This window comes from Nelumbo lutea, chromosome 5, assembly GCF_056320005.1.
Source record: "Nelumbo lutea isolate HS-2025 chromosome 5, American lotus-T2T, whole genome shotgun sequence".
NCBI lineage: Eukaryota > Viridiplantae > Streptophyta > Magnoliopsida > Proteales > Nelumbonaceae > Nelumbo > Nelumbo lutea.
Window position 1 is genome coordinate 49,984,163 of NC_142688.1, and position 72,089 is coordinate 50,056,251.

Here is a 72,089-nt window from a genome sequence, read left to right on the forward strand (position 1 = left end):
ATAGTCTTTTTGTTGGGAGTTTGGTTGTTCCTTTCTTGTTTATAGACATTTTTGGGAGCTAATAATTGTCCCAGGGTTGATGAATATAATCCTTGTATGGAGCATTTATGCATTTCTTTTTTAAATTAATACATCATGGTTAAACATGAATTGCCCACTCAGGATTTTATGGTGAGATATCTAAATTACCCCTATAATTACTTATATGTTGGAAGCCCAATTTTAACCTTAAGAGGGTTGTTTCTAAGATCTATAAATCTTGAGAGAAATAAATTTATGGTTTAAAAAGTGTTTACCTGAAAGGTTTTCTTGAATGTTGTTTGTTGGGATTTTATGAATTTTGTTTGATGCATGAAAAGTGAATAACATTGAAAAAGGGTAAGCTCCAACACCCTCCTCCCTTATCATGAGGGAATATATAGGATTTGTTACTTTGTGACCTAAACTTCAAAAAGTTGCAAATACCCCTTAAATGGTGTCTACATAAGTGGCATCAATGTTAAAGTAAAATAATCAATACGGGGTGGTTTTGATCTCAAATCCAGTGGAACAATCAAACCCATGATTTCTTTCAATTAAAAGCTTCTTACCATCAAAAAAGAAAAGTGAAGTACTATGATCATTACATATTGAAGAAGGGTAATTTAGGCATTCAAAAACGTTTAATATATCATGCAATGCACACATGAGCATTTTTCATATATCTTCTAGAAGGCTAACAAAATTTGGGGTATCTACAACTTTTCCAAGTTTTGAATAGTAAAGTGACCTTCCCTTAGGGTGAGCATAGATTGATTTGGTTTAATTCCAAGGTAAAACCTAGCTAGGGTTGGTTCCAGGCCTTTGGAACCATCACCTATCTTGTGAACCTCAATTTCAATATTGATTTTTGGTTTTGGCCTTGGAGGTTATAGGGTCTACCGATGGAATATTTCCTTTTTTCCCTTCCTCCCCCCCCCCCCCCCCCCCCCCAAAAAAAAAAAAAAAAGGAACTTGTTCTTTACAAAGATAACATTAAGAATCAAATTAAATAGCTATATATGTTATGTTTTTTTTTAAAACATTAAGGGCCCATTTGGTTCATGGGAATAGGGGTTTAAAATCGAAATCATAATGGACTATTCTGATTCTAATTGTTTGGTTGGATGGTATTGGAATCCCATTCCCATTAAGGGCATTCCCCATTTGAGGGAATGGTCTTTTGATTCCAATTCTCATTCTGATTCTGATTTTGGTTATAATTCCAATTACAAACCAAACGGAACCTATAATTTTACACATGACATAATTACATAAGCACAAATATGAGTGCTTGAGTTTAAATCTTTACATCTTCAAAGTATTTAGAGGTTTATTTCAAAGCAAGTTTGGTTCCTATCTAGGCCAATCTAGGGGGGCGTTCTTTTTTTTTTTTTTTCCGGATTTTGAAAGGGGAAAAATTGGTCAATGGGATTTTGGTTCCCATTGACCAAGAATCCCATGTTCTTTTTTTTTTTTTTTTTATTCAGATTTATGTGGGGACCAGAGAAAGAGAAAGTTTCCAATACTTGAATTGGATAGCAATGCCCTTTTTAATAATAAATTTTTATAACTAAAATGATAATTACTTTATTTACATGAAAAATAAAAGAACATGGGGATACTTACTCAGGTAACTGCATTTACTCGGGCAAGCAACTTACCGAAAAATGAACAGGGCCTAAGAATGATCCGGCTAAAGTTATTCAAGTTTAGTTCCACCAAGGCTATTTCTCGAGAATGGTTTAAGTAGGGTACACCCTCAAATCCTAGAACCATCTTAAGTTGGGGTAGATTTCAATAATTTATAAAGAGACCTTACTGAGTAACAAATTGGGCAACATGAATTCATGATTGGTTAGTTAGGTGTGGAGAATAATCCACCCATTTGCTCACCCTTAGGCTGTGTTTGGTTGCAATGCAAATAAATTTGCATTGATGCAAAACCATGGCAGTGCAAATGATTTGAGTATAAATTCTGATGTATTTTTGTTTCAAATTGGAGCTTATTTTGTTTGAATGCAGTACAAATAAAGAAAATTATGATACCAAGCATAATAAATTAAAACCCAAAACAAAATTAAATAAGAATTTGCATTTTTTGTTTCATTTGCACTTTTCATACATTTATACTAGTGTAAATAAAATTGCACTGCAACCAAACGCAGCCTTACCTCCTCTAATGGTTTTAGGAGATTTGCTTTTGGGTTTGATAAATAGGTTTTAGGAATTTACCCTCAAGCATTTATTCAATTGGTTATGATGACTTTCGTGTCATTTTTTTATTGGAGAGCCAAGGTGGTGCTGCGACTGTAGTCACAAAAGACAACTTCCTCAAATCATCCGAGAGATAGCTGCTCTGCTGCTGGGTCAATAAATCTGAGCCGTTAACAGTCCACCCACTGTCCTTCTAAACTAGTAAACATGTACGACATCGCTTCACTTGCTTAAAAAGATCTCTAAAGTCCGATCCGTCATCCGCCCTCATCTCCTCATAAATGCACTTTCGCCCATATTCCCGAATCAAACTCGCAACCCGTTTCTGGTTTCCATCTCTTTTGTTTCTAGATGTCTCGTACGTGTACAAACCTTATTCGCTTCTCCCGCTTTTTTTTATTTTTTTTCTTTTTCTCTCTTGTTCCTCTCTTAAGTCCTAATATGTTTTCACTCTGCACTCTGCAGGCTTCAACCATGAGATGAGAGAGGCAGAGAAGGGAGCGTTTCCTACAATGATCAATTCTTTCTGGCCACGTGGGTTATGATGACGTGGCTAATCGTGTTTATCCATGAAGTGTCCGGGTTATGTTTGGGTACTGTTTCGCCACGTCATAGGTATTGATTTGTAGAAAAGACACGTGTAACAGTTAAAAAGGTCAATGTCCATCTGTACACGACATTGCTATTAAAAAATTGTAATGAAAATAAATTTTTAATTATTTCGTGAAAACGAACCTCCCTTTCTGCCTGCAAAAAACGCGAGATCTTCTCTCTCCAAACCGAACACAGACAGGCGAGGATAACAAACAAAAACAAATTGACGCTTCGACGGATCCGAACGGAACCAAAAAAAGAATTTAACAGAAAACCCTAACCCTAGTTCGCGAATTTTCCCGCCACCGAATTCGCTTTCCCTCGCTATCTCGCTCTGTCTCTCCGTCTTTCTTTGCATGAGAGGGCCTGAACCAGGGCTAGGGTTAGGGTTAGGTTACTAGGGTTAGGGTTTGGAGGAATGGACTGTTTTGGCTCGTCGCGGCCATGACTGGAGGCCGATGCTCTCGGCGGAAGATGATGGGTAGGGGTGCGGAGGGAGGTTGTGGGACTCAACAGAAGCCTTGCCCCGTTTCTAGGGTTACCAACAACAAATTTCCCGCCAAACGACAACAGCAGCAACCGGCCGAGATTGATTTCTACGCGCAGGCTCGGAAGGCGCTCTCCGAGCGTTGCCCCTATGAGTCTGACGATGTTTCACTGTCAAGGGTTTCTACGCTTCCCGTTGGGTTGGCTGATTTCCTGTCGAAGTATTCTGATGGTAGGAAGAAGCATAAGAAATCTCATTCGGAGGCCGTAGCTAAGAAGGCTTCGGGGCACGGGGCAGTGTCACAGCCACAGGTTTCGAACATTTGGGTAGAGATGGAGGATTACTTCAGGCCTGTTATGTTGAATGATATCGACAATTTGTTCGCTTTGGGGACTCCTCTTGGTTACTCAGCTGCTGACTTGTCGCGTTTTTCTATTCCTAAAGTGCGGGAAGCTGTGGAAGGAAATGTAGATTCTTCTTCCACCGCTGGAACTGATGCCAATGCAGTTGAAGTTGAGCTGAAGCCGGCAATTGGTGCTAATGAGCTGGAGAACGCGAGGACAGTTGCTGAAGAGGCAGTTGTTCCAGAAGATACGGAGATGAAGGAGGAACCTGTTTCTGAGGAGGTGGGTGATAAGGAGCTAAAGGAGGAAGAGCAATACATGGAAATTGACAGTGGGGGAGCTGATATTTTGCCACAAGAAGAAATGACCCCTTCAGTGATGCCGTCCTCTTTTCCATTGTGGCCTGGTTTAGAGTGGCTTTTGGGATCCAGGAATAAGATTTTACTTACCTCGGAGCGGCCCTCCAAGAAGAGGAAGCTCCTAGGCGGAGATGCAGGCTTAGAGAGACTGGTCGTTGCACGACCTTCGGAAGGACAGGGTTCATTCGTCTGCCACGTATGTTGCCTGGGCGAAACTGGGGAACAGTCAAATCAGTTACTGGTCTGTGGTTCTTGTAATGCTTCAGTTCATCAGAAATGCTATGGTGTGCCAAATGTTCCGGACGTGTCATGGTTGTGTTCTTGGTGTAAGCAGCAGGCTGATGTGAAAACTGGGTTGCTAGGAAAAGGAATTGTTGGTAATGGCAACGGATTGTTTTCTAGGCCCTGTGTGCTTTGCCCAAAACAGGGTGGTGCTTTAAAACCATTGGACAAGGACGGTGTTGAAAGCAAAAGTGGTGGTGCTGTGAAGTTTGCACACTTGTTTTGTTGTCAATGGATGCCTGAGGTATATGTAGAAGACACAAAAATTATGGAGCCAATTATGAATGTGGAAAGTATAAAGGATACACGGAGAAAATTAGTTTGCAATTTATGCAAGGTGAAGTATGGCGTTTGCATTCGCTGTAGCCATGGTATGTATTATTGCTTTGAGTTGCTCCCTTCTTTTCTACCATGTTTGCAATTTTTTTTTTCTTTAACTGGTGCTTCAAAACAACAATTTGTACATTGTAGTCATTAAATGTGCACCTGTATTGTGACACTGAACTTCATGTATTGAATATTATCTGGTCCAAACTACATAGATGGTTAAACTCTGCTATGATAAGATGTTTGATTCTATCCTTTCCTCTTTTCTTTTGAACAGTTGATAATGGTGGGACCATATTATCTTTAAGGCAACACTAGTTTGGTATATTACCTCTTAATCCCAGATCTCTCATGAGGCAAGATCCCTAGATGGAAGTGTAAGCCTATTGCCAACCTAATCACTCTCTAGGTCATTCTTTTTAAGTCTCAACCATGGTAAACAAAATCATCTAGACTTTCAAGGAGGAGAGTTGCAAAAAATAAAGGATATGCTGCCAAGGCAAAGTTATAAGACATTGTGAATTGGTATGTTGATGGTTGCAATTTAATACTTGCTTCAAAATGAAAGGAATTTAACTATTAGAAAAAAATGAAAGGAATTTATTGTCTACTTTTTCCTAAAAGCATAAGAAACAATTGGTTGGGATCTAGACTTCTAAAGCACAACTACTGTTATTTTGATGTAACATAACTGTGGGTTCTCTTGAATTTGGATATGAATATTTGCACCTTGAAATTCAGATAGCCTGTGAGAAGACTCCATTAAACCACTGACATGGTCTTTGGGGGAGCATTCTCTAGTTATCAGTGTCACTCCCTAATTTGGGTTCTCTTACTAATGCTGACACATATGCAATGGGACCTAAATTTCCATGTTTTTAACACTTATACCATTTCTCTCTGCTTATCTTTTCTGTTCTCATATGTTTTTTTTTCCATGTCAGTATTCTGTTATAATATGCTTCTTTCTTGAGGCTGAAACCAAAATTTGACTTTATCCTTGAAGCTCGGAGGTTTTTAACCAAGTCATAAACACCTATGGTATACTTCAAAGAAAATAGAAAAACTGGTCTCTCAATTCATGTGTTTCTTCTTTGTTTAAAGAGTTTTGAAGCATTAATTACATTCTCTTATATTGTTTGTTCTCTTCTAAGGTGTGGCAATACCTGTTTTATTTGTTTGGAAGAGATTTGGAGGCACTGTCTGAATTTCCACACCTTTTTAGATCATCTCTGATGAGCTGTTCCACCCATGGGGAAAAGATATTCTGGCAATGTACAAGACAAACAGTGTTATGGGGGCTGTGGAGTGAAAGGAATGCCTGTATTTTTGGAGAGCAGTATAATCAAACAGAGGAAGTAAGAACTCACCATGATAAGAGTTGCTCACTGGGTTTTAATATGTGATAAGTTCAAATGAATTATCCTAAATGACATTTTAAGGGGCTGGCGAGCTGTGGCAGATTTCCAGTTCAGGAGGCAACTAAGAGTAGTGGATTGAATTGCCCCAGCTGTGGAGAAACTCATATTTAACTTTGATGGGTGCTGTTTGGTAAGCCCAGGATTTTAGGTGTGGGGGAGGTTAGTGACCATTGTGGCAACATTATCCTCAACTTTTCAGGTCCAATTAGACATGGTAATCCTTTGCAGGCTGAAACGTTGGCTTTAGTTCAAGGTGTGAAATTGATGAAATGCAAGAAATGAAAGATGTGGAAGTGAAGGGAGACTTCCAAACTATAATATATTGTATGAAAGCTCATGAAATAATCCCTAGTTTAGGACCCTGATGAGATAGGCACACTATCTAGGTGCCTCTTTGAACATTTCCTTCCCTAGAAGTGCAAACACGCTGACAGATTCTTTGGCAGGAGCAGGGGTGTTGAGTAGCAGCTAGTTTGGGGTTGTCCTGGGTGGGGGGTGTAATCTGTAACAGGCTGCTTATTGTTTTTTATTTGTATTTAATTTTTACTGTATTGAGACTCCAGTTTGGTAGTTGTACTTCATGGCCAGCTGCTTGCTTTTGTTAGCAGTTGGGTGCTTTTAATGAAATATTTGTTGCTTATACCTTATAAAAAAATTATTAGGGGCTGTCAATGACTGGCATAATCTTCCATCACTTGGAAGTGCTACAGCTGGTTGATGAGGGGCAACATTGTTCTATCTATGGACCTATAAGAATGGGATAAGGCAATTTAAATGGTGGTCAAGGAATATGCAGCTTACAATTCAGTGGTACAAAGATCAGGCAATAGTTTGGCTGATGCTCTGGCTAAACAAGGGAGTAGCAGGCAACAGATTTTTTGGGCTCATAAATAAAGAAAATTCCTTTGTGGGGAAGAGATAGTAGGGGCTTCACTCTCATGATATGTACAACACAATCTCGTGAAATACTTCATTGTCATGTTCAATTAATAAATTTCTGTTACTTGTAAAAGGAAGTGCTACAGCTGTAACATGGTCACCTCCAGTATGTAGTTATTGAAAAGGTGTGCGTAGGTGCATAGGCAAGGTGCATTTGAAGGCCTGCACCTCGTCTAGGCCCAGGCACAGCCCCATTAAAAAGGCACGTGCCTGGTGCGCCTGCACCTCAGCTTAGTGTCTGTATTAAATTTTGCGCTTTGTACTATTTTAAACATGGTGCACCCCCTCCATGGACCCCCTAACCAAGCCCCTGGAGGCAAGCACAGATAAGTCCATGCTAAGGTCTTAAATTTTTAATATGTACTTAAAGAATTGATTTTATAAACTAGTCCTAATTCCTTATCCTGTAAAAAATGTCCTGAAACTCCTTTTTTACCAATATTGTTCATTCATTCTTCCTAATGCAAGACAACCATTTTTTTATGTACACATTAAGATTTTAAGACCTTAACATGGATTTATTTGCACTTGCTTCAAGGAGGCGCAGTACAAAGTGGCTCATAAGAATTAATGTGACTGGGAAAGGAATAACGAGATTCAAAGTTTTCACGTGCTTGAATATGTTTTATATGTTATGTTTAATTTTATTTTTACATTTTCACTTTGCATATGCTTTATGTGTTATGTTTATGTATATTAGTTTGAGTGCATTTTATGTATTTGTTTTCCAATTTAAAAAATTCTGTGCCTCACTTCAGAAAGGCATACACCTTGCCTTGCACAGCTTGCACCTTGTGCCTCAGGCGCAAAGAACTACCTGTGTTTTTTTTTGCGCCTTGCACTTTTAAAAATTGCCAATATCAAACTAAAGCTAAACTTTGATGGGTGCAGTATGCAACCCAGGTATTGTTTTTAATAAAAAGTCAATTGGAGCTAAACCCAGGTATTTTACGCACTAGTGGAATATTCAATTGGAGCTGAACTATTATTTGACCAGTAGAATGTAATTTTATTAATGCAACTTGAAGTTTACAAGAAGATGGGTGTAGGATCCACCCCAACAGTACAAGACTTCACAAATTTGCCCAAAACAAATGTTGTCTCAAAGCCCCTTGTTTGGCTACAGTGTCTTCCATTCCATTTGTTGTTCTTCTAACCCCTTTAAAGTAAACATTTAGTTCCCTTATTAAGTTCTCAGTCTCCCCAAGTTTTTCCCTGAAATCCTAGGCGATGGGGTATTGCATCTTGTCCAAGAAATGACTATCTGAGAGTTACCTTCCACTTATAAATTGTGGAAATGAAATTGTTCAGCAAGTTTTAATCCCTGCAATAAACTAACCATTTCTGCTGTTAGTGCATCACCATGCTCCAGTTGTCCTGAATACAAAGCCACCACTTTTCCTTCAGAGTTCCTGAAGACTCCCCCTACCCCAGTCAATCCCATGTTGTCAATGAACCTTCCATAAAAATTAAGCTTTAGGAAGTTGGAGTGCCACTTCTTTCCAATTTCTCAAGATATTTCATTCAGAGAGATTTTGGAAAGCCTCCAAAATTACAGCTTCTCATTGTATAAGCTTTTTTAATCTAATGAATCATTTTTTGTGTTGCTGATAAAAAAACTTCCAGAGTTTTCACCCAGTGCGCAACCTTTATTTTAATCAAGTCAATAATTTACTCCTGCTTTTGTCATTGAAAATTCTTCCATTCCTTCCCAAATGGTCCAATTGGAGTTGAATTATCGAAACTTGGAATGCTAAGTTTGGAACTTGGAAATAATGGTGGGGAGGGGGGACTCCAAGGTAGTGGTGGAATGGCTTAGAAACAATACTGCTGGAATTTGGAAATATACATACATGTTAAAGGAAGGCAGATGGTTGTTGGCTGAGCTGAATGCCACTTTCCATTTGAATCTAAGATTTGCTAGCAGCATGGCTGATGCTTTAGCTAGATAATAGACCACCAGCAGTACTCTAACAAGGAAGTATTAATGTCTGTATGTAAAACGTAGCCCTGCTTGTTCACAGTAGCATGCTTGCAATCCATAGATCACATAACCAGACGGTATTTGGAGACTTATTCTTTCATGTCAAAATTTTCTGCAATGGTAGATAGAGTCTTGCATTTTGTCATGAAATGGGCTATAAGTGATGCTCATGTTAAAGGGTCTCCAACTGATCATACAGGTCATCAGCATCTGCTCCAAAAAGGTGGCATTGGACATGATAATTTGGTGCTATCTTTGCTGGAAAACATGTGTTTATTGAGTCTCCACTTTGCCAACTTTTACCGCTAATTCCAGCTTCCATGCTTGCTATGTCTGTTATTTTAATGAGTCTTTCATTCAAACCTGCTCCTTGACATCAATTTATGGTGTTTTTTCAGTGTCATATGCTCACTTTTGCAGGTTTCATATGCTCAGTTGCTCACATTTGTTTCCTCATGAATGTTTATTTTTTTCGTATGAATTAAAGAGACTTCATTAAGCCAAACAAAGGCCAAACCCAGATACACGCTATTTGAATTGCTAACTAAATAAAGAACAACCACCCAGCCCTTTAATAGCCAAATACAGTAGAACCCGTCCATTACAAAAGTTGGAAAATGAAGACGGAAGACCAATAAATTCGTTGAGGATGGAGATATGCACAAATTATATGACCAATCAACACCTGTTTCACATTTATAAAAATAATCAACACCTGATTCACATATCTTCTGCCCTCAAAATTCAAATGTATACAATATATTTTTAATTGTAACAATTGTGTTATTTTGAGGAAAGGTAAAATATATTTGTATTACTGAAATGGGAAGAAGCTCTGAAAGTATATTTGATGGAAACATTGTATTTGATATTGTACAATCCACTTTAGTGTATATGCTGGTGATGCAGAATAACTTGAAATGATGTTCTAGGGTGATGATGCTCCTGCTCATGATGGTTTTTTGTTTGAATAATTTTTCAGGAACTTGCAGAACTTCTTTTCATCCTATATGTGCAAGGGAGGCAAAACATAGGATGGAAATCTGGGGAAAGACTGGTTTTGAAAATGTAAGCTTGATTTTGCTTATTTTTCCTCCTTTTTTGGTGGTGAATAAAAATTTCATGAAGACTGGTTGCAGTGCAAATTTCATTTGCATTACTGTAGATGGATGAGAGTGCAAATAGACTGTGAATTCTGGTTTACTATTGCTTCAGAGTTGACTGTCTTATTTGTTTATGAGAAGTAAAATGATGTCGTTCCCAGTTCCCACCTTATGTTCCACAGAATGGAGGGAAGAGGAGATTATTTGTTTGAGAGTGGTAGGTAGCTATGTGATCTGCTCCCTACTTTGTACAAGTGAGAATTGAGGCAGGAGGAAGATGGTGCAAATTGTTATAAAATACTTTTTGTTCTTTATTTTTTTTGAGATTATAATTATAAAATAGACATTATTAAACTAAAATAATCATTTTGTGTTTATATACTGATTTATTTTTATTATTTTCTTATTTGTTCTTTATTTTTTTATTATAAAATAGACATTATAAAATACTTTTTATTATTAAACTAAAATATTAGGGTTTTATCAACACTAATATTGCTAAATGCTGTATTGAACCCTCAAAGACTTCAAAACCTAAACCAATAAGTAAGGAAGAACTTAAAATTTTGTCTGGTCAACACTTTTTCTTTTCTTCTTTCCTCATAACAAAAGTAAGGGTTTGGCCCCTATATTTTTTGAATTTTATTTTCCTTCTTCTTTTTCTTCTCATGAATATGTTGATTTTTATTACTTTAATATGAACTTTATACTTTTCTTATGAAAATTATGAATAATTATTTAGGAAATATGGTTATGGTACCTAGGGAACTACCCTAGAATATATGTTTTTTACATAAAAAAATCCATTGCCTAGGCACCTGCCTTGGTGACTAGGTGGCAAGGTGCCCCCCTGTTGCCTGGCATTGCCTTGGTGCCTTGAAAACTATGGTTCAGATTTGCATTGTAAACAAACAGAACTGAAAGGAAACTAGGAAAGAACTACAATGTCATGTGATAAATAATCACTTGGACAGACTCATGCAGGAAAATACCCCACTCACATATTCCTAAGAATACAGCAAAAACCACCTAAAACCACTGAAAAATAAAACTGTACAAACAGAATTAGCTACATTGTTTTTTGGCTGGGGCTTTGTCCTTGTATATTATAAATATTTATAATAAGCTATGTGATCTGATTGGCTAACATTGCTTCAGGTTGAACTGCGGGCCTTTTGTTCAAAGCACTCAGAGTTTCAGGAAGTTAGTGCAAATCAGCATTCAAGTAGCCTACTCTCTGTGAATGTTGGTTGTGATTCTTCTGCAGCCAACGAATTGCCTGTTACATTGCTGGAAGACAAACCACATAAGTTAAATCTGGGACCTAGGAACGGAGACAACAACATGGTTCATGTTAATAGAAAGGATGCTAATTTAGATAAATTGGATAATGTTATGACACCATTGGAACAAGATGCCAAACATACTTTAGAATGTGGTGATACACAACAATCTATTGGCGTTGTGCCACATGAGAGAAATAACAATGGGGAGATTAACCTACCTGATTCCTTAGATTTTGTACAGATTCTGAAGAAGGTATGGATGTGTATTTGTTTCAGCAATTGCTATTTCCTGTGCTATAGTTTGTAGGGACTAATTATCTTAGCCTTGCTTTCTATCTTCTCTCAATTTGAATGTGCAGTTAATTGATCGAGGGAAAGCTTTTCTGAGTGATGTAGCACTAGAAATTGGCATTTCATCTGATTCATTGGCTGCAGTGCTTGCGGTACTCAGAAAAGCGATAGAAGAATTTTATGTTTGCAATTGTTATCCATAAGTAGTAGTTACAGAAAGATTCTTAGCTGCTTTCCTTGTTTCTTATTGTGTGATTGAATTTCCTGTAGGGTGATCGCTCGTCATTTCTCCCTGACTTGAGATGCAGGATAACTAAGTGGCTTGGGAATCATGCTTATATGAGTGATTCTCAGAAAAATTTGAAAAGTGGGAGGAATTCCGCTATTTCATTGAAGGTCGGTGTAGCAGGTCCCGAAGGATCAAATGCTGTTGTGGTTGCCAGTCCTGATGTTCGTGATAATGTTCATGCTAAATCGGTGCCACCAAGAAGGAGAACAAAAAGCAACATAAAGATTTTGAAGGGTAGCAAAGTTGTGTGCCCATCTAAGGAAACATCTATGCACAAAAACGAGAATAGAGCAATGATAGTTAATCAACACACACTTGTTCTCACTGAAGATCAAAAAAATGGTTCCAGTAATGAGCCTCTTTCTCTTGATGGATATTGTTGTAAAGATGCAGGTGGCATTGAAACGGTAACCATATCTATTTCTGATATATAAATATTTAATTTCTTTTGTGGGTAGAAGAAAATGTTTTAGGTTTAACCGTGGTCTGAAGTTTTTGTTTACTTACCACTCAAGGAAAAGTTTTGGTCAAGCAATTCACCATGTGCAACTGAGGAAGATTTCTAAATTTTGCTTAGAAATCTGGAAAATCTTAGGAAATTATGAAAACATTAGAAATATTAGAAAACATGGATTTATTCAATAAACTTGATGTATTGTGAAAATGTCAAGGTTCAAAGTATTGGCATGTGTGTTACACAAAATTTGTGTATTACGTGATTCTAAGGGACAATAAACATGCTTCGAGATTGCATCAGACTTAAAAGATTTGAATCCATCTCTAGGAACGGTATTAGTGATTGAATATGGCCTTTTCCCTCAAACCTCAATATTTGGCGTTTTGATGGGTTCAAAAACCGATGGGTGATGCATTGCTATATTTTGCACCTTGTAAAAAAAATATAGTCACACTCAAAACTAAAAAAAAGATAAGAACTTACTATGCACAGGAAATAGAAGATTAAAAATCTTAAAATGGGCATTGAGGGGGCATTGGATTTAGTATTATTAAGGTAATTATCTTTAAAAACTAAATATAATTCTTATCCTAAATCTTTTCCTTTAAGATTCTTTAGAACTATCTTATTCTTGAATTATGTGGACATAATATTACATGAATTGATTATTATGGTGTTAATATGATTGGTATATTGTTTTATGATTATTACGTAGTTATGTACTCCTAAATTAATTATTTGTCTACAAATTTAAAAGATCTATATATTTTGAAAAACTGGTTAGTTTTGTTGATTCAAGCATCTATAACAAGCAACTCTAAATACCTTTTTCTTAAATTTGTCAAGAGTAGTAATTTGGGCAATATATGCATCTCATGATTATTTTCAATTAGTTTGGGCAACACTGGTGAAGATTTCCCAATGTTTTGTCATTATTTAGAGAATTTTGATAATAAACTGAAAAAATTTCTAATATATTCAATTCTTTTTAAATATTGGGAAAATAAAGATAAATATTTGGAAAATTTGATTCCAGTAAGTGTTTTTGATCAATACTCAAAAAAAGGTTCCATTAAATTGATTAAAGAGGCACAACAAGTAGTTGTGAAGGTTACAAATAGACACCAACTATTCAACTCCAAAAGTTACAACTGAGCCCGAAACATATATTTTTTATGTACCCCTTGTTTGGCTAAACCATTCGCCAATTAGTTTGAATCAACGTATCCCTGGAGAGCCTTTTGAACCTCCTAAGATCATTCCTTAAGTGCCATGAAACTCCTTCCCCTTTCTTTAACCAATCAACAACTATATTAGAATCACCTTCAATAATTATCCTTTCTAGACCCAATTCCTTTGCTTTCTCAAGCTCACAGACAAATGCTAAGAATTTTGTTGATGCAACATCATTTTGCCTAGCTGGGCCCAAGAAGAAAGCACATATATTACCTTCATCATCCCTGATGGCTCCTCCAATTCTAGCGGGGCATGGATTAGAGGTGTAAAATAGGCTGTGCCGGGTTGGCACAACATGGCCTGTTGGCCGCCCATGCTAAGTGTGGGTCGTGCCGCTGGCCCACGAGCTGTCTCGGGCTTTGCCACCCTCCCTTGGGATAACTTGGGGGTCAGCCATGTACGACTCACGGCCCAAGCCCTTGTGGGCCCATGCCGTGCTGTGTTATGGGATGGGTTGGCTAGTGGGTCGAGCCAAAGCTATTTATTTAACAAAATTGAAAAAATTGAAAAAATTGAAAAAATTGAAAAAAAATTTAAAATTTTAATTTTATATGAATTTTGATGTATACAATTGCTTATATATACAATAATTAAATAAATTAGTATAATAAAATTGAAAACAATTGTTTATTTTATCAATATATTATATACTATATTATTATATAATTATAATTTATATAATATATTATATATAAAAATATAAAATATATAAATACATTATATATTAGTATATATAAAATATATATAAATATTTTTGCCCATCTATTTTATCAAAGTTATGTGTAACTTTGTAGTTTTGCCCATCTATCTCCAAGGTCCAGGGCATAACTGGAAATTGGTTCAACTTCAATGCTTTTGATAAACACCCACTAGTTGTGCTTGGGGTCAAATTTTAGCAGCTGAGAAAAGCTGCTCCAACTCCTTGGTAGCACACCAGCGTCAGCCTTGTCAGGATAAACTCCCCAAGTCTATCCAATGGCTGATAACATTCTAAGCTAACACGAGTCTCTTAAGTGTCTAGTTTAAAGGGTAATGCACCTAACATGGACTTGTTTGTGTTTGCCTCGAGGGCGTAGCACAAAGGCGGCTCATAGAATCGGGAATGTAATATGTTTTACATTACATTAGCTACTTGAAGTAATGCAATTGAGCGAAAAAAGAGATTAGAGGTTTTACATGCTTGAAAATGTTTTATATATTTGGTTTTATTTTTAAATTCTCATTTGAATATGCTTTACATCTTATGTTTATGTATTTTAATTTTAGATAATAGGTTTTTTAAGGCATTTATTTTAAAATTCAAGTTTATATTTTTATTAATATTATGTTTAATATCTTTTGATTTTTTTTGAAATTTTTTGGCATTTGTTTTTAATTTTTTTGATATTTTAGCATTTTTTAAAATTTTTGCGCCTTGCTTCAAGAAGGCGCGCGCCTCGCCTTGCGCCTTGCATATCAGGCGCAAATTGACCTCTGCACCTTTTTTGTGTCTTGTGCTTTTAAAACATTGACATTAACATGAAACAACAATGTACTTTATTCATTTACAAATAACTGCTTATGTACATCAATCTTATTGGAGCTAAGGGCATACACTGTCTAACACTTAAGGTTTCTAACAAAGTCCAACTTCTAATTTAACTCAGAAGGAGAGGAAGAGGAGCAAATGAACTTAGGCACTGGTCCAAAACCTGATCTTAAGATTCAAAATTAAGTCATGCCTGATGTGATTGATGAAGGCAGGACCGTGGATGGCTTTCCAAGGAGTAGCCAAGGTAGCGCTCTGGATACAAGCATCATCATCCATTGTTTGACAGTCCATGCACACTTGCTATCACTTTATGCCAAAGTCTATCGCTTTCCCTCGAGAACCTCCATAACCACATATTCAATAAAGCCCAATATTTCATTCTAATGTTCCCAATCCCCAAGCCCCTTTTTGCTGTAAACTTTGACACCTTCTCCCATCTAAGCGGGTGATCTTTCATTCTAATGTTCCTTGAGTGAAGTTTTGAACTTGATCTTATTGTTTGCATTTTAGTTTGCTAGACTGCAAGCTTCTTGTTGTACATTTCCTTCGGGACTTTTGCAAGTGCAAGAGAAGATACTTTAAAAGTTCTGTCAGGGCTTGATAGAGAAAATATCCTAGTTAGATGAGGATCTTTTACTAGTTAAGTCAAAAAGATAAAAAGGTTTAGGAATCCCTTTATTATCAGAATGGCTTTGAAGATTTCATTGTTTTGGTGATAAATAGCATTGTAGCTTTCAATTTTATAGTGCTTACTTCATTTTGAGGTGAAGGGAGAATTTTCTATTGTGTTGGTGAGTGGTAATAGATAATTTGGTAGCTGATTTCCTTCTGTGATTGTTTGTGGGTTGGATATTATCTTTATATATGAAGTCATGACCAAAGCGTATTTTGGGTGGGTGGGTAGGTATCGATTTTCCCTCTCATGGATAGGACTTCTTCCCATGTAATGAACTAATGTTCAAATTGTGGTTCTATGGTGGTCAAAGTTGTGGCTGATTTGTATGAGCTTCAAAATGATGAAATTGTTTGGAACTCATGATTGAAAAAAACCCGGAATGATCAAGAACTTGAACCCATGGTTGAGTTAATAAAATAAGTGCAAAGGGAGGACCATTTTCTGGTTCAAGTGCATTGGAGAGTTTGACCATATCTTTCAAAAAGACTTTTGCAGTCTGCTGGTTCTCCTCCAGGCTTTCAAAACTTTTGAAACAGAAATGCCATGGAATTGCGTCTCAGAGATATCTCTATGTGCATCTCTCTTAGCTATTCCACATTCCATGACTTCTCCTTTGAAGTCCTTAATACCATCACCAGAAAATATCTCCAACTTTGTTCTCCCTTTATCTTGGTAATAGAGCTTGGTGGTGATGCTTTATATCGTCTCAGAGATATCTCTATGTGCATCTCTCTTAGCTATTCCACATTCCATGACTTCTCCTTTGAAGTCCTTAATACCATCACCAAAAAATATCTCCAACTTTGTTCTCCCTTTATCTTGGTAATAGAGGTTGGTGGTGGTGCTTTATATCCTTTGGTGTTTAATCAATGATTTAAAAGGTGCGCCTAGGCGCTCAACCGAGGCGCATCAAAATGCGCACGCTTGGTGCGCCTGGTGCGCCTTGTGCCTTAGCCTAGGCATGCACCTTTTGAAAATTTGCCGCTTCGGGAATCCTCTATTTGGTAATGTTGTCCATTCATTCATCTTAATAAAATATCTTCTTAAAAGCAACTAATACTATAAAATTATAATTTCTTGTGTGAAATCTAAGAATTTAAGGCCCTAACATGGACTTGTTTGGGCTTGCCTCGAGGGGCATGGCACAAAGGCGGCTTGTAGAATTAGGAATGTAATATGTCACATTAGCTACTTGATGCAATTGAGAAAAAAAGAGATTATGGGTTTTTATATTCTTGAAAATGTTTTATATGTTTGATTTCATTTTTAAATTCTTATTTGAATTTTCTTTACATATTATATTATGTATTTTAATTTTAGATAATAGGTTTTTTAAAACATTTATTTTAAAACTTAAGTTTATATTTTTATTAATATTATGTTTTATAATTTTTTTTTGATTTTTTTGCATTCTTTTTGAATTTTTTGCAACTTTTTTGAATTTTGAATTTTTTTTTTTAATTGTGCACCTTGCCTCAAAAAGGCGCACACCTCGCCTTGTGCCTTGCGCCTCAGGCGTAAAATGGCCCTTGCCCCTTTTTTGCGCCTTGCGCTTTTAAAACACTGTGTTTAATCTCGGTTTGCAATGTATTGTGTTCTGTTCTGTTTTAGTGTGGTATTATTGGTCTTAGACTATCCCATTTTTCTCAATAATTACTCGATTTTCATCTCTTATCAAAAAGAAAAAAAAGAAAGATTTTAGTATTACTGCAAGAAAATTAAAAAAAATCAATATTATAGACAAAAATGGTGATTTGTGGCCATAACTTGCTGGATTCATGTTTCAATGATGTGATGTTGAGCTTGTTGGATTGGTAATTGAATTAACTTTATGATTACATCAAAATCAAGCCAAACTCTGCAAGTTTTAGAGATCTACTTGGTCCTCAAGTAGAAGGATGGATTTTCATGTGTACAATGGTTGTACATGTGTGCTTTTGTTGTAACAATGGTACTTGATAATCATGGTGGGGGGATTCATGTTGATTTAATAACTATCACAATGTTGTTGATTTAAACTACATAGTGAGTTGATGTAACAATTGTAAAGAGCAATCTTTCCCATTTTCCTTTATCTGTGGCAGTTGCTGAGAAATTGGAAAGAATCCAAAGGTATTTCCTTTGGAGAGGGTGGCAGGCTAGGGATAAAGTAGGTCTGGTACAATGGGACCAATTCTGTCTACCTGAATTTGCTGGTGGTCTAGGGATTAAGAAATTGAAGGAGATGAACAGTTCCCTGATTGCAAATCGGTTCTGGAGGTTTAGTACCCAACCAAATATGCTTTGGAGACAGTTAATTTGGGAGAAGTTCTAGTGATAGAAATTTTAATTGGGATTCAAGAGCAGAGATGGGTCCTTATGGCTGTTCAATTTGGAGAGCATTGATAAACTTCATAGCAAATTCCTCCCAGGTGTAAAATTGAGCTCGTGGACAGGATCAGCTTTTGGAGGGATGTTTGGTGTGGGGAGAGAGCTTTGTTGGAGTGCTTCCCTTTACTCTTTATTTTGGCAGAGAATGAAGATTTTAGTAAATTCCAGAGGGAACATGCTTTCTGCAACCATCTCTAAGAAGAAACTTAAGTGATTGAGAAATAGAGGATCTCACAGCATTGCTCAGCTTGCTAAGTGGAACAGCCTCAATACCAAAACCAGGAGGATTAAAGACAGTGGACTTGGCAAAAATCTGGAGTCTTCCCAGAGAAATCTTGCTATTACTAGCTAATTGGTAATCAGAACCACAATTTCCCTCACAAAAAGGTTATGGTTACCTCAGATCCCTTCAGAGGCAGCTTTCTTAGTGTAGTGGTCTATGGTCCTGGACAGGTGCTTGACTAGAGACAATCTTATAAGACGGGGTATTAGCTTCCAATCTGAATCTTGTGTCATGTGCAATTTGCACTCTCTTAAGAGATATCTACTCTCATTTCTGTAGACTGATAAACCTGAGCTGGTGTATGCCTGAGAAGATGAGAGACTTCTTGAGATCCTGGAAGGCTGAGTAAAAAGGAAAAATCCTTTGGAACCACCCCAGCTGTAGTCTCCTGGTGCATTTGGAGGGAGAGAAGTCGAAGGAAATGCTTTGACTTTGGTAATAACCAGCAGAAAATTACAAGTCGTTGATTTATAGTGGCTCACTAACTATACATGCATATACTAGTAGATCCATATACCTTTTGATGAAATTAATGAAGTGCTTTGCCTTTTTGTCAAAAAATTGAACTACATAGTGAACTAATTAATGGCCTGTATGTTTATATTTTCTGGTTCATTTAATATTTTGTATTAATTTATTGCATTGCACTTGTTAAATGGAAGCCTACGCTTTCTTTTTTTTAGTTCTAGTTTTTCAGAGAAACAAAAATGAAAATACATATTTTAAAGATGCCATTCTAAGAGTTAAAGCTAATAAAATAATAAGAGAAAAGGAATACAGAAGACTCTATTAATTTCTTTCTTTCATCTTCCTTGTTTTTCCTGTGTTGATAACAGGCTTGGGATTTCCTTATTATCCTTCAGTTGCTATATATCATCATCCCAAAGAACCTTGTTCTATGCAACATAATACCCACCCATGCACTCTGTGCTGATCTGGAAGCCAAAACCAACTCCATAACGTTTGCTCCTCCAATGGACTCAAGAACCACAGGTACTCGTCATCCCAACCCATCATACCCTTCATTGTTGAGTTTTCTGGCACTACAGTGAGTACAGAATCTCCAATGACCCTTTTCACATCCTCCCCAACTTTACTCCCCAGTCCCCACCAGCTCTTCCAATCCTTTCTGAACCGAGTTCCTCATTGTCTTGTTTCCAGTAACCCCAACAAGAGCTTTCACATCCCACCTGCCGATGAATTTCTGTTATTTTGTTGCTTTTGTGGATTCATTTCAAAACAATTAATGTTCAGGCTTTGATTATGTTGTTGCTGTTGTCATTTTATGTCAATTGAAAGTGATTGTTAATACATTTGTCCTCTTTAGTTCATTCTTGAGGTGTAAATTTTTGCTACATTTGGTACAAGTTCACTTGTAATTGCAGATTTTAACTGATTCTTTGGGTAATCAGGTGTTGGGTTCTTCTGTAGGACAGCCAACTAAATCTAAAGGTAACATTTGCCTTTTGCCAATCTTTTATGCTCTGTGTGCTTCTTTGTTATTAAAAGTGTTAACATGGTGCTTAGTTTCGACACTTGCAATGTTGATACTTGTTTGGCATTTTGTTGTAGTCGAATTGGTTTTTATCTTGGCAAAAGTATACATGTTTACCTGTTTTGTACTGGTGAACACCTTCATCGACATGGGGCTGTCTTTTGCACGCTTGCCTTTTTCTTTTTTGGTGTTTGTTGGTACCTGCAGGGTCTTCTTTGTAGGCCTGTCAATGATACCTGAAAATCTGAGGCCCGATTCGATTGTCTCAGATTTGGATGTTGCATTTATGTAATTGGATCGGATTTGGATTTTGTAATCTACATCCGATTAATAATCGGATTGGATTTGGATTTGACTCCATCCGATCCGACTAAAATCTGAATCTGATTATAATATAATGTTTATTGATTTTAATGTATAAATTGTATATAGTTATATTTAAAATATAAAAAGTGTATTTTTGTATATTATATAAAAATCTGAATTCGAATATGAGGTCTTTAAAAAATTAAATCGGATTCAGATAAAATCTGAATCCGACCTGTGTCCGTTATGATCTGAATTCGAATATGAGGCCTTTAAATCCATTCCGAACCTGACCCGATGACAGCCCTACTTTTTTGTATGCAAATCTTCTTATTCGAGGGTGGTCTTCATTTCTGCTGATCAAAACAAGATTAATATTTTATGAGCAAAAGTTGACTTGCATAACAAAGGTATTCTTTTTTCTAAAATTGGACAGTGCTGGATATTACTGTAAGCATACTTTAGATATACTGTTTGAACCATCATCCAACAACAATTCCATTTTGGCTTAACCCCAAACCAGCTACTAGTTTGTCAAAAACTGTTGACTTGGTAAGAGACCCATCACTCTGGAAGCTGGAACTGTAAATCTGCTTGACCCAGAACAACAGGTCACTGATTATAAATTACATTATATATATATATTTCAGGTTTAAATTATTTTAATAATAGCTATATCTTCTCACTGTATCTGCTTATGTATGTATGTGGTGCATCCATGACTCTATGTATTAATTAAAGTATTATTTTCTGCAATAATTTATATATAATTATATTTATGAACATATAATTAGGGAAGAGCTGTGAACACATTTGGACGCCATAATTTTGTGCTTATTGGTTGGAGTGGGGTTTTCTTTTTGGGTAACGTTTTGCAACCTATGTGTTGCAAGGAGCTGAAGACGCCTTAGCTCAGTAATTTTACCAAAAATGCCTTTTTTGGCCTCAAATCTTATTAATTATATATTATGGGTTCTTCCACCCGGAGGGAGAAACAGGTCAGTCTCCAGGTCAATGTTTAAAACACTTCTCTAACTACATTCTTTCAAAGAATTTCCTTTAGCAGAAATTCATTTATGTTCAAAATATCCTTAAAAGATAATTTGCACTCCAAAGAAATGTAGACTTGACTGTAGATGACAATGATAAGAGAATTGGTTTCTGTAGTAGTTGTTGTGCCCTTGAATTATCTGTTTGATTATGAAGTGGTCCCAATATTTAAAAGATGCCTTTAATTATAATTACGAAAATGGTTCTTCTTTAGTTTGTTGTTGCCATTGAATTTTTTAGATATCATCTTTCTCCCCTGCCTCTTGCAGAAAGTTCCTCTACATATTCTTTCAAAGTAATTATTTGGAGCATTAGAAGAATGTTTCTATATTTCACATGTACTTCTGGCTTCTGTTTTTTTTTTCTTTTATGTTTATATATAAAAATCAATTGGAATAATCAACACTTAAAAAAAATCAATTGGAATAATCAACACTTAAAAAGTTTGACCAGGGACGTTTATTTTCTATATGATGAGCCCATTTATTGTGCCATGAGTAGGGGTGGCCTGTTCTCTATTTTGTACATTCAAGGGGCTTGTAATTACCATGTATTTTCCTTTATAATATAAGTATACCTTCTATTTTCCGATTACAAAAAGAATAAAACTTATCAAAGTTTGATTGGAACCTTGTACTGTTTGTATTCCAGGAAGGTTTTATTTCAAGTGTTACAAAAGTGGAACATTTTGGTGGAAATAGTTCTCTGTGGAAGTTTAAAACAATGGCTCCTATGGCATGAAATTTATGCCTTGCTGCTTACCAAAGATCTAGAGCCCCACTGTCCCAGCTCATCTCAGCGGAGGGATGACTCCCAATTTTGGTTTTCAATCTTTAGAAGAAACATTAGAGATAGGGCATTAGGCATGCACCATTTTATTGGTACAATTGGAAGAAAAAAAATTGTACTACAGATGTGGATGAAAGCAGGGTCTTGCAAATTGATCCAAGGTCCCACCTCCTTTCTTCCCATTTTTCTTCTATTTGCTTGTTTTACATATTCTTGAAGCATGGGAGGACATCAGAGATTGATCCTCTTTGAGTTGTTGGTTTGTCATGCCCCCCTAGAATGGAAGTCTACATATTCTATATTTTAATCTATATTATATATGTAAGGAATTTAAGCAAAAATAAGACATGTATATGATTTACATGTGGTGCATAAATTTCTTATGGACCTTTATTTCATTCCAGAAAAAAAAACTAACTGTACAAAAAATCCCCTGTACAATGGGAATCTGTACAGAGGGTATACATTCATAAGCACATTACTTGAGTTATCACTTTGGTGCCTTAGTGAACTGTAGCCTATGGGTCTATGACATAGGCTTGCATGAGGTGTTGTATCAACTTTGGAAGTAGCAAAACAAAAGAGGAAAGGGGAAGAGTAAAACAAAAGTTCTCTCAAATAAGTTTGGTTAGACTTTTTCAGATGGATATTTTGGCATAAATTATATCTTAATGTTGGCCATAGACTTTAGTGTACCTTCTATGCAACGAGTTAGCACTCTATTATAAAATAATAGTTTTTTGATTAGCAACTAGGTGATTTTATTGATAAATGAAAATGATTCTGTACATGTATAAATGTGCCAAGCACACCCCTGTTGTGAATGTTCTTGCCCCCCACGTACGATCATATAACAAACTGATTAGTTTTTTTTTGCATTACATTCTCTTCACATGGAGGGATTGGACTCCAATATAAAGCATTCCTTCTTGCTCCTTGCCTAGCCAAGGCATTGGATATACTGTTGTCTGACCTTGGCACCAAGCTAAGTTTGAGTTTTAATGTTCTAAGTCTCTTGCCATTTGTTTAATCCTCCTAGCAGTATTTCTATGATCCAATGGATGACCAGCGGTATTTCTGAACGCTCTCTTTCAAGAGGTACCTTGGTTTCAACTTACTTACCAGGACTCTATTCATCAGAGCTTAGTTTGATGAAGTTGTGGTCTAGACTAGATATGGCCACTGAGTGGATGCTGTTCTCCTTTAGGATGAAGAAGAAGCCACTACTAGCCAGTTCCTAAGAAAAACATCACTTGTTTCACAACTTGCCCCTTAGAAACCAGCATGGTCTCTTCTGAAGATTTCACATGTATTAATCTTTTTTGTGCATGGCTTCCCAATAAAAAGCCCTATGTTGAGAGGGGACTGGTCCTTGTCAAATTTCCTAATCAGGACTGGTCCTTGTCATTCTGATTATCATGAATAAATTATCAATCGTTTATCAAAAAAAAGGGAAGCAGTAGGCAAAAGAGATGCTGATAATCATTTAAAGAAAGAAGCACATGAGAATTGTTCCTGGAGTAAAGGACCAAATCCTGGTGTCAGAAGTGGATGTATTGAAACAAGTCCTTTGTTAATCCCTTATTAGCCCCAAGTCCTTTGATAAGCCCTGGTTAGAAAATGACAGACTTAGAAACAAGGTTGTTTTTTGACCAAACAGATAAGATATTTGGAAATTTGTCCTTAAGACTCCAATCTGCATTTGGCAATATTTCAAAAGCATATGAATTGACATAAATGTAAATTTGGTCAAAAGTATGGATGCAAACATGGTTTGTTTTGTATTGATAAATTTTGTATTGTGTTTAGTTGTAATGTGTACAGACACAACTTTCAAGACTTGATCCTTCCTATTTTACATCAATCAAATATGAGTGCAAAGTTTGCTGGCATTTTTTGGAAGTAAACTGTACTCCCATTTTGAATGCAATAATGCCAGAAAAATACAAATTTATTTTCATGTTCAGTACAGAGGTGTAAATACGCATTGGTTCTGTATTTGCGTTCTTATCAAAAGCAGCCCAAGTGGCTGTTCCCCCACCAAAGGCCTTTGTAGAATCTGCCTCTATCACCCGAGGAAGCATTAATATGGATATGGTTAAGGAAGGATGGGAAACCGGAAAGACATTTTTCCAAGGTGAAGAGAGGGTGGCCCAAGCATGCAAACCATTGTCCATCGAACTGTGAATTCTTTTAATCACAACATGCCACAATTTGCTTGTTTCCTTAAGAAATTTGCACCACTCATGGTGTTTTGGGGGCGCCTTACCTGGACGTGTGCCTCCAGGCATATGCCTCCCATGCCTTTTAAAACATTGCTCCTCATGTCACTGAGAGTTGTAAACCAATATTAGCACTTTTGCAGGTTTGAATATTTATAGTAAGATTCCTTCTGTGTTAAAGATTTTCATACTTAATAATTTATTATTGTGCTGATCCATATATGGTAGAACCTCTTTATTTTATTTTTTGATAACAACTACCTCTTTATTTTACGACAAGAACTTTAGTCATGTTAGGGTATCATGTTTGTTGTTATGTGTTTCACATATTTTTGCTGTGACACTTAAAAACACATGGTTGTGCATGTGACATTGATAGATATGCATATACACTTTTTAAAAAGGCTTATCTATCTTTAAATACATATGTTTTGGTAGTTATGTGATATCTGGTTACCTAGGGAGTTTTTATGGTACAAGCTGTATCCAGATGGGTGCATCTGTACAAAGTATAATATTAGTCATGTAAGCCGAAATAGATATTTTGGTATTCCAGTAGCAGCCAGGGGCCAGTATGGTATTGTTGTGTACGAGTACAAGATGTCTCTATGAATACATATTATAGCTTTGCTAGTTTGCTTTTTCTTCTAATCAACTTTTGTTCGTCCAATGTCAGTGAGTTTATACTAATCAACATTCATGTCCTGGTCATGTCCTGGTTCACTTTTGAGTGTTTTTTTGTTGATGTTTATTTTTTATTTTGGGTTCTCTATCGAATGTGCCCCTGGTTAGTATCCCTTCTCACGCTAATTACTCATTTTTCAACAGTGGATTCTGCTGAACCTGCTAAAAGCAACATATTGGAGAATGGTGAATTAGGATACTATGATACTTCTATTGAGGATGTTCCAGTCACTTCTAGTGGGGAGCGATCAAGTTGTGTTGTTGATGCAGCAGTGCCTATTATGAATGGCCACATGTAAACTTTACAACATAGATTTATTTTGTTACTCATCGGATGCCTATTCTTTTGGTTGAGATAATTCTTGAATTTTCAGTGATAGATAACAATTCTTCTGAATCTCCATGTTAATGCAGAAGTGGAGAAGATGCTTCAAGTTGTTATACTCACCCGTTTATCAGCAAAAGGTTGATACAAATGCAAACTATGTTTTTCAAGCAGAACAACTCAGTTCCTGAATGTGATGGTATGGTAAAATCTTCTCTATTGGTTCCATGTGCATTATTTCTGGAGAAAGTATCAACTCAACTCAGCCTTAATCCCAACTATATGGGGTTGGCTACATGAATCCTATCCTGCCATTCTGCTCTATCAAGAGCCATGCTTTTTTTCAAATATCTTTAAATTTCGCACTTCAGATCATGTTTTCCTTGGTCTTCCCTTTGCTCTTTTAGAACTTTCTATTTGCACCTATTCACTCGTGCAGTCATCATTATTACTGGATGCTATCCTTTTTTATGAATTTTTTTTTGGCAGATTCAAGGGAGAAAGGTATGCCTTTGATGGATGGAGATTACACTGCCGGTGTTTACTGTAATTACCAAGATCGACTTTCAACTTGCAGTGACATGGATATATCAGAACAGTTGGTTAAGGCCCGAAAAATGGGAATTTTGGATCTTTCTCCAGAAGATGAAATAGAAGGACAACTTATTTACTTTCAGAATAGGCTAATAGACAATGCAATTGCAAGAAAACGTCATTGTGGTACTGCCTTCTCCTCTCTATTTTGTTCTCTTCTGCATCTTCCACTTACCCTAACAGTTGAGTTGAGGCACCATGCCATGTTCTTTCTGTTATTTTCTTCACTTTTTTATGTCTATATGTGATTGGATTATTCAATTTGTCTATGGGATTTTTTTGCAGATAATTTAATTTTTAGGGTTGCAAAAAGACTTCCCCAGGAGATTGATGATGCAAGGAAGCAAAAATGGGATGCGGTGCTTGTCAACCAGTATCTTTGTGAACTCAGAGAAGCCAAGAAACAGGGTAGGAAAGAGAAAAGGCACAAAGAGGCTCAGGCGGTGCTTGCTGCTGCAACGGCTGCAGCAGCAGCCTCTTCAAGGATTTCATCACTTAGGAAGGATGGACATGATGAAGCTGCTCATCATGAGGTTATAATCTTGTAATTCAGCAAGTTTTTAATTACATGTGTTCATTAATAAGGGAACTGATGACATATTTTGCTTGCAGAGTCTGTCGAAGTTGAACACAGTCAGTGGGAGGGCTGGACCTTACTCTCCATTGTTACCACGAGCAAAGGAGACACTTTCAAAGTTGGCTGTTGGAAGGGTATCATCTGAAAAGCAGTCGGACAGCTTTCAGTTGTCATATGATTTTCCAAAAGAACAATCAAGATCATGTGATATTTGTAGACGACCTGAGACAATATTGAATCCGATTTTAGTTTGTTCTAACTGCAAGGTTCTCTTGCCCTCTTCTTTACAAGCTTATTTTGAAGCATCGATGTCTGTAGTTTTGGGGTTTAACAAAGACCTTGTTTTGACAGGTTGCAGTTCACTTAATTTGTTATCGCAATGTCAAAGATCAAATTGGTCCATGGTACTGTGAATTGTGTGAAGATCTATTACCATCTAGAAGCCCTACAGGTCCAGCTGTGAATTCTCAGGAGAAGCCTTCTTTTGTTGTACATTGTGCTTTATGTGGTGCCACTTCTGGTGCCTTTAGAAAGTCAACTCATGGCCTGTGGGTTCATTCCTTCTGTGCTGAGGTAATTCAATTTCTTAATTCTATTATTGGTCACTCGATGGAATAAGAATTTTATTTCTTATTCTTTCCAGAATGTTGTTGATTGTTCCAATTCTTAACTTTGCTGTTGCAGTGGGTGCTGGAGTCAACTTTCAGAAGGGGTCAACAAAATCCTGTTGAAGGGATGGTAAGTGCTGTTTGTACTATTCTGTAGTGTCTATTAAGTGCTTCCATATTATTCTTTCCTTTTCAGAGACCTTGCCAAGCAATATATTTACATAAAGCATGAATTTTACTATTTATATGTGGACTTATTCTACTTTATTACTTAATGTTAGGAGGCCATTTCAAAGGAAAGAGACGTTTGCTTTATTTGTCATCGCAGAGTTGGTGTATGTATCAAGGTTAGGATCCTCACCAACTATTTGTTAATCCCTCTTTGCGACCTTTACATTTCTGGATAATTTATTTGCTATTATTGATGAGAAAACTGTGGATTTTGAGCTATTTATTGTTATTTCACTGTTCACAGTGTAACTATGGTCACTGTCAGAGCACATTTCATCCATATTGTGCTAGAAATGCTGGCCTCTTCATGCATGTAAAGACTGGTACAGGCAAGTTGCAGCATAAAGCTTATTGTGAAAAGCATAGCTTGGAGCAGAAAGAAAAGGTCATATTTATTTGGTTTATCTCTTCTATTTGTGTTTATTCTTTCCTTTGATCTCATTCTGACCTAGCCAACTTATACAGGCTGAAACTCAACAACATGGGGTGGAGGAGCTAAAAGCTATAAAACAAATAAGGGTGAGATGTGCTTCCAGTTTATATATTTATTCTTGATTATGATTCAGTTCATCAATTTTGAATTTAGAAAAAAGAAAATGGCATGATAAAATACCTTAAATGCTCCCAATTCAGTTGGCACGATGAGGTTGCACTAACATGGGTTTAGATTTCAAACTTTACAGATGCAGTATTCATTTTCTATATACATAGTAATAGAGTGTTCGATCAGAGTATCTTGTTCGCTCCATGCAAGAAAACCATGCATTGTCCTTTTTAAGCTGGTTTTATTTGTTTATGTTGTGACATTGTTAGTAACATGCCAACTGGTAACTTGAGTCGGTGAATAAAAAATAGTAAGTTGAGTCATGTGCCTTGATAGAAACAATTACTTATGTTGAGATGTGAAGTAACAGCATGCCAAAAAAATGAGTGGCATAAATGCATATGCATAGATGGATGAGTGGAAAAACTAGAAGGATAGGTCAGAGATGAACTCATTTGGAGGAACCTAGGATTAGCTCCCAACTCTCCCATAGGTGATAGAATGAAAGTAGACTCAGATGGTGGTCACGTGAATGGAAGACCATTAGCAGCACTCAAGAATAAATATATAATGGAATATGGAAACAGGGTTCATGTAACTGATGTGGAGGTGTACAAGGGCAGCAGTGATCTGGACTTTATGGGAGGACAGAAATAAGCCTATCTTGGAGGAAAAGAAAAGGAGCAAGGAAGCCTTAATTGAAGGGATTATGACAAAAGTGGCTTTCTTGGTTAAGACACGGGAGTAGTTTTCAGCTTTCTCCTTTGATGTCATAATAAGGAACAGGAGAACAATTGCAGCCTCAACTTCAGCCAAGAAGAGTGCACTAAGGTTTTGGGACCCCCAGGAGTTAGGCTTCCTGAAATAAAACTTTGACGGAAGCAGCTTTGGGAATCTGGGTCTGTCTGGAATTGGAGGGGTTTTAAGAAGTGAAAGTGGCGTGATTGGGTATGTACTCAGGCCCCACTGGATTGTGTGATTCTGTAACAGCAGAACTGAATGCAGTGCTCTATGGGATACAGAAATCTATGAAGATGGGGGGTGAGAAAGCTAGGAGTTGAAGGTAACTCCAAAATAGTGATAAGCAGGCTGAAACAGAATGAGAAGACTCCTTGGTTTCTCAAAAACGAAATAAAAAAATTCAGTAGGTTCTCAAGGGACATGCAGCTGACAATTCAATGGACTCCAAAGTCAGCAAATGGTCTAGCTGACCAATTAGCAAAACAAGGGGTAAATACTAAATAGGGCACAGTGTCTTTGGGCTTAGTTGTAAGATTAAAATATTAAAATTGTTACTGTATTTTCTGGGAGGTAGCCGCCTTCGATTTGTATATTCCTTTCTTTAAGTAATAAATTTTGATTTTGGTGCCTGATAAAAAAAAATGACTCCATATAGTTGGAATAAGGCTTGGGTGATGATGATGATATTTGTGAACATGCTTGTTTGCATATTTATCAAAAAAAAAACATGCTTGTTTGCATACATGAATATGTTGGTATGTTTTATAGTATGTGTGTTTATTCATTAGTATATTTACACTTACGGGATGATTAACTGAAACGAACTATTAATGATAAAAAAAGAACTGAAAGGGAACTATCAACAAGACACCCCCCCCCCTTCAACTAGTGTTATGTATCTTTATTCTTTTTAATATAAAAGATTTTTATTAAAAATAAAGAAAAAAAAAGAGATCCCTCCTTCATCTTCTTCCTCTGACCCCTTCTTCCTCCTGACCCCTCCTCCTCTCTTAAGGAGACTTACATTCTGAACTATGCCTCTAGGTAGTGGAACACCTCGTGTCACGCCTCCACGTTTTAAAACCTTGGTCGCAAGTACGATTGAAGAGTATAAGAAAGGAATGCAAATCCATACCTTGTGGAGAAATGAAATGACTTTACCTTTACCTCTTTTCCTCTCCCCCCTCTCTCTTTCTCTGTAAGAAGGAAGTTCTCCCTCGAAGAAGAGCCTGGGTTGGGCAGAATCCAAACATTTGGTTATAGCTTTGGTGACATCTTGAGAAGATCAAGAATTCCAATACCAGATCAAAAACCAAAGAAGACCAAATTGATTGGATGGAGATCCATTTGCACAAGGTGACTGACAACCTGCATGAAATCAGATGATGGTGGTGATGGTGACACAATTGGAGATCTCCATTGGTGGCAACCAAGAAGATGACCAGTAAAGGACCAGTTGTGATCAAGAAGGAACCAGACAAGGAAGTAGGGCTGCGGGTAGGATTGCCAGGCTAGATTTTCCAAACTACTTAAGTTATGACCCTATACATTAGATTTTTTAGGCCGAATAGTCTTTGAAAACCATGAAACCCCACAATAATGAGAGAATTCCCATAGCCTTGTTTCACCTTGAAGGAGAGGTTATTCTATAGTTCCTAATGGTTCTACTGCTCCTATACTCAGGTTTCTTGGGTAGATTTCACCCAAGCCCTGTGTTCGACATTTGGCACTATAAGGCATGATGATTATGATTAAACTTTTTCTAAGCTTTGACAGGCAGGGAGGGTAAGTGACATTCAGGTCGAATTTAAAAAAAGCTATTGATGAAGGTGCATAGGTGGCCTGAGAAGGCTCTCCTGGGATGCTTCATGGAAGGCCTGAAAGAAGAAATTTGGGTGGAAGTTAAGGCTCTCCAGCCGACATTGGTGCTTGTTTCTTGGCCTTGCTAGACTAGGAGGAGAGGCTAGCTTGACTCAAGAAAATGACTTGACACTTCCATTATGCCATCCTCACCGCCAACCATGAGGGTTGAGTACTGAACTTCATCACCCAAATGCTATCCAAACAGTTGGGGTTAGTTGTGCAGAAGATGGAACCATTTGTTGTGCACCTGGCTGATGGTAATCTGATATGGTTTGAAGGGATTTGCAAGGGGTTGTCACTGGTAATACTGAGTCATGTTTTCTCAGCTAATTTGTACCCACTTGATTTAGGCAACACTGGTGTTGTCTTAGGTGTTTGGTGGTTAAAGCAATTAGGCCGAGTCCTTTGTGATTGGTTCAAAATGACTATGGAGTTCACACTTACATAGTGGATGGGGTGTCCTATAATCTGGATGGCATCTCTGTGTTCTTGCTGCAAGTGGATGACCTCAGATCAGTTCTTTGAAGTTGTCAAGTGGATTAGTGGACAGGCAACCCTTGATATGCTTGGGCATGAAGCCCACTAGTCCAATGTTGATATTAAGTAGAGAAGAGGCTCTTCCACCCGAGGTCCATCAGGAACTATATAAATTACTCTCCACCTATTCTGATGTTTTGAAGAATTGGATGTGCTACCTCCCCTGTGGCCCTTGGATCATAGGGTGCTGCATTTTGAGGATGTTGGATGATCACTTTCCCATTTTGCTAATAGATGAATTGTTGGATGATCTACAAGCAGTTGGAGTGTTCTCAAAGCCTGATCTATGATTGGGTTACCGCCAGACTAGGGTGCTGCATTTTGAGGATGTCAATAAGATGGCATTCTGTTCACATCAGGCATTCTGCCCTCACTTGTGTCATTTTATATTAGTTTTTTCTTTTTTTGTGACATATTTGTCTGTAGTGTTGATTAGCAATCCCATTTGCACCATCTTTTGATTGCCCTTGACCTTCTATGGAAAAACTAGTTGTATGCCAAGGCTTTGTAATGCGGTTTTGGACAACCTTAGGTTCAGTATTTGGACCACGTTGCGGTTGCACAGTGAGTTGGCAGACTCCAAAAAAGTTGACAGCATACAAAAATGGCTTAAGCCCATGACAGTCAAAAGCCTTAGATGTTTCTTGGGCCTCACAGGCTATTGCAGGGGCTTTATATCTGGCTATGGTATGCTGGCCACGCTTCTTAGCTTCTGCGTAAGGACACCTTCCTATGGGATTGTCATGCTCGACATCAACCACTTTAGCCCTCCTGGAATTCTTCAAGCCTTTTGTCCTTGAATGTGATGCTTCTCAGTTCTCAGGGTGGCTTGGTTGTGTGTGTTAATGCAAGATGGCTAACCTCTTGCCTATTTTAGCAAGCAGTTGTCCTCTCAAGCCCAAGCCAAGTCAGCTTAGGAGAAAGAGCTGATGGTGGTACAAAAGTGGCATGCCTACTTGTTGGGGCACCAGTTCGGTGTTTGAATGGGTCTAAAAAGATTGATATATCTCCTGGAGCAGAACTGTCACACTTAGGATCAGCAACACTAGGCTTATAAGATTTTGGGTTGATTAATGATATGGAATACAAACTGGGGCTGCTAATAAAGTAGCAGATGCTCTTTCTTCCTTCACAAGTTGGGTCAACATAGTAACTCCAAGCCTAGCTATCCACTGCTGGATATAGTGTCAAATGTGAAGCCCAAGACAACCCATTACTTGTTCAGATCCAAGCTAAATGGGCCTGTGGTCCATTTCAACCCTAGGGTATACAGTCATTGATTCGGTTCTTTTCTACTAGAGCCAACTTGTTCCTCCAGTCCGTTCAACCCATATTGCAAACCTTCAAACACTTTTCGACAGTTCCCCTGCCGGAGTCTACTCGGGTATATTCAAAACTTATAAATGGATCACAGTCATCTCAGTCCATTGTTACTGTGTTGGGATGCGGTGTACTGTTTGGGACTTTGTGATGGCATGTCCCATTTGCGAACAGCACAAGTCTCAGGCTCCGAGTGGATTGTTGCAGCTGCTGAAAATCCCAAAGCAAATTTGGGATGTAGTCTCAATGGGCTTTATCACAGGCCTTCTATCTTCTAAGTGGAAGAGGGTTGTTTTTGGTGGTAGTGGACTGTCTTTCTAAATATGGCCATGCTAAACTTGTGGTGCTTACCTACTTTAGGAAGAGAATGAAAAGGCCATGTCAGCAATCGCCAGCAGCAGAAGAGAATTCTGAAATGGTGGTTCAAACTAATTGAGGATGCAAATGACAAGTTGTAAGAACCTGTTGTACTCAGTTGCAACTATGATCAAACTTTAAAGAGTATAAGAAAGAAATGTAAATCCATACCTTGTCAAGAAATGAAAGAAGACTTTCCCTCTTTTTCCTCTCTCCCACTCTTTCTTTGTTAGGATGAAGCTCTCCCTCAAAGAAGAGCCTGAGTTGGGCAGAATACCAATATAGGAATATAAGAAAAAACAAACATAAAAAATGAATTGGGCAGTATAAAAGGCAACTATGCACAAAGATGGAAGTAGTACAAATGACTAGTTCCAAATGCCTGATTATGCCACTGTCCATGGTAATTAGCACCCAGGATAATGTATATTTCTTCAACTGTTGGATGGTTGGTGCTATTATCTATGCCGCATTATATAATAATTTGGGTTTCCTTGTTTTGTGTAATTTAATAAATGGAATGTGGATGTCAAAAGATCTAGAGGTTGAAGTGCAAAAAGAAGTGGAGTTAAGTTTTTTTTTTTTTTTTTTTTAATTGTTGCTATATATCAATGAAAGATAAAAATAAAGATCACACCCATGTTGGAAAAAGATCCACTGATGGAGATCATGGATCCAAAGAGACATATACATCTCAGAGGACTACATTAATTACGTCTTAAATCCCCTCTAAACAATAAGGTTAAGGCTCAGTTTGGGAAGAGTGCAAATACAGATATGTACAGTGAAAAACCTTGTATATGCTTCTTCTAAACCTTGCATTTTCACTCTTCCCAAACTGAGCCTAAAGAAACATTCAATATTCCACCATCTTATCACATTGTCATTTAGTGTCAATCCTTTTCATATCCTTGAAATCTTTCAGCATTAATGCATAGTTGAAAGCTGTTACGGACATGTATCCCCGTCTCCCTGCATATTCTATAGATGGGTATTTACTTGTCCTCGAGAGAAAAGCTTGGCTGTTTGGGAAAAAGAGCCTGGGCTGTTTTGAATCTTCATGTGGATGGCACATTAGCTTGGGTGTGGGGAAATGAGTTTTTGAGATCAATATTATTTTAATTAAAAAGACAAACAAGTTTCTGAATTGAGTAAGTTCTATGTGCAGGAAGCCCCCAACCAGTGCAGGCTCTTTTTTCCAAACAGCCTAGGCTTTCCCTTGTCATTTGAATATTTTGCTGTTACTTATCTTTCACTATGATCTCCATAGTAATTATGGGGCCAGTATTCCGATATTTTTTTGATATGTATTCTAATAACTTTTGTTTGATATCCATTTTCTATGTTGTAAATTTATGTTTTTATTTTATTTGATTTTTTATGTATGGATTTTTTATTTAATTTAAGTGATTACATCAATTTTTATTTCTAAATAATACTCCACTTTATGGATCCTACGTCATTTGAAATGAGTTTTTTATTTTTTTTGTCTTTTTAGTGGAGGTAACTATCACTACTTTTTTTCAGAATGGAGGTAACTACCATTTAAGTCGGTAGACACATGTCCGAGGAAAGAATAACCACTTTTGAGATGCTCTTTATTGAGAAAATAATATGCCACTTGTCTGAGGGAGAAGTTCTCTAGTCTGAGGGCTCTGTTTTAATAAAGTATTGAAGGGTCGAGAGATCCATCCCATGGATGCCCAAAGATTGCGGAATAAGGGGGCGAATTTCAAAAATTTTTCTCTCCCTTCAACTGGGAATCACATTCCCTATTTAGAAAATCATATTTTCAAGGATCAATCTTGAATCTTGAACTGAACCAGATCTGAACCAAAAGGAATGGGAGAGAATGATACCTGATACGGAGAAGCAATATCTCCCAACGAAGGTGTTCACGCCCAAGGAAGGATCCAAAGACTGCTCCCACTGAAGATGGCGCAGTGCAGGATGGAGCAGAATCAGTAGTGTTCTTCCCCAAGAACTCTGTCCTTCGCAAGAAACAGCAGGATGGAACGTGAGCACATCTTCCTTTTCAATAATTTCTCAAAGAACTGATGTCAAGATCCAATCTTGACTTCTCCCACAGCTGGAGATCGAACTGGCAAAACAGGGCGGCAAGAGCAGGGAGGCGGCAAGAGAGTATTCGCAGGGTGCAGAATTCTCTCTTCTTGATTTCAGCACTAAAGAGGATCTGATGTGTTTCTTGTTCTCTCTTAAGGCTGCCGCCCCCTCATTCTTTTTGTTACCTTGAAAAGATCAGCTCCTAATCCCATTAGGAGGTGCTTATCCAAATCATATTTGGATCAACCTTCTCTTCTAGTGATAAGGATAAACCCTTATCTTATTTGCCGATTAGATTAGCTTTATCCTAATCCCATTAGGAGGTTTCTAGATCTGAATCACATTCAGATTTGAACTCTCTGAGTGGATAGGATCAAGACCCTATCCTAACTGCTAATCCATCTCAGAATTCGCCCCTTTAATTAACTAAATTAATAGCCCAGTTCGAAATGGGCTTCAGGCCCATTAAGCTTATGTGCTCACTTAACCTTCCTAACTGCTGCCCAGTTGAGCTTCCTTGTATGGCGTGGGACCCAAGCATTGATCTACACATCAGCCACATGGGTTCGGCCCAGCCTTTGTTACAAGGCCTGGTCGAATACACTGTTAAGACAGTGCACCCCCTGAAACCCATCAAATGGGTTCTATGGGCCCAACACTTACCCTAAGTGGTCCCTGGGCCAAGCCACCTTGTAACACCCAGGGACTGTGGGCAGATGCAAGATTAGCCCATCAGGTATTATCCTCAATGGTCTTACACTTAACCTCTCAGCCCATAATGATCATACACTGCCCGACAAGAGAGGACCTCTCCCTCGGCTGCAAGGAACAGTGTTGCACTCTCCACTTATATGGATCCCGGGAATTAAAACCTTTTGCAAACATTTCAGAAACCATAATATATATACTTTTATATCTCATATAAAATATACTTCGCAAAAGCAAATTTCAACGGTTGAAATCGGCTGCCGGCAATCTTGGTTTCCAACAGTGAGAGTGCATCCCCGATCATTACCTTTGTTCGACAAAGGGGCTGATCCTGTCACTATGATCACCAACTCAGATGAATTCTCGGATTGTCCCAACATACCCAGGTTTTGACCCCCACTAAGGATCTCACTGATTGGTACATCAAAGACAGTCCGATCCGACACCTAGTGCAGTATCATAATCGAGTCTAGGGGTCGGGTGTAACTTTCCAGTTTTGCCCATCAATCTCCAAGGTCCAGGGCAATACTGGAAATCTGGTCCAGTTCAAAGATTCAATTAATCCCACACTGTATGTGCCTAGGGTCTCACCCCGGTAGCTGAGACAAGCCACCCCAACCGACTTGGTGGCACCACAGTGTCAGCCTTGTCAGGATAGGTCTCCCTAGACTGACCCACTGGCTGTGAACATTCTAAACTAACACGAGTCTCAATAAGTGTCCAGTGTAAGGGTAATACACAGAAACATACCAAGGGAACATGAATCAAATATGTACTTTTATTCATTTACAATAAACTCATAAAGTACATCAATTTTGATTGAAGCTAAGGGCATACAAAACTGTCTAACAAGTATATCATTTTCTCTACATATAACCTAAAATGAAAGACTGATGTATTTTGATTTAGTTATGTATGCCAGCCTGGTTTTATTGATCCTTCATTCGTAACTTTTTTTTTTAATTTTTATTTTGGATTGTTACCATATTTTTACCTATTTCAGCATTCATATAACTTTTGATTACTGTTGCTTGATAGAAAAATTCAGAATTGCTATTAAATATATAGTCGTCATTTTCAGCAAGTTGTTTGTTGATGTCTATTAAATGTGTCATTTCTGGATGTTGTTTACTGTAACCTCCTACTCTTTGAGCGATCATTTCATCTGGTTTCCTATCCTGAAAAACACATGATGCTCTTGAATTTTATCCTGTTGAAGCTTGTTTTTAAAGCAGAAATATCAAAGAAAATGAATTAACTAATTGCATCCTTTCATGGAAATCACAGGTTGAACTGGAAAGGTTACGCCTACTTTGTGAGAGAATTGTCAAACGGGAAAAGTTGAAGGTAATACATGCAGATTTATATAGATGAAATTTTCCTCTAGTTGATATAATCCTTTTTTTATATGCATAAGAAAAATGTTTAGTTGGGTCAGGTGAATTCCTCCCTACACGACCAAGTTTTTGCAATGCAGATGATAATGTGGATAATCTGAAAGTCCACTACATAGGGGACCTTGTTGATTAGCTGCATGTGCAATCTTCCAGTCTATTTTAATATTGTTTTGATTAATTATGGTCTGCATAAATATTATAGTTTCAATATTTTAATATTTAAGTTGCCTATCCTTCTTTACTAGATGACCCAACACTAAACAGACCCATTGGAAGGTTTTGCGATAAATGTTTACTCCTTGAGGCAATGCTCATAGAAATTGCTTCAATGAAGACAGTCCATGATAATTTAAGAGGCTGTAGGGCTCAAGGGTTAAAATTTCACAATGTATCGGCCAATACGTATCATATCAGTTACCCTCCAATATGCTCCTACAGTCACTGTTTTGGGGTTTGGCTTGTTTCAGGAAAAAAACTAAAAAGAAGTAAAGCACCCACCAATATTAGAACCTTAGTGAGGTTAACCTTGAGGTGTGGCTGAAGGCACATTAAGTCTCAATCTTGATGCTCTTGCCTGAAAATCACAAAGCCCATTCCACCCACCTTGGGTAACCTTATGTCTGTTAGTATTTCTTTGTACGTGTACACATGTATTCATGTGTTTGTATCTGTGCTTCAGCATATTTGAAACCATTTTAGGAATTATTAACACTTAGAACCTTTTATTACTCAAACTATTTGGTAAGAATTCCATGACTTTATCAGAAATTCTCGATATACATAGTCCTTTTTTTCAATAACATACTTAGTTCTTGTTTATGTGATTTATTTATCTATTTGTATTCTCTTTCTATACAAAAACACTCCTAAGCATATTTCTATACTTAGCTTTTGTAGTTTCATGTTTTTCTTAAATGTTAGCACTCATGAGGTTTATGCTCATGCATCTAAATCTCCTGGCACCTTGCCTCTATATGTGCATTAGTGTTTATGATTTTGTCTCTTGAAATTATTTTGCCTCTTTGTTATCTGGTATCCTAAAAAGAACCAAAAAATGTGTAAGGTACTTGCATTAGTTGTATATTTTAGATATTGATTAATTGAGAGTGCCCTCGCTTGAGGCTGCGTTTAGCAGGAATTTGCAGGTTTTACTTCATTTTGGCATGGTTACCCTCTCAGTAATTCTGATGGTTAAGGCTGCGTTTAGCAGGACTTTTCCCCTCTAAACAGTTTTCTTGAAAAATCTCTTATTGAGCGCTTGGTGAGGTGCTTTTTTGGATGGATTTTTTCTTTTAAAAGGTGTCTTTCTAACAATATTGCTTGGTTCAAAACGGGCTTCTGTCACTATCACGTGTAAACTTAAAAAAAACGACATAAGCACTTCTTTAAGCCTGCCAACATTTCTTGGCTTCTAAATGAACTTACAACTCCATGAATGTTGCCAACTTGCCATATGGTTTGCATGTGGCATATTTTCTATTTGAGCCGAAACTCCAATATCCAACCTATAATCATGTCCTAATTCCTAAGTTCTGTTAACAAAAACTCAATATAAACATGGTGTATATAAGGGAGGTTGTTATCATAAAAGAAGTAAATTTCTATATGAATGAAGTTCAACACACTATTACTAGAGTAGGATTGAACAATGTTGTCACTAGAATAATGCTATATAAATTTTACACAGAAAATTTCTTTTTGTCACTAGGATAAAAAACTGACTATAACAATTTTTGAACAATTTTCCATAGATTAATGTTGAATCACAAGCTTGTTTTGTGCTGCTAGGTTGGGTGGGGGTTTTAAAAAAAAATCATCATATGAAATGAAAAGTAAACAAAAAAAGGATGGTTCTTACCTGTTATAGTCGCAAAATTGTTGCAACTTGTTAGGGTAATGATTGTTTTCATGGTGGTAAGAAATAGGAAGAAGAAATGGAAAAAATGGAATATGCATATCTGTTCTTTGCCTTGCCACCACTGCAAGTTGGGAGAATGGGAGATTGAAGGGAAATGGGAAGAAGATAGGTCAGCCAGCGTTTTCTCTTAGCCATGGCTATTCCTGGGATTATGAAATTATTAAATGGGCATTTTGAGTGTCAAATTTTTGGAAAAGTGCTTCTCGAAAATGCATGAAGCGAAAAGTCGGGCCTCAGGTGCTTTTTCAAATGGGCTTTTATATGAAAAAATCCATTTGTGGGTTTTTCACCAAATGGAAAAATGGGATGCTTTTGGCTTCTAAAATGTGAAAAGCGCTAGAAGCTCTTATAAGAGGCCACACCAAATGCAGCTGGAGTTGTGGTAGCTCAGATTTGTATCTAGAATTGTAAACTAGTCATTTATATATTTTTTCTTTCTGGAATTTTCAGTTTGTTGTATTATTCCCTTACCATCTTTCTTTTCTTCTCTATCCAGCGAGAATTGGTTCTTTGCTCACATGATATACTTGCTTCAAAAAGAGATGCTGTTGCTTTTTCTGTTCTCGTTCACAGTCCTTTCTTTCAACTCGATGCTAGTTCAGAATCGGCTTCTACCAACCTCAAGTGTGTGGACGACCATAAATCCTGCAGTGAAACTATCCATAAACCAGAGAACGCCACCTTTGATGGCATGACCTCTGGTAAACGACGAGTTATGGTTCCTGCTCCCATGGATTTTGACCAGAAAATTGATGATAGCTCAACATCCCAACACATAGGCACACGAAGACCAACCGAGAGGATGTCCTTTTCCGTGAAGCAACTTCCTCATAGACCTGCACCTGTTGCCTCACGAAACTCCACGGATGAAGGGGAAAGGAAATCCAAGTCAAGAAAGGTACAGTGACATGGTTTGTTTTTGCTTTGTTTTTGCTCTCTTTTCTTTCCACTTAAAAATGATGATCCTCACTACTGTGATCGATGCAGCACACTGAGACATTTCAAAAAGAGCTGGTAATGACATCAGATCAAGCATCCGTGCAGAATCAGCGGTTACCTAAAGGTTTTGCTTATGTTCCTCTTGACTGCCTATCAAAAGAGAAGCTAGTTGCCCGTGACACGGCTTCTCATGAACCATTGGAACGTGATGGGTAGGGCTTGATATTGACTTATGTGGGTTTTGATTGCCTTTCTCATGGCCAACTACCTTTTATCCTGGCTACTCTGCTCGGAGGTTCACATACATTTAATTGCGAAATTTGAGTGGAAAAAGGATAATGATCCAATGGGATAGGGTTTTGGCCAAGTGCATCCTTAAATAGGAATTGCTGCTTGGGTTCAGAGAGCAAAGTTTTGACATCATTGTTGTATATTTATCCCGGGGAAACTGTACAGAGGGTGAGAGTTGGTCTCAATTACATGTATGCTGACAAGCTTCAGTTGCTTTATCTGGCTGCTTGTCTCCCTGGTGGAAGGATAACATGGAAGCTATGCTTCTTCCCTGTAACTGTATATGAGGAATTAGAAGGTATCCTTATGTTGCATACTCTGTAAAGTTAGTGTATATATTTCTTGATTTAGTCAACGCATTTGCATGAAATACCTTACAAGGTTCAGATAGCTGATATTTCTACTGCTAGTTTCTGCACAGCACTCTTGTAAGTCTTTTTAAAGATATACATTTAGTGTCTGAAATTATTTTCCGATGTTATGCCATTTAGGTTAACCTATCACATTCACGACGTGGCTATTTTTTTCAAGGTTTATTGACATTGGTTCATTTGGAAGCTGGATTTTTATTGTTCTCCATTGTTAACGTTTTTCTTTTTCTGCTAAAAATTGTAACTTTGGATCACCATGGTCATTGCTTTAGTGTTCGTAGTAAGCATGATAGATTATTAAGATTCTTAAACTTATTGTGAGAGAACGAACTGTATTGCTGTTATGCCTTTTTGACATTGTTTATTTCTGACTTTTCTGCCTTGATATGAAAGCTTTGGCTTTTATGTTATTTTTGATGCTTCAAATCATTGTCTTTCTTGATGTGGCATTCCTGTTGGGGATGGAGACGTGGCCTTTTACTGTAAGGTTAGTTGTTAGTTGTTATTAGTCATGGTATCATTTATTTTTGGTACATGTGCATGTATTTCAGGATGGCATTGTGGCACTGATTAATGGAGATTAAGTTTTCCCAGGACCTCAAATGGGTGTCACGAGAAGGTGCATTTACAAGCAGTTTAACCATTGCGACACGTGTTTCTAATTGATGGTTCAGTTTTTACTTGTGTGGACCACACAACTGATTGCTGGTAAGGGTTTTTCCTTGACAATGAACAGAAGTCATGGTTTCGTCATAATACCAGGCTTATTTTTTTCTAGAAAATTTGTCAGACTGAATACGTTCTCAAATGAATTTTATTCCCTTTCTTCAGAGCAGCAGCAGTATCTTAGGAATTTCTTGGTTGCACTAGTCCAATTCATGCATATTGATAGACTAAATTGCTGTGGGACTAGGGCAGGAAAATAGGGGATGATGAGTGTTCACTTAAAACAAGATCCCAAGAGCTATGTGGCAAAATAAACAGTATTTTGGGTATGAGAACCAGACCTTGATAGCATGTGTACCAGTTGGAAGTTGCTACCATTTTTACATTGGGCCGTTTTTACAACTGCTGGACAGAAATGTTGATCCAAGGCCATATGGTTTATGATGTTCATGCTTACTCGTTACTTGGTTCGTTTGTGTAAGATCGTATTACAATTAGCAGCATTATCCTTTTTTGTTGAGATGCCGCATGCCAATAATTTCTCTGAAAAGATTTAATGTTAACATTGTTTAATAAGGTATTTTACTGTGATGTTGAACTAAAGTACTTCCACAACCACCCATTCGTGACATAAAGTGGAAGATGGAGCCTGGAGGAATGCTGTGATTTGGTTGCCCTTTCCTAGACGTCTGCTTGGTAATGAAGAGAAACTTTGGCCATGCTGTCATTGCCAAGTGATATGTTTTCCTCTATTTAAGCAACAAATAATAAAATATTGTGGATTTTCATTCAAAGCAGTTGTCAGATTGATTATGTTACTGAGCAACTGATGAAATATTTTCTAAAAAACAATTTAGGCACTGATCTCTCCATGTGGTTGAGTGGTTCATAATATGCTTGATTTCTGTTTTTCCCATATTTCACTGTGACATGGCATCTTGGACAATGTAAAGATCAAAAGTAAACCCTTCAGATAGAATCTGCATGGTCTCTTGCTCTCTGCAAATGGATTAAGCTTCAGGGCATGCGTTTGATTTGTGGAGGTTTCGGGACTGTCCTGCGAAATGAAAGCAATTTACTGTATGAGTTTTCTGGTCACTATCAGGCTTTCTCAGCCGAGTTCGTGGTCCTTTGATTGTTGCAGCATGACAATGCAAGAGTATGGTTAGGATTGACCATGGGAAATTAGATATGAAGGCTCAGTTTGGAAAGAGTACAAATACAAATATGTACGGTGCAAATATATAAAAATTAATATAAAATATAAGGTTTTGCACGCTACATGTTTGCATTTGTATTCCTTCCAAACTAAGCCGAACATGCAATTCTCGGAACCGTACCTGCAATTGTATTAATCTTCTGATTCACATATAATGGTAGAAATAATGCGATTAATGCCTCATTAGATGGCTCTGCTGTTCTGAAACGTTGACCTAATAACTTGACATAGATATCTCCAGATCTCGGGGATTAGAAATTGACTCGTGCATCTTCGCTAGGAAGTTCATACGTTACAGGTGAACTTGAGCGAAGTGACGATTTCGGTTCTTGCTGTTGCATGTTGGGTTGGTTAAAACAAATCTAAGATTATTATTATTATTATTATTATTATTTACATATGCAATTCTTTTAATTGGTGGAAAATCAATGATGCACGAAAAACATGGTATGGGAAGAGTTTTGACGAATCAAAACTCATCCAAGAATTTTGATAAATAACTCTTGATTGGTTATCACGTTTATAATACCAGCTGATGGTCAAAATTTTGATTGGGGTCAAGATTTTATGATATGTAAATGCTAAAGTTGAATCAAAATAGATAATGTACATTGCTTTCTATGATATTAGGATTTGGTTTTTAACATTAACGAACGAAAGCTAATCTGATAATGTACTGCTTCGCTTAATCCTATTTGTAAAATCAGAAGTTCGCGTTGATTTTTTACTAGTTAAGCGCTTAAATCTGTCACTCAGACGAGGTAGAGTAGAGGGGGTGAGTGGAAGCATGGGGCATAGAACGGATTCATGTATGGCTAGAACTTGCTTTTATTGTTTGGGTTGTGCTATGCCCGTTAAAAGACAGATTTAAGCGCTTAAATCTGTCTTTTATTAACTAGTTAAGCGCTTTTATTAACACATGGGGCGTTGATTTTTTACTAGTTAAGCGCTTAAGTCTGTCTTTTAACGGTCATAGCACTCGCTTTTATTGTTTGGGTTAATTATCAATGTTTAGAGAATTCGATCGGGCATAGAACGGGATAAGAGAGGTTTACGGAGAAGAGGTTCAATCGAGGTCGAACTGGATAATGACAAGTTCCATTTGTTATTTCATAGCAAATAACTACGGTTCAAAACTGTTCAAGTCTCTTAATTACATTTTTTTTGATAAAATAATATGTAGAATAAAGAATAAGTAGTAACACAATAAGTGAATAATGGTAATTAAGCAATATATGATAACAAGAGGTCATGGGTTCAAATTTTGTGCCTGTTTGGCAAGTCTTTTCCAAAAGATCTGTTACAAGATCTGATAATTAAAAGACATGGTAAGTTATTGCAAATAGATATTGGAAGACCAAAGACTGTTTGGTTGAAATGTTTTTTATAGATTTCATGAAAGACCATGAAAATTAGAAGACCGTTTGGTAATGTGATGGAAATGTGTTATGTAAATATGAATGTCTTGTGTGTGGGCCAACGAACCTTCCATTTAACATATGGGACCCACATAAATTTTCTAAGGTGGACCCCACATACATTGGTGGACATGTATGTGGGGCCCACATGCATTTTTCAAGGTGGGCCCAACATACCATTGGTGGAGATGCATGTGGGGTTCATGTGTAGACATGTATGTGGGGCCTATGTACATTTTACAAGGCGGGTCTAACATACCATTGGTGGGCAAGCATGTAGGGTCCATGTGTGGACATGTTTGTAGGGCCTACATACATTTTCTGAGGTGGGCCCCACACAAGGTTCAAAGTATCGACCGATGCATATCGTTCTGGCACCCCATCGATACACGTATCGGTGGTCTAACTTGTTCAGGGTGTGGCGAAGACCTAAACTGGCTCCCTTGAACCAGTTGGCATAAAAAGAAAAAAACCACCAAAAGGAGTGTCGATTCGCCCGATACGCCCATATTGGCATATCCTATGTATCGATATTTTGAACCTTGGCCCCACATACCATTGGTGAACATGTATGTGAGGTCCATGTGTACATGTTTATGGGGCCCACATACATTTTACAAGGTGGGCCCACATGCCATTAGTGGACATGTATGTGGGCTTCACATACACTTTTCAAGGTGGGGCCCTCATAATACCTAATGTGGGCCCAACATGCATTTTCCAAGGTGGGCCCACATACCATTAGTAGGCCCCACTTACACATTCAAATAGTCTTTTTGTGAAAAGATACCCATTTTCTCTCAAGCGTGTGCATTGTGCCACACGTTTGTAGAAGACGGGGGGAGCTAAAAGATCGTAAAAGCTTCATTTGAAGCTTTTTAAAAAAGCCCAAATTTGGGCTGGTGGCATCTTTTATGGGTTGGCACTTTTTCCCAATAGATCTTTCTATTGCCAAATGGGAAAAGCCCAGAATTCAGGCTTCCGAGCTTCTAAACGGCCCAAAGCCTGCATGGAAAGACTTGCCAAACGTGGCCTTTGTTAATTACATTTTAAAATTGTAATTGATTAGAGACCTAGGTAGTTTCAAGAAACTTGGATTGGTTTACCAGTTTTCCAGTTAAACTGACCAGTCAACTGGTTTTTAGCAAAAGCAATTATTGGGGTAAGAATAAATTGGCTAAGGTTCTGAGTCATGGTTTAACAAGTTTGATTGGCTGGTCTAGTCCGGTTTTCTAAACAATGTTAAATACTTCAAGACTTCAAGTACCCCTATGGTTTAGTAAATGGACAAAAACTTTTGAAAAATTACTTAAAGTATGTTTAAGTGTTTAGGTTTTTACAATCTGTTCACATGTGATGTCACATTAATTGTATAATTTTTCTTAATTTCAAAACTATTTTGTAATTGATTTTTCCTTCATTGTTCTTTAAATTTTCAAATAAAATCCAACGGCAATATTGCCATAGATGAACCTTAGATAAATTGAGAAAAGAATGTTGCCAACGACAAGCTTGAGCATTCAGCCTAAAAATAGAATGTCTTCATTAGCCCAGCATTGCAAATCCTATAAAAATAGGACCAAAGGACCAATAAATTACGCTAAAAAAGATTATAGAAATGATTACGAACTTTCTACCACCACAGCCATTGTTAATTTCAGAAGGCGGTTTCACAAAAGAGAACACAGGTTGGGTTGTTGGTTTGAAGAGACTTTTGTATACATAAGCACTTTTGGAATTTGGGTAGTTTCAACAGTTTTGTTAAAATAGTCTCTCAAAAGTTCAAATGTGTTATTTTGGTATATTTCAAATGTTCAAATGCGTTAGAAATTTTGAAAGAAAGATGAAAAGAAGATGGAGATTTAATTAATTAAATAGTCGTTAGTTGGACACCACCAGGCCCAAGCCCGAGCCTGGCCAGACTGTGCGCCTAGATCTTGAGCCTGAGTCCAACCCGATATAAAGCCTGAAGTCCAACTTTGACATGAATTTTATAATATACTAATATATTATATAATGTTTTATAAATATAATGTATAATACATTTTTGCTATTAATTTTATTATTATATAATATATATTATATATTATTAAGACATACCGAATTTCTATTATATTTCCAAGATGGGCTCGGGCTCAAGATCAGGCTGAGCTCATTTGGGAAAGTATGAGCCCAGCCTGAAAAGTAGTCGGGCCTAATTTCCAAAGCCCGAGACCGATCTCACGGGCTTAAAATTGTTCAAGCCTGATTTAGGACAAGCTGGACCAGGCCAGCCCGTCTGGCTACTGGGCCCACGAATAGGTCTACATTGGTTGAACTTCTAGGTTAAAAGAAAAAGATTGGATCCCTTGATGAAGAGCAATTTGTGGATTGAAACCAAGGCCTTCCTTTGTAGCCCTCTTCATTTTTACTTCTGCAACTTTTGATTCTCTTGGGTGGTGTTCGAATAGATATTTTATATATGGATTATCTTCCAAATTTGTTTTTGTGTAGTGAGTATTTAAGAAATCTAAGAAAAAATGTTCTTGGATTTGCATCTTTTATATTGGATTTTATTTTGAAAGTTTGAGATATAATGGAGGAAAATATGATATTTTGCTTTTTTATCGTTAATATTTAACGATAATGTCTATTTTTAAAAAACTTAATGGTGCCTTAAATAATTTTTCTAGTAGTAGGAAAAGTTTTTATCTATTTACTAAATAATAGGGGTACTTTAAGTATTTAACCCTTATCTTATTAAGACATTTTAATATATAAATATTAAATTATTGTTAAAAGATAACACCACAAACTTATAATTTATATTGTAGTAGCTAGAATCCCACTAATAAGTTTAAGTTAATATTTTTTTTTTGGTAATAACCGATGAGGAGAAACCTTGCACTAGGCATACAAAACAAAACCCTATCAAGGGGGGAATAATGCCTCATAGGTGGCCGTAAAAAAAAAAGGAGCTATCCAACCATGATTTACAGGATTAGGATAATAAGCGGTGAAAAACTATTGAACAAATTGATGGTTTGACTGCCTAGGCCAATGGATCGTTGATCGATTCAATAGTTTTTGGCCAGGAACCGAGTTTGGAGTAAAACAGAACCGGTTGCCTAAATAGTTCTCAGGTCGAATGGTCTGACCATCCAGGTCAACGATGGTTTGTAAACCATGGATAAGAATCTCCGATGTGAAAGGAGTCAAGGAATTGAAATCTATCGAGATGGAGAAGAGGGGGTCAAATAAAGATCTCTGCCTCCTGAGGTGCTGAACCACAACTTTTGCATTAGAAATATCAATAGCATTCCGAAGCTCCAGCCTGGTCACCTCAAGCATGGTACCACGACCATTTTAATGGCCCTAAGCTTGGCCTCGTGGGCAGATACACAATGAACTAATTCACCCATAGCACCGATGAAAACACCTGGACTCTTAACATAAGCAATCCCTGCTCTCTGAGACATCACAAAGGATAGAAATAGTGATCAAACCTGTTAGCTGGATTGAAAGATAGGTCTTCCTGATTGTGAGGATCAATAGTGTGATCACTATTAGATGCCGAGTTAATCTTTAAAGTTAGATAGCTTGATAGATAGCCACGCTGTGATGTTTTCCTTTGATATTTGGGGAGTTTACCCAGTGCAGTAGATGTCCTTCGCCTACTGCCTCAGTTCTGATCCCCATTGGGCTTAACAACCAAGTAGCTTGGGCCACATCACAATGGAGAATCATGTTCTCTGTATTATCTTTCTCTTTTTCACAGAGGACATAAAGGAGACTCTACCACCTTTCTTTTGTTAAAGGTTTTGGCAAGTGGTAAGAGCCCCTGTTCCAGATTTTGTTCCAGTTTAGCATCTGTTGAGAGTCTCCCCTTATGACTGTTTGGGAATTTGAATTCAACACAGCCCAGTGATAGGGCGAATGGTATACCGAATAGTTCCCATCTTTAGAGAGTCCCCATATAATTTAATCAATATTATTTCCGGGACTTAAGGGAATAGTCAGAATTGCATTTGCCTCCTCCAGTTGGAACAAATTGTTTATCAGATTTCTGTGCCAATGTTGGGGGTCGGGGGTGATTAGATCTGCTACCTAAACAACTGATGAATCATTTGGCCTCTCACTTTGAATTCTGAATTGAGGAAGAGTAGGTACCCCTTGATTTTCCCAAACCTTTATACTTGCATCGTCTCCCACTCTTGAGATTAATAAGCCTTTTTTTAGAAGTTCAAGCCCAAATGGAGCACTCCTCTACCCCCAAGTAGAGAGAACACTCCCTACTGATTTCCATTAATTAGAATGTTTTCTCTTAAGCCATTGTATTTTTCATGGTTTTCAAAACCAGACCGGATGGTTGGATTGGAAAAGTCGAGAACCGTTCAGGTGACCGTTGATTTGGTCAGCAAACCATTGACTCGGGTGGTCGAACCATCCAAAGTTTGGTCATTTTTTTTTTATTTTTTATATTTTTTGTCAGAATAGGCTGTCTGTTCGGTTTCAATGGTCAGACCATTTAACCCAAAAACTGGACCCTTGATTGGTTCATTGTCCAGTTCGATTTTAAAAACCTTGGTATTTTTTTGTATAGTTTGGGAGGTCTTTCATGTGTGTTACATGAATTGGAAAGCCCTGAATGTTTGTTAAAATACGTTTGTAAAGCGGAAAGTAGACTTGCATTAGCCAAAAAATCAATCTTCTATAGAGTTTTATTAGGTAGCTTTTTGAAGCGGTTCTGTGAACATAGTTCAATTAATGGCCCTCCCAAATAGGCCCTTATTCCACCATAGTGAACTTTGTGTTGTTGTAGCCCTTAGACATCCTCAGTCAATGTTCCGATACTCTGACTCTTCTGGTTTAATGGCCTATTTCAGTGTGCCTTAAAGTGGCATTTTGGACATCTACAAGTGAAGTTCAATTCTCTTGTTAGGATTGATCAATTGACTGCTGGTTGGGAAAAAAAAAAGGTATTGAACCCAAGTTTCAAAGTATCGATATGTATTGGTCGATATATATTATGCCAGAGGCTTTTTGATATGCCCTTACAAGGATTGTATCGGGTCAGCCACTAGTTAAGAGGGTAGTCGGGCTTTAAACCGGCCTCTCTGAACCAATTTCAAAAATAAAATAAGTAAAACATAAAAAAAAGCACAGACACAGGTCCATACGCCCTACCATCATATTGGCCCATGTCGATATTTAGAACATTGATTGAACATAATAAGGGGTTTTTGGGTACCCTCAATTTGTATTTTGAATTATTATTGATTGATGTCTTAGGTCTGGAGAGATTGGCTCCTGAAATTTGCGTACAATGATCTAATTTACAATTATTCATGGCAGGTGATGCAAGCGTATATATGTTGTCCTGAGTTGACGCAAGTTAGTTTGACTAGAAGTATAGGTTATTATGTTTCTTGGTGATCACATTACTTGACTGGATTTGAAGACTCCGGATCTCCTACCCACAAGAACACTGCCCACGCCTACCCACAATACACTACCCCTCGTGAATTGGGAACATCTCCCCTTGCATAATACTATGCAGAGGATGAGATGTTCTCCATGTGTGGCTGTGATAAACGTGAACAAAGTTCTCGTGGGTAGGAGATCTAGACTCGGCTTTGAACGTCTAGAACACTTTATGTTAATTTTACTATGTAAGTCAATTTAGTTTGAGTCATTGCTTGGAACGAGGATTACTTTAATGTGAAATCTTGAGGATTAGTCGATTATGTGATGAATTTGTTTTTGCTATTTTACTTGGGGCATGCTTGTTAATATTTGGTTTTGTTTTATTTTTTTTATTTTTAGTTTATGATTCCAAAACGACATGATACTAGAAAAACTTATAACCAATCAACTGGCATCATAAAAGTGATAACCAACCTGGTGGATTTTCATCAAAATTTACAAGGGTTTTGATTGATTCCTATTTGATATCATGTCTTTCCATTGTAGGGTTTTCCTTTTCTTGAAACTGAAGCAATTTCCATGCCAATGAATTTTAGATTCGAAGTACTATATTGAAGTTCACTAGTCTAGAAACAGTTCATTTTCAGGGAACCCTTCCTCTGAATAAAGAAGAGATATTTTTGCTTAATCTCAAGAAACCTTGTTACATGGTTTACAAAACTTTACAGTTACTATAAGGGATCTATGGAACACAAATTTCATCCTCACAAAATCCATCCTCACGGTCTTTTCAACTATGCATTGAGAACATCTCTATACTCACATGATTTTATTCATGGGAGATATTCTCAATGCACATCTACAAGTTTAAGAGGATAGTGTGAGTTCAGATTTTGTGAGGACAAAATCCATATAGATAGTATCATAGAATTGATTTTAAAATACTATATCAAAATTTTAGTAACAAGAGATTTTAAAATAGGCAGGATTAATTAAAACAGAGTATATGACATATATATTTAGTAATAACAATAGTGTAAATCAAGATGCACTTGGAACTGAAGACCAAGAGATAATTTAATGTGACCATTTCCTGTACCTTGGTTCAATAATTCATAACAAGGAAGAGATTGAAGAGGATGCCACCAAAAGAATTAAGAGTAGGATGGGAAAAATGAAGGGGTGCATTTGGACTTCTATGTGATAGGTGAATACCACTTTAGATTAAAAGGAAAGTTCTATAAAACAATTGTGAGGCCAATTATGCTATGTGATAAAGTGAGAGATAATTGACTAAGATAGTTTGGGAACATGCATAGAAAACCACCAACTATGCTAGCTAAAAGAAGTGATTTGTTATACATTGAAGGGCCTAGAAGAGCTCGAGATAGACCAAAAAAGAACATGAGTAGTAGTACGAAATGATCTAAGCACTAATAATTTAACAGTGCATATGACTTTAAATAGAATGGATTGACGAAATAGGACTCATGGAGCTGACCCCATATAGTTGGGATAAGGCATGGATGATGATGATAATGGTGAATATTTGAATTTGAAATTAATATTATCATTTATTGAATTTAGATATATACTTGGATATTACCATTAACATGTATCAAATATACGAAGCATCAATAAATGTGTAGTTTGGGAACGGTATATAGCATTTTTGCTTTAGTCTATAATACTGTTTTAGTTTTGTTGTCATAATAGATCACATACTTTCCATGTGACTTTCTGAGTTTATGGAGAAAACTTTTCAAACAATTTTTTTTTCCCTAGCTTCATAGCAACATTATTCATCCTTAGTGGTAGAAAATGCAACGGAATTCTAAAATTTAGATGGTTAAGATACAATTCTCCCATACAAAAGTGAATAAATACCTCGAGATAGATTTTTTAGATTCAAGATCTACTAAATCTTAAATCTATCTAACCTTCCAAAACTGATTTCAACCTCCAAATATAAGTATAACCTCCAAACTGATTTCACTTGACACTTACAGCTTTTCACAACACCTACTGCACGAGAGCAATGCCTGGTTTTGTGTAAATCATAGTAGGGGTGTCAATGGACCTGTTTTGGGTTGGACTTTGTTCAAATCAAAATCAATTTGGACGGATTGGATGGACTAATAAGACATTGAATTTGGATGGATTGGATGGACTAATATGACATACTGGATTGGACCTAGTCCGTTCATAATGAATTTATATTGGATTGAGCCAATTTCTGATCCATTGATAGAAGATAAGAATATAGGTATCAGTGACCAGGTTTGAGTGGAAACCAATCTAAATTAACAAGAATTTAAACAGATTGAATTGTCTCTGGACCGGTCCAAAATATTCTTTGTACTGGATTGGACCAGGTCCATTTGTAATGGACTCACATTGCACTGGATTGGATTGGATTGGACTAAGTCCAGTCCAATTGACACCCCTAGATCATAGCATACATCAAACTGCTCTTTGTGCACAATATTGGCATTAGATCCAAACGTTAGTTTGGGTACATGTATTTGATGAATGCATGTGATGACAAAAGTAGTTGATCAACTCCCATGACTCCACCTCCTATAATGAATATTCTCCCATAGTTGAGTAATTGTTGACTCCTATGTTCTGATCCATCCATGGATGACTTTCCATTTAGCTATTGACAATTGAGTGAGGGCTCTCTATAGTTTGTGAGCAAATGGCTTTTGGTTGGTACATGTCAAACTTGGTGATGTAACAATGTTTACCGTTCAAAAGTGGTGCCGGGGATTGTTTAACCCCACATTAGATAAAAAGCGAAGGATTTACGTATAAGGATTTGCCCACAACGTAATGACTTAAGCTTTTGGAACAAAGATGATATCCAACTCTTGTGTGTAAATCCAAGCTCTTCAATGTGAGCCCGGATCTCCTGCCCACGTTTATCGCAGGCACACATGGAGAACATCTCACCCTCTGTATAGCATTATACAGGGGGAGATGTTCCCAATTCACAGATGGGTGTATTGTGGGTAGGCGTGGACAGGGTTCTCGTGGGCAGGAGATCCGGAGTCCTTCAATGTTTGTGATTCCCGTTGTTTAGGTTGGCTTTGCAAATAAAGGAAAGACAACAAGGATCGTGGTTGGAACACCGGGATTATGGACTCAACTGATCAGTTTCTTATAGAAAATAGACTTGACCGAGTCAAGTGGTGAGTCAACCGGTTCTTAGTTTCCATATATGATTTATACAATAATATGATATAAGTATGATAAAATCTATAAAAATAAGAAAAAATATATAGAAATTACAAATAAATTATAAGAAACAGGTAAGGAATGCTACTCTCAGTGCATATATTGATCTACCAGCGTTTATAATCAGCAAAAGAACTTTTTCCCCATTTCCCAAGCACTGTATTGCTGTACAAATACAGGAAAAATGGCAATAGAGATAATACTATCATTAATTTATGGAAAAATAGCATCCAGCTCTTCATATTTCCCAAACTCTCAGATTAGTTCCATCCTATTGGATCTGATATGATGAACAAATCAAGAATAAGATAGACTAGGTTGAACTCTGTCCGAATCAAACCAACTCCGGGCTGATTTTAGACCCTCCTGATGATTCATTATCGATTCACGAGTTGCCTGAGTGGGGATCTGGGTTTCCAGATGTGCAGCTAATTTGGTCTATGATAAGTTTTCTCCTCTATAAGTCTATAAGCAAAACACAATTTTTGATGCCTGGTCTCTTGAGATCTGACTACAGCGTGCTGCAAAACAATAGTTCATGTATGCCTTGAACCCAACTCCTCTCTCCACTGTAAAACATATTTTTCACCACACTAGTTACTATTGTTCAGAGAAGCAATCTACTGTCTCCAGGTCTAGTGCTGGGACCGGTTGTCAATCACATTTAGTTGCCCAGTTTGTGTGCCAGCTATTCAGATTGAATACCTGATAAATAAACACTTGTAAGTCAGCATCTGTTCTCATGACATGCTTTGGATTCCATCTCTGCTAATGGAGCTCAGATTGCTGATATTCTAACCAGAATACTCTCCTCAATGTTTCATCCCCAGTTCTTATAATGATCTTTTGTTCCATTATCAGACAGTAGGGTAGGGCCCAAAGATGACACAGTAGAATGTGAAACCACAGAGTGGGGCCAAATATTTGATCAGTGGTTTCATTATTGGATATGGATGTAGTGCTAGCAGAACAGTTCTTGGACCAATAGTTTCCTACCTCTGAACAAGTTAGTTATCCTTCTATGGATTTTGTATTATTGAAGCAAACTAGCTAAGAAAGATGAACAAAATTGAGAATCAATGAAATGAACATATAAATATATATATACACAGTTGTTTCATGTAATTGACAAAAAAAACTACATGATTTAATCAATTTCTTCACAGAGAGGCTGGTCGTTGGGCAAAAGGAGTTTGTCTCTGCTTAACATCTAGACCCTTCAACACCTCTCCACCACATCTCCTCTTCCAAAGACTAACCACTTCGCCTCCATCCTTACCCTCATTTGGCGCCCGTTTAACAACTGGTAAAGGGGGATCCAAATCAACGATGCTGATGCTGATGGAAGAGTAATCTTCATGCTCATAATCAAACCTGTCCCTACTCCTACCCACGAGCATTTGTCTTCTGCTACTGCTAGTGCTAACCAGATCCTTGCTTGAGAACATCTTCTGAAGCTTGAAGTATTTCTTCTTGCCATTCTCCTTACTGTGGGTGCATCTATGGTGAGTTGGGAAACCAACCACCTTGTTGCTCCTCTTGACCTGACCCATGCATCCAACTCTAGGGGACACAGGCTCCTTGTAACTGCTGTACTCATCGGCGGCATTGTCGTCACACTTTGGGAGCCTCTCCTTCCTTGTCACCGGCGGCCTCAAACACCACATTGGTATGATCGATCTTAGGCGGAACCAGTGATGATTTTGCTGGTGATTATACTGATTTCCCATGTCTCCTTTTTAATCTTCTTATTGCCTTAAACCCTCAGAATTGTAGCCCACAGAGAGAGAGAAAGAGGTTGAATGATTTGAATCAGAAGAAAGGGGTTCATTGGGTTTGCTTTAAATGAATTTGCAGAGATGACCGTTTCCTTTGATAGTAGGGTTCTAGGAAAGGATATCTTCAGGATCAAGGTGGACCATTATTTTGGACCCATTATTTCATGGCTGCATATTTATATTATATATCTAGCTGTAGACTTACAAGCCATAAACACATAACGAGTACAACAATTACTTTAATGAGTCCAAAGGACTAAGACAAAGACGTTTTTGGTGTTTCATTAAAACTGTGTATGGCTTAGGCGTGGCCAGCCAGAGTCAAGGCAGAGCTGAGACCAAACCAAGCTGCCCCAGCTAGCAGCCCATCCCACGGTTGATGATGATGATCTTCACCTTAATTAGTCCGGTCAGCCACCAACCGGACGGCTACGATGGTTTTGGCAAGCTTCATATGGGACCTACATGGCCTATACATATCTTCCATTTGTGTACTCGTGATTTGTATATATGGGTTACTAGTAATTTATGTGTAAAGTAAGCCCCCCAAAATCTAGGCTATCAGAAGCTAGCTCCCCTCAGTAATGGAGAAAGCACATGGAAGGCACGTGTGGATGAAATATATGTTAGCTAGAGATGAACAGGCCCAGCCGACACACTGCATATGGCCTTGTCTCAAGCATGTGAAGAACACATGTGAAAGGTAAAGGCCGGACTGGTCAATAATGTAAGATGATGAACTGATCACATCCACCACTGATTCCACCCATAACATATTAACATGGTTTCCCATCATCATCACCTTCCATTCCCCATTGATTTGGCATCTGATGTGGGAGGACCCACCAGTTGAAATAAACTGATCAAGTTGGTTGCGATCTTACCATCATCAATCTGCTAATTGGTGGGTCCATTAATACAATATAGTAGGTTGAAACCCTTATCTGGTAAGCTGATGGTCAGATGGTTGATATATAAAATTTAGTCGGTGACCCATGTCTCTAAACTCTAAGTCTGCACCTTCTGAATTATTTAAGTTTAAAAGTACAGATTGTCTCTGGGACCCTAACACTCTTTCTGTATTTGAAAAGCACAAGAAATATGGTATTGTTCTTGTTGTCTCTCTCTGCACTCTGCAGAGGTCCATACAGGCCGGCCGGACCTGTCAAAGTGAGCAGACCCAGATCCAAGAAGCTAACTCAAACATTTGATAAATACTTAAATACATTAACAACTGTATAAAGAATTAAGATAAGAGCCAGTGGTTTCATTGTGTTGTGTGCAGGGTATCTTGCTTCCAGTTCATGGTGTCTTTGCATTCGGACCCGTCCAAAGCTTACTTTTGTATTGTTTCAGAAGGAGCTTAGTGCACTGTCGGCTCGGGTCGAGGTGGCTGCAAAAAGAACAGAGACGACAGATCAGTGCAAGCGTGGAGCAATGGCTGACACTTGTGGTTGGGAACAAAAGGAATATCTAGTGTCATACCAACCAAGACCAGTCCGGTTCGGGTTCTGATAAATGGGTCTGGGTTGTTGTAGAGCTAGGCAGTTAGCCCAATCAAAAGAAGACACTTCTTCGGGGTTACGTAACAAATCTGTTAATTCTGCAAAAGTTAAGAAAAAGTGATGAATTATTCGGGAAAATGAACAATTTGTTTGGTATATATAAAATTTTTACGTAAAAATATGGGATTTTTTGTTTTATTATTTATTTATTTATATAATTAATTATATTAATATTTAGGTAAATACATAAATTAGCAAATCATACAACAAATTATGCAATGCCAGATTTTTATCCTATATTCCTAACTAAAAACTTATCATAATACATACTTATTAACCATTTTAACATGTTAATGCGTGTTTGACCCATTTTTTGTTCTTGTGAATGAATTAAATATAAACTTTCCCCACACCATCTTTTTTTTTTTTTTTGCTGTAGGCTGAATTGCTGAACATTAGGTGGGCAAGCGGGTCGGTAGTCGGCTTTTAGTGTGAAGGGGGGATTTAGACCCGGTAAGGAAAAGGGTATGCGCTATTGAGCTCACCAACTTCTATAAGCTTGCAAAGAATAAAGATATGGATGGAAGCAGATAGCTCATTCTCATTTAAACACTTTTCTTTTCTTTTCCTTTACTTTTCTCTCGGATAACGCCAAAGCAAACGTGCATCCTGCTAGCAAAGAGAAAAAGAACACTATCATTGATCAAACCTTTGGGTAGGTAAGGTTTGGATTGGACAAGTCCTTTCCACACTTGGTTCATCGCCTCAGCCCAAAATGGCCCAAAACCAGCATGGGTCTCTTTGATCTAGGGTCCTATAAATGACCCTAAACCAACATAGATAGGGGTGTCAATTAGATTGGGTTTGGTCTAATGTGAGTCTATTATAAATGAATTAAGTCCAATCAAATCTAATAAATATTTTGGATCGAATTGATCCAATCTAATATGTCTTGTTAGTCCGTTTAATCCATCCAAATTGATCTTACATTGTATGGGATCCAATCCAAAACCGGTCTATTAACACTTAAGTGGTGGTGATCATAAGAACGAGACATTGGAAGGTGTCAACTTATGGGGCCCAGATCAAAGAGGCTCATGCTGGTATTTTTGAACTTGAACTACAGACCCTATGATGGAAAAAGTCAATCTTGATGGTTAAATTTGAGATTCAAATTTGAACTGCAACAAATTCAAATCAAATATTCAATTTTCATTAGGTGTGAGACTGTGATCTGAGATGTGAAAGTCAATTATTTTTTATTGTTATTTTAGTTTCTTTTTTATGGCAGTACCAGCCTTTGACAAATAAAAATAAAACAAATCAACCAATCTGGGGGTACTTAGTCGTGCATAGAAATCTATCTTATTAAAGAAAAGTCGTTTTTAACAAAGAGAACAATATGAAATCAACTATGGGGGTTCCTTGGTCGTCTTTATCTTATGGTGTTTGATATTTGGATTTTTCAAATCAGTTTTTTTTCTTTTTTATTTTCTCTTGGAATGAAATACAAGAAAATGTTTAACATGTGGAAGCTAGTTGGTAATCAAAATGGGCTTGCCCACTCTCTTTCCACGTGGCAAATTAAAACGAGTCATTTTTCTCATCCTATTTTGTTTGTTGAAAAAAAAAAGAGGGACCATTTTTTGAAGGATAAAAAAACAATATATCTAAAATGGGGTCTCTGATATGAGCTTTAGAGAGTTAGAAGTTGATGTGGGAACTTGACATACGTGGGCCAAATCTAAGGGGAACCATTATCAAATTGACGGTCTATATTCAGGCAGGCAGTCAGGCTTTCACAAGGCAGAAAACCCATGTTATTCGAGGCTTCAAACCAAATCTTTTTTCACACAGTTTAAAACCGGAAAATTGGTGAGCTTTTCGGGTCCTGCTATTTGACGGTTTTTACAGGTTGAATGGTCTAATTCTAATCCATTCTTTTTAAAACCAGATCGGACTGGATGGTCAGACTGAAAAAATCAGGACCAGTTCTTTTTTATTCCAAAACTGTTATTTCATTAAAAACCTTGGTTTGATCAATAAACTGTTGATTCAGGCAGTTAAAATCATTCAAATTGTTCAATAGTTTTGATCATTTATTTTATTTAATTTTTTAATTTTTTGGCAAAACAAATCATCCATTTGATTTGAATGATTGGACCGTTTAACCCAATAACCGGACCTGACTGATTTGTTGTCCGATTTGGTTTTAAAAACATTCGTCTAATCAGTCTATGAACCAGTAGAACTATGATCTAATGAGCTTTCTGGTTTTGTTTCGTCCCAGTCTGACAATAATATTGCTTCAAGTTCAAACCAATTTGTGACGGTTCCAGCATAAACACTTTTCCTAGTAGTCGCTCATTGACTTCATCACTTCGCAAATTCGGTTTAGGTAAATTATAGATAGGTAGTGACAGTTAAGGGCCTGAACCTTTAAATGTATCTTCAATTTTTAAAATAATATATATGATTCCAACTCTGTTAAAATGGTATGGTGAACGTAAAATTATAAAAATGCCCATTTTCAGATTTTTTTTTTATTGTTTTGTGTTGTTCCACTCAAATGCTTCTATTCGTTCGAGATGGTTTCATATGAAAAAAATAAAGAACAAAATAAAAGCTCAAAAGGAAACCTAAACATGGTCATTTTTGTAATTTTGCCCTCAATGTAACATCAGTTTTAATAGACTGCATATTTCTAAAAGTTCAGGGCACTAAAATGTCCCCATTGAAAATTCAGGGCACCTCTCTGTAATTTGCCCTAGATTTTAGGATAAATTGCTGAAACCTCCCATGCAGTTTAGTAATTGCAATCACCTCCCCTGAACTTTTTGACAGAGTGCAGGTGGACTATCTTTATTAGACATGAAAATGTCAAAATACCCATATGGTTACTATTGAGGTTGGTTCTATAAAAAAAATACAAACTTTATTTAAACAAAAAAAAAGAATTTAAAATTGTAGCTTTACCCTTGAGTGATTGATATAAAGGACAAATTTGGAAAATAAATCAATTTAAAAAAAAAAAAAGATTGGGAGGGTTTGAGATAGCAATTCATATCTAGAAAAAATTGGAAAATAAACATTTTGGTCAAATTCAATGCATGGTTATTTCATGCCTCTTTTTAGAGGATTCTATCAGAAGGGCTTTACTTGCAACTATGTCAAAAAGTTTTAGGGGAGGTTTCAGCAATTTACCCTAGTTTTTAATGATACCAAATTATGAATTATAATCATAGACAACTTTGTATGAACCTCAATTTAACATATAATTGCACATCAGTTTTCAGAGTCACTGGTATGCTAAATAAGTAAATACAGTGATTTAGGACAAATGGTCATATTCAATGAATAATACCCTTTCTTGTTCAATGATTTATGCTGCGTTTGGAAATGATGCAAATAAGTGTGAATGCAAATATGTAGAGTGTAAAACGGTTCATGTAAATTGTAAAATTGGGTTAATTTTGCACTGACAATAGTTCGAGCGATTTATTTCAATTTTAATTGTAAAATTGAATTAATTTCAAATTCACTAATACTCTAAATAAGTAAATACCAATTATTTCAATTTTTTTTGTTAGATAAATTAACTATATATATTATAATTCCAAAATATCTATATAGTTCTGCACATCAGGAATCAATGAATAATACCCCCTTTGGTTCAATGCTTTAAGGTCAAAATAAGTAAATACAACGACTTAGGACAAATGGTTCGAGCGATTTATTAAGTATCTGTTTTCAAAGTCACTGATACTCTAAATAAGTAAATACAATGATTTATGACAAATGATCATATTCAATGAAAAATACCCATACCCCTTCATGGCTAAATGGTTTAGGGTTCAAAATAAATAAATACAATGATTTAGGTCAAATGATTCAGGCAACTTATTCAGAGTTAAATTCAAAATATCGCAACATACCACAGCGTATCGGTTTTCAAAATCACTGATAAGCTAAATAAGTAAATAAGGTGTTAAATTCAAAATCACTCATAGGTAATTTATTAGAGTTAAACGTGATAATAAATAAGGTGTTATTTATCAAAATTCATAGGTGGATTTTGATTGGTCAAAATTCTTTACATATCTTATCTTTTCCGCATCATAGATTTACTTTAATACAAATGTTTATATTCAATTTTTAGCCTATGCCAATGGAATCCCCTTAGACTGTGTTCACACCGTTTGCACAGTTTCTTGCAGCTTTGTATTGGGGATATCTCTCCATAAAAGCATACAAGTATGGAGATATTCTCAATGTATAGTTTCTTTTGATTTTCTACCAATTTTATTGTAATTTAATTCAATTTCTGCAAGTTACTATTTATGCATTCTTTCTTGCAATTATCTTATGAATTTTTGCAAATTTTTATAATTTGTATACAAATTTGTGATTTTTCTTTTTCCATTTTCTTCAAAATTTTATGATTTTTCTACATGCTATTCTACAATTGGGACCGTATGATGAACATAGGCTTTTCTTTTTTTTTTGTACCATTGGATGTAAGAGACTACATAATCATTAGAAGCATTGGATAATAGGTACCAATGCTGAAAACAACTATAGAGCACTGGTACCAAACAAATGGTAGTGCCGTTTCCCTAGAAAACATCCTAGGTGGCAGCACTGATGCCTAGGGGTGTTCACGGGTCGGGTTGAGTTGGTTAGTTTCATTTTTTCAACCGATCCAACCTAGTCGATTTGCTTATTGATTAAACCGAAACCGACTGACTCTGAAGCAAAACCGACCCAAACATGAAGGGTCAGTTTAGTCGGTTTTTATATATATATTTTAAACTAAAATATCTATATCTAAATATCTATTTATATTTAAGTTTGTTTCTTTTTAGTTTTTATGCAAAACCAAAATATATATTTAAATCAATTATTTTTTATACAAAACTGATTTTTTGTCAATATATATTTAAATTTATACAAAACTGAATTAGATATTGTACCATTGCATTATATTTGTATTGGTTTTACGTTTTTAGTTTTTATCATAAATAACCAATTTTTTTTCAAAGTTCAAACAAAACACAAATAAAATATATCAACATTTAACATATAGGATAAGGACAAAATAATAATTACTTAAAAATATATGATTGGTTCGGTTTCAGTTTTCATATGTGAAAGCCGAAATCGAAACTGAATTATCGGTTTATTTTCTCATACAAACCAAAAACGACCAGTAATTTTAAAAAACCGACCAACTCAGATTAGATCGGGCTGATTTGATCGACTTAATTGATTTGGCATTTAATATGAATACCCCTACCGATGCCAAACAAAAAATAAGCACCATTTTTTTTTTATGATAACGATATCAGTGCCAAACAGTGGGCAAATGTTGGGATACCCCTACAGAAAATGATGCCAAGTTAGTGGAGATTCCAGAAAATGGGCAAACATGGCCAACAATTAATGCCTTGTGATTAGAAGATCCAAAGTTCCAAACTCCTTGGTGGAACTTTTGAAGAGCCGAATGCACGAGTGTTCTCCGTTCACCATCGAAGAATGAATTATATGTTAATTAAGAGTAAAAGACTTAAAACCTATTTATCTGCCTTCAAAAAGAAAACAAAACCTATTTAAGTATTTATCCTAAATATTAAAACATCTGCTCTCTTTTTGAACTGGACTAAAACCTGCCCTATTGGGTAATGTCATCGCACAAAAACCTCTCTTCCCTTAGTAAACCATCAGTTAGGCTCAGTTTGAAAGGAGTATAAATATAAATATGTACAATATAAATATATACAAAATATAAGGTTTTGTACTCTACAAATTTGTATTTGTACTCCTTCCAAATCGAGCCTTAGTGTTTGCACATGACATCATTTATGATTCAATACTTTTAAAACACAATTTTACCCTTTTTTTGGTCCATTTGACTTCAATTCTACTTTGAACAAAGGCCTTTCACCGAGAAGACTTATGTTCGAACGAAGATTCCAGCCACTTGTGTCAAGTTCACTGCTACGATCTCTGTTCTATGAACTAGTAAGATAAATAAAAAAAGAACTTGGGCTCCGTTAGTTTTTCGGTAAGTTACTTACCCAAGTAAATATAATTACCTGGGTAAGTTTTTCTTGGAAAACAGTTACCTGGGTAAGTACATTTACCCATGTTCTTTTATTTCCTAGGTAAATAAAGTAATGACCATTTTAGCCATAAAAATCCCTTATTAAAATGGGCATTTTTGTCCCATTCAAGTGTTAGCAACTTTCCCCCTAGGTGGGAAAGTTATTTACCCACCTAAGAGATGGGTATCACTTACTCGTGATACACAAGAAAAACAGACTTTTTTGGTCTCCACATAAATCTGAAAAATGAACATGGGATTCTTGGTCAATAGGAACCAAAATCCCATTGACCAACTTTCCCCCTCTCAAAATCCAAAAAAGAATACCCCCTTGATGTTTCTTACATTGGATTTGATGATGAAAACAATAGGATCTTTCCCTTAGTCTTCATTGATTAAGTGAGGAGCTTGGAGGATTGCCTCTCTAAGGCAACCATGGGAAGCACTTTCCTTTTGCATGGCGGTGATTGTGCTGAGAGTTTGAAGTTCATCGCCAACAACATTTGAGACATCTTTCATATTATTCTAGGTCTAAAACTCATCATGACTTTTCAACATTTCTCTTATGGTCATCATAACTTTTCAAAATGTCACGGAAACCCCATGTTAGTAACTTGACATTAGACAGACTAATGGGTGTTAGTAGATTACCATATTATCCTTTTATTATATTCGACTCTTTATTCAATATTGTAGAAATACCCATGTTATTATTCGACCCAAAACCCATTTTACAGTTTACTTGGATTACTTTCAAGCATCACAATGAGAACAAAATGTCTCTCAACAAGTAGAAATTTTATATATAAGGCGGTTGGGCATTTAAGGGCATTTTAGTCATAAAAATATGCTTATGTTTAATAAGGCTTACTTGCCACTTGCCATTTAGGGGCAGTTTGGTCATAAAATTGCATTTGTGCTGATGTGGACAACTTCTATCAATGTACACTAGCTAATGGTAGGGGCAGTGATTTTTAACCTAACTTGCTCAACCCGCCCAACCCACCCATTTATTAGCGGGTTGGTCGTAACTTTTAATACTGGGTTCTTAGCGGGTGGGTCAACACAATAACAAAATTTTAAATGGGTTGGGCGGGTTGGGTCATGGGTGTCCAACGGATATCCATCAATTAAGGATTCTAGGTTTTCATCATTTGTTTATTATCTTAGAGAGAGATCTCGACAAAATTCTCTTCCTCTACGAGCGACATGTCTCTTCCTCAACAACTCTGAAATTGGAGGCGACAAATCTCCTCCTCCTTTACAACTTTCAAATCTGAGGGCGATAAGCCTCCTCCTCTACATATTTGAGATCTGAGGGCGACAAGTCTCCTCTACTAATCTTTCTCTCTCTTTGGACCAGAACCCCAATTTAATGGCAGTTAGAGGTGTAAAACGGGCCATGTCGCCTCCCTAGGGATAACTTGGGGGGTCGGCCTGGCATGGCCCCCGGCCCAGGCCCGTGTGGGCCCGTGTCATGCCGTACCATGCCACGGGTCGGGCTGGCCCATGGGCCGAGCCTTAGGCTAGGTCGGGCCATGCATCGGGCAAACACTATTTATTTAAAAAAATTGACAAAAAACTTCAAATTTTAATTTTATATGAATTTTGATGTATAAAATTACTTATATATATATAATAATTAAATAAATAAGTATACTAAAATAAAAAAATATTTATTTTATTAATATATTATATACTATATATTATTATATAATTATAATTTATATATATATATATATATATATATATATATATATATATATATATATATATATATATTTGCCTTGACTCGTGGACCTAAAATTCCAAGCCCAACATGGCCCGCACGATCTTGCCGGGCCAGGCATGGCCCGCGAACCATCATGCCAGGCCAGTCCAATTTCGTGTCGGGCCGCATGTGGCACAACCCGTTTTATACCTCCAACGATATTAGTATCGGTTCGGAAGAAGATCAAATGTTGGAGGAAGAGAAACCATCATTTGAGTTATGGTTTTTTCTTGGATTACCTCCGTTCAATTGTTTTTTTTTTTGAGGGAAGAGATTCATTGGAATCTGGAATCAATAATATTAAGGTGTGTGTGCAATGGGGCTACTGTTATTGTTTGCTAGATATCTAAACGACAAGTATCCTTATATATGATGAGAGGCATTTTGCTCAACGGTGGTTTTTCTACAATTTTTTTGTAATTTTTCCAGTAGCTATTTATATTGTCTGTAATTTCTATTATATTTCTTCACTCTCTATGGTTTTCTATGTTTTTTTATATTATTCTCGAATTTCTGTTTTTTTTTTCTGCAATTTCTAGTTTTTCTTTGTTTTTTTGTAATTTCTGTTATTTTTCTTCATTTTCTATTTTTTTATAATTTTTATTATATAATTATGTGATTTCAGTTTTTTTTTGTAATTTTCTGTTTTTTCAAAATTTTATGTAATTTCTATTAATTTTATGCATTTTTATGTTTTTGTTTAGTTTCTTTTTTATTTCTTGCAATTTTTTTTTTAATTTTTGTGTAATTTTCATTATTTTATCTAAATGGGTTGGGTTGGGTTCAGGTGGGTTTGGATTGAACCCAACTCATTTAATTCTATCTAATTGGGTCATTAATGGGTTAGTGGGTTAGATGGGTTGGGTTGAAACTCAACCCAAACCGAATCCAATCCAACCTGCCCAATTGCCACCTCTAGCTAACTGTTCTCTGATGGATGGTGAGTTTTGAAAAATAAAAACTCACTGACGTGGGGTTCCCTGTACGTTTTGAAAAGTCATGATGGGTTTAAGAGAAATGCTGAAAAGTCATAGTGAATTTTAGACAATTTCCTATTTTTCTCCATATGATTATTCTTTTCATGTTCAATTGTTAATGAATTTGTAGCCATATTGAGTCATAGAAATGATTTACTACCTGGTTTGCATAGTTTATCTCTCCACTCTCTCATCAGAAAACTCAGAACGGCTGAAAGCATCCTCCATACAGCTTCAACTCTTTAAATCATATTACAAGAACAAGATTAAAAGGAGACTAGATCTGCTCCTCACAAAGCGCATCTCACACCAATCTAACAACGCGTCCCAGCTGCACATCAGGAACATCTTCCAGACTTCCATACTAGTTATTATTCATGGGGAGATGTTCCAAATATATGGTGGGATGGGCATGAGGTTGGTGTGAGGTGCGCTGCATGATGAACAAATCCCAGTTGGATTAAAAGATGGGAAAAACTATTATACGGGAAATAAATGGTATTGAAAGAGTTTTCATCAATTAAAACCCACCTGTGAATTTTTATAAATTTCACCTGATTGGTAACCAATTATGATATCGGTTAATTGGTTAAGAAATTTTTGAATATCATATCTTTCCAGTATCATAATTGAACCTTTATTTATTTAGTTTTGAACAAGTTTCTTTTAAGTTCTAACATTGGAAATGGTGGGCTAGATAAAGGTCAGACTTGGGCTGGGTTGGGTTAGGATAAGGTCTACCTTAGCCCAATCCAATCCAATCTTCAACCTGAAGTTCTCAACTCTAGCCCGTCCCAATAAAATATGGCTTGGGTTTGGATTTGGGTTTACACCTTAACAACATTAATATGCACATGTGCAAAACAATGCACATGAAAACATACAAATACATGGCATATATGCAAATTAAATAATTCATCATGAACAATAAATCAAAGTAATACTTAAGAAGCATCATTTGTCGTCTTGCCTGTCAAAGCTACGTCTCATCAGCAGAAATCATCTCATTCTAGTTGTTCTTTGCTAATGATAGAAACATAAAGAAATCAACTCTACAAGTACAAACCATGAGGATTTAATGGGAATTAAATGTTCCCATTAAATGTTCAATTTGTACCATTACACCGCCCGACCCTTCCACAGGCCACAAGAGCTACTGACATTAAGAAAATATTATCATTTTGTGTCCTGATCCAGCAATTTAAATATATAGACGTGCCAATATAAGAGAGATTAAGATACCTGAACAGAACAATAAACAAAAAAAAACAAAAAAAAAAAAAAAGCAAGGGAAAACACAAACAAGTTGGGATTAAACCCTAGTTAGTTAACAACATAAAAAGAAGGCTCATTTTATACTTACCAAACTTAGAAACAGGATTTTCAGTGGATTGCTTTATTGATGGCCTCCTGTATTCCAAAGCTAATTAGGAAAACTACATCTACATAGTCATGATTATAAAAAGGAACAACAGAGAATTCTGGAACAAGATCAAATCAGCCCTTCACAAAGTCTCACAGCACATTTCTGCTGTTTATTGAGAATATCTTCCAATGATAATATCAGAAAAGATAATGTCATCAGTGGGAGATGTTTCCAATACATGGCCGGAATGTACTGTGGGACATTGTGGCTGTGGGGGGCAATCTTTAAGGGGGATAATTTAAACTCCTCTGGAGCCATATCCATTTGGGAGAGTTTTCAGGTAGCGGCTTCTGACTTTATGAGGTGGCCTCTGCCCAAACCACAATATGTTTGGTGAAAACCTTAGAAAGCCCAAATAAACAGTCTTTCAACCAAAAATAGGTCTTCTCATTGAAGAGTTTTTAGTGGCTTCCCAAAGCAGCTCAATGGAAATTCTATCTTTTTCCCTCGGTTGTGTATCCTAATCAGTTATAACGAAGGAGAAAACTTTGACTATCTAAGTTTGACAGCCTGGGCTATCAACAGAGTAGTCCATGTATGCCCCTTTAGTTCACACACAAACTACTTGTAACATAGTAGTCCCTGAACGCTGGCTGTCAATAGGGAGAGAGAGATCCTTGCTGACACTGAGGTGGCTGTTGACTTTAGACAGCCAAGTTTTTTTCAAGAGTAAAAGTACAAGCTAGCCCCATCTTGAGATACAGTTTTGTCTCAAGGCCGAGTGCAACTTGCGTAGTTGGGTTGAGCATTTGTCAAAGTTTGAATTGTTAGACAGTTTTGATGTAATTTACACATTTATTGTAAATGAATAAAGTGCATGTTTGATTCATGTTGTGTGGTATGTTTTTGTGTAAGACCTTTAAACTGGGCACTTAATGAGACTCATGTTAGTTTAGAATGTTCACAGCCGTTGGATAAGTCTGGGGAGATTTATCCTGCCAAGGCTGACGCTGGTGTGCTGTCAAATGTTAGGGTGGTCTGTCTCAGTTGCCAGGGTGAGACCTAAGGTGCATGTAGTGTATGATTACTTGAATCTTTGAACCGGACCAGATTTTCAGTATTGCCCTGGACCTTGGAGATTGATGGGCAAAACTAGAAAGTTACACCTGACCCTTAGACTCAATTATGATACTGCACTAAGTGTCAGATTGGGCTGTCTTTGATATGTCAATCAGTGAGATCCTTAGCGGGGGTCAAAACCTGGGTATATTGGGACAATCTGAGAATTCATTTGAGTGGATGATCATAGTGACAGGATCAGTCCCTTTGTCGGACAAAGGTAATGATCGGGGATGCACTCTCTCTTATGGAAACTAAACTACCGGTAGTTGATTTCAATCGTTGGAATTTTGTTTTGCAAAATTTATATATATATATATATATATATATATATACAAAATGTTTGCAAATGGTTTTAATTCCTGGGATCCATGTGAGCAGAGAGTGCAACACTGTTCCTTGCAGTCGAGGGAGAGGTCCTCTCTTGTTGGGCAGTGTTTGATCATTATGGGCTGAGAGGTTAAGTGTAAGGCCATTTAGGGTTATACCTGATGGGCTAATCTTGCATCTGCCCATAGTCCCTAGGTTTTTATAAAATGGCTTGGCCTAGGGACCACTTAGTGTAAGTGTTGGGCCAATGGAGTCCATGTGATGGGCTCAAGGGGTTCATTGAGTTTTTCCAGTAAATTCGGCTAGGCCTTATAACAGAGGTTGGGCCGAATCCATGTGGTTGATGTGTAGATCAATGCTTGGGTCCCACGCCATACAAAGAAGCCCAACTGGGCAATAGTTCGGAAGCCTATTGAGCACTTGATACATATTGGGCCTAAAGCCCATTTCGAACTGGGCTGATATGATCAGTCACTTAAAGGGGCAGATCTGAGATTAGGTCGAGCCAAAAGGATTGGGTCTTAACCCTATCCACTCATAGAGACCAAATTCAAATTAGGATTTGAATATGGTAACCTTCTGATAAGATCAGGAGTGGGCTGATCTAATTTGCAGATATGATTAAGAAGACTCCTTATCCAAATACAGATTTGGATTAGGATAACTCCTAATGGGATTAGGAGATTTCTTAATCACTAAGAAAGAAAGGGGAGAAACCCTAATTCAAATTACAAGAATTTGAACCTTAAGGGAATTCATAGAGAATACTCTGCAACTAGAGATTGGATCTCAAAGAAACCCTAGAGAGGAGAAAGCAGTTCGATACCTTCTTCTCTAGTCTTCTCCTCCAGTAGCCGCCGCCATCAACTATCAGTTCGATATCTTTATGAGGGAAAAGATCAAGGAAGCTTCTTGATATCAGTCTTTGCTGAAAGATTGATCATGTGTAGTGCTCATTGCTTCCATCAATTTCTTCAGAAGGACCTGGTTCGTGGGACGGACACTGCTGGTTCTGCTCCATCATCACTGTGTCATTTTCAGTGGGAGCGGTTCTTGGAGGTTTCTTTGGGCGTGAACACCGACATTGGGAGATATTGTTTTTTCGGATCAGGTATATACTTCCATTTTCTTTTGGTTCAGATCTGGTTCGGTTTTGGTTTAGGTTAGATCCTTGAATCCCAGTTGGAAGAAAGGTAAGAAATTTTTGAATTTCGCCCACCAATTCCGCACCCTTTTGGCGTCCATATGATTTACCATTCTTTCATGAATGGCATCAAGCTTTGAATCCTAGTATTGAAATTCTTCAGCAATAGGAAACCCGACTTGCACCCTAACCGATTAATCATCCATTCTTGCTCCTATGACATGGTATGACCCATTTGGCTTAGATGTTGTTTGATAAAAATCAAATCTAAAAGCTAAAAAGCTCTTTTTTAAATGTTGGAAACCAAAAATTTGCAATTTTGTTTTCCAAAGTCTAAAAGAACTAAGAAGGGCACTTTAATCATTATTAGCCATATAAAATATGTCTAAAACCATACACGGGCCTTCTCTTGCCAAATTAGACCTTTTATCACATTTAGAGACAGATATGGTTCAGTTGTTAACACAATCGAGTCCCAACCTCTGAAAAACAAATTTTAGATTCCAGACCCTAATTCAAAGCAATCAAACACTACCTTAGATGGGTAGATCTGCCCCATCTCCAATTTTTAGATAAATCGTGGCACATTACGGGTGCAAAAGGATTGTGATCCGATTCGATCAAAAGTCCGATCCTATATTCCAAGATTTTAGATCTTCGGATTGGATAATAGGGTCCAATCAGAAATCAGATCGAATTTGGATCAGCCCCTATTCAATTCAAGAAGATTCGATTTGAAATATATATATGGTGTTTATTTATTTATACATATATTATTTATATTATATTTTTTTTGTAAATTTGTAATATTATTTATTTATTTTTTTATAAAAAACATGTATATATGATGAAAATAGTTAAAAAGATACTTGTAGTTTTTGTTTTAATTTATTTAAATTGTTATATTTTATTTTTCTTTTAATAATTACTTTTTTTTAAAAATCAAAATTGGATAAGATTAGACCCAAAAATCTGACTTCCTCGACGATTTTGAATTTAGATATACCTGATTTGAATCCAATCCAATCCGTTTGCATCCCTTTGTCACACCACTTGATTATAACAAAATATAGAAAAAATTGTCACTATTAAAAGACATCAGTCTTATTTACATTTATGCCTTTATACTTTTAAACTTCCAATTGTTTTTCAAAACAAAAACAATTGCCATGTCACCTGCCACATCAGAAGAGTGACATGGCAGCTGTTTTTGCTTTAAAGCACAGATTCATGCATGTTGGCAAACAACCCCTTAGTATGATTGTATAGTTAGAGATGTAGTCGTACCTTGCAGTTGAGATGTTGTTGGTCTCACTTGATGTGCTTCAATGACGATGCCAAGAAAGGCTTCTCTGATCTGATTTAATTCCCTGGCGACATCATTTATGTACATTCGTTCTTTAGGAGATTCAGCAGAACATTGGATTCCAATTCTTATCACTGAAGCAATGCACTCTTGCAATTTATCCCTCACATTACCAAGACTTCCAAAGTTTAACCTGGTTTCCTCTTCTGTTTCTTTTCCTACTCCATTCATGGGTAGAAGTTTTGGGTCCAAAATTTTCATCACTTCTTCAGGAAAAGCCATCTTTGCAAATCTATGGAGGTTGATATCATCTTTGAACATTTCATCTGTTGGTCTTTTTCCCGTGAACATCTCCAGTAAGAGGATTCCATAGCTGTACACATCCCCATGTGTTGACACCTCGCCACTTGTGCCATACTCTGGAATTTATATTTATATCTCATTAAAAGCGTAAATGTAAAAACCTTACAGTTTTTTCAAATGATTTATCTAAGAAGTTGGTAAGAACCCAAAACACTCTCAGCATTAATGGAAAAAGATAAGAGAGCAGCTTAAACATCACGAGGAAAAGAAGATTCAAAACCGACCTAGTTAGATAATGTATGAGCTGATTTTGATTGTTGCTCATTTATTTCATAGAGAATTAAAAGAACTGATGGGATATCTAAACATTTCAACATTGGAAAAATGATACTATTTACTAAATACTAAATAGAACTGGAACCTTTCTACCTTTGTTCTTCAGATCACCTACCCGCAAACTTTTTCCACGTCCCTACCTACGAGACACTAATACTAAGTATATTCCTATATACTTTTAGGGCATGTTCCTTGTCAGGATTTTGAGAGGGGGAAAAGTTGATCAACAGAATTTTGATTTTCATTAATTAAGATACCCATGTTGTTTTCTCAGATTTATCTGGGGTTTATGTAAAATTTATTCTCCCTATGTATCACTTACCCCGTCTAATTGATAACCCATCTCCTAGGTGGGGAACTCGAATTAGCTGAACGATTTAACTGTTCAGCGGGCTGTGGAACCAATGATGATATTCTATGTCAGTATTGAAGTCATAGGCCCCACTGTAAAAGATGCAGGTCCCATGTATTTAATACTAGTGCTGAACAAAAAAGCGTTCAGCTAGACCTTGCTCCTACGTGGGTGGGTAACTTTTTCACCTAGGGGAAGTTGCTAATACTTGGATGGGACAAAATTATCTATTTTAATAATGGTTTTTTTATAGCTAAAATGATCATTGCTTTATTTACCTGAGAAATAAAAGAACATGGGTAAATGTACCTAGCCGGGTAAGTATTTCCCTAAGTAAGTGCATTTATCTGGGTAAGTAACTTCCTAAAAAAGAGCAGGGCCTTAGTGTGTATAGGGATGTGGGAAGAGTTTTGAGAAAAGTACGGACAGACCCAATACAAATTTCTAAATTCCATTGCACATCTATAAACATTAAAAATGTCAAAAACCCCTATTCTATGCACCAATGCCCGCCTATAAATTGACATCAATTCCGAATTGGCACCTATCCCGTCTGTACTTCGGGTCTATGAATTCTCACACTGGGCTGAACTGTCATTCTCCCAAGAGTTTATGGGTAAGTGCTCCGAAGGAAATACAATGGGTTTTGTTCAACCCCTTTTGTTCTTTATCATAATGATATGGTGCTATTATTAAATCCTACCAGGGGATGCTATGATCAGGATTTGGGTGGATGAATTAGGGGTGCAACTTGGGTACGATAGCTGGGTCAGGTTTATGTTCAATACTTCAATTTAGACCAAAGCCTAAAATTTTAGTTTGGGCTGAGCTTGGGTTGAGCAAATTATACCAATATACACATTTCAATTGGGCTGAGCCTAAAATTTAACACAGTTCAATTAGGCTTGAGTTGGCAATATGGGCTCAGGCACTCTATTTTACCAATGTACAAGCGAAGGACTTAAATCTATACAAGTTCACTAAGCTAAACTGTTAAATGGGAATATCATATATTTTTGTGCATGCATGTATCCAGATGTATATGCATACACCAAATAGAATGGCCTAGTGAAACAGGAATTGTAACCGATCCATAGACAAGGCTCAGATGATGACGTGCATGTATGTATAATTGGGCTGAGTACTTGGTGGGGATTGGGCGAGGATTGAGCCGGTCTTGGGCAACCTAAGGCCCAGAAGAAAAACAGAAAACCTCAAAACCCAACGATTTTGGGCCAGCAGAATTTGATGATAAAATATCCAGACTCAGATCGTCTGTGTAAACTTTCGGATTGCATTGGCTTGAGCTCAGGTTGGCCCTGCCT

General features: G+C 36.9%; 2 protein-coding genes and 1 pseudogene across 10 annotated transcripts; 1 reads left to right on the plus strand and 2 right to left on the minus strand.

Annotated features, from left to right (window-relative positions):
* The first annotated feature begins 2,984 nt into the window (after nucleotides 1-2,984).
* Nucleotides 2,985-41,979, plus strand: LOC148852300 (PHD finger family protein). 9 transcript variants are annotated; one of them, XR_016099713.1, is made up of 23 exons: nucleotides 3,023-4,672; nucleotides 9,955-10,040; nucleotides 11,234-11,614; nucleotides 11,721-11,804; nucleotides 11,923-12,348; nucleotides 19,907-19,946; nucleotides 25,185-25,335; nucleotides 25,455-25,564; nucleotides 25,855-26,085; nucleotides 26,245-26,492; nucleotides 26,572-26,802; nucleotides 26,888-27,109; nucleotides 27,221-27,274; nucleotides 27,426-27,491; nucleotides 27,620-27,760; nucleotides 27,841-27,894; nucleotides 36,797-36,856; nucleotides 39,321-39,722; nucleotides 39,812-40,352; nucleotides 40,442-40,482; nucleotides 40,819-40,912; nucleotides 41,011-41,133; nucleotides 41,344-41,979. XR_016099713.1 is itself a non-coding variant. In XM_088947047.1 (19 exons), exons 1-19 carry the CDS (start codon nucleotides 3,274-3,276, stop codon nucleotides 39,977-39,979), a joined length of 4,554 nt encoding a protein of 1,517 aa, XP_088803173.1. In that variant the 5' UTR covers nucleotides 2,985-3,273; the 3' UTR covers nucleotides 39,980-40,538. The 9 variants fall into 9 exon arrangements, 2 of the variants coding, with proteins under 2 accessions (XP_088803173.1, XP_088803175.1); XR_016099708.1 differs by lacking the exon at nucleotides 40,442-40,482 and having other exon boundaries at nucleotides 41,020-41,133; nucleotides 41,257-41,979; XR_016099711.1 differs by lacking the exon at nucleotides 40,442-40,482 and having other exon boundaries at nucleotides 41,020-41,133; nucleotides 41,339-41,979.
* Nucleotides 41,980-53,443: 11,464 nt separating this feature from the next.
* Nucleotides 53,444-54,307, minus strand: LOC148852301 (uncharacterized). Its single transcript, XM_088943406.1, has one exon. It carries the CDS (start codon nucleotides 54,102-54,104, stop codon nucleotides 53,535-53,537), a length of 570 nt encoding a protein of 189 aa, XP_088799532.1. The 5' UTR covers nucleotides 54,105-54,307; the 3' UTR covers nucleotides 53,444-53,534.
* A 15,274-nt stretch (nucleotides 54,308-69,581) lies between these two features.
* LOC148852302 (uncharacterized) overlaps nucleotides 69,582-72,089 on the minus strand; it is a 5,642-nt pseudogene continuing 3,134 nt past the window's right edge.

Excerpts from the sequence above, each read along its gene's own strand:
- LOC148852300 (XM_088947047.1), top strand. The coding sequence starts at position 3,274 with ATGACTGGAGGCCGATGCTCTCGGCGGAAGATGATGGGTAGGGGTGCG. Across the intron at positions 4,673-9,954 it reads TTGCATTCGCTGTAGCCATG|GAACTTGCAGAACTTCTTTT; the intron begins GTATGTATTATT and ends ATAATTTTTCAG. Across the intron at positions 39,723-39,811 it reads GGAAATCCAAGTCAAGAAAG|CACACTGAGACATTTCAAAA; the intron begins GTACAGTGACAT and ends TGATCGATGCAG.
- LOC148852301 (XM_088943406.1), bottom strand. The coding sequence starts at position 54,104 with ATGGGAAATCAGTATAATCACCAGCAAAATCATCACTGGTTCCGCCTA.